This window comes from Eretmochelys imbricata, chromosome 23 (genome assembly GCF_965152235.1).
Source record: "Eretmochelys imbricata isolate rEreImb1 chromosome 23, rEreImb1.hap1, whole genome shotgun sequence".
Lineage (NCBI taxonomy): Eukaryota > Metazoa > Chordata > Testudines > Cheloniidae > Eretmochelys > Eretmochelys imbricata.
The window spans coordinates 15,395,795-15,462,853 of record NC_135594.1 but is presented as its reverse complement, the minus strand read 5'-3'; the positions used below and the strand labels follow the sequence as shown (position 1 = coordinate 15,462,853).

Genomic DNA, 67,059 nt, shown 5'->3' with positions numbered 1-67,059 from the left:
GGCCCCCTGGTTCTAAGCCCCACCAGGAGGGGCTGCTCTCCCAGAGAATCCTGTGGACAAAGCAGGCAGCTGCCAATCGACCTTATAAGGCAGCATTGCACAACTTTAAACGAGCTTGTTCCCTAATCGATCAGCCACATGACGACGTGAACCGGAACGATGTTCAGGGAGGAGTCACTGTACTCTGGGTTATCATTAGGTGAGCCAGTGAGCGCACTGATGATATTCAGTGGGCTGTCAGTGGTGTTCAGTGTTAACACCGTGAAATAACCAACAGGATTCTTGGTAACAACCGCTTATCATTAGGTGTTGGAGTTGACATAGCAAAACAACGGCCAAAACCCACTGTATAAGAATTGAGATGTCTTATTTCCTCCGTTAACGCTGAAACCTAATTACAGCCCGTTTCCCGACCCTTGTGTCAGTAAGTTTCAGAGTGAACACGGTGAAATAGCCAGACTGTACATTACTATAGACTGATGTAATGATAGGTGTCACAGTTAACATGATGACAGTTAACAGGCCCGCTCTGTAAATTACAGAGTAGGTCATCAGTAGGTTTAAGAGTTAACGTGTGATGATTGTTCCCTGCTCGGACCGAGGGGTAGTCTCCATGCCGGGTGTGTCGTACTCTCCCCAGTGTAAATGGGCCCCGGCCGTGTCAATTTCCACCTTCCTCTGCAGGCCACGAGCCGCCGCCTCAAGCTGCTGCCGTTCCTGGCCTCCTGCGGCCTGTACTTCGCCCTGTGGCTGCCTGAGCCCAGCTGGGTCAGCACCGGCGTCAAGAGCCTCCCGCTCCTGAGCTTGGTCTTCTTCCTGACGGCCCAGGCCTGGGGCGATGGCGCCTGGACCCCCTCAGCGCGCCGGGTCCGCTGGGGGCTGATGTTCTCCGGCGTGGGAGACGCCTGCCTGGTCTGGCCGCAGCTATTCCTCCTAGGTACGGAGTCGGGGCACCAGCGGGGGAGAGAACCCAGGGCTGGGCTAGCAGGGGGCTGTGCGTCGGGAGTGAGGGGCACCGGCAGGGCTGGGGGCAGCCCAGGGCTGGGCTAGCAGGGGCTGCGGGTCGGGAGCGAGGGGCACCGGCAGGGCTGGGGGGAGCCCAGGGCTGGGCTAGCAGGGGCTGCGGGTCGGGAGCGAGGGGCACCGGCAGGGCTGGGGGGAGCCCAGGGCTGGGCTAGCAGGGGGCTGCGCGTCGGGAGCGAGGGGCACCGGCAGGGCTGGGGGCAGCCCAGGGCTGGGCTAGCAGGGGGCTGCGGGTCGGGAGCGAGGGGCACCGGCAGGGCTGGGGGGAGCCCAGGGCTGGGCTAGCAGGGGGCTGCGGGTCGGGAGCGAGGGGCACCGGCAGGGCTGGGGGGAGCCCAGGGCTGGGCTAGCAGGGGGCTGCGGGTCGGGAGCGAGGGGCACCGGCAGGGCTGGGGGGAGCCCAGGGCTGGGCTAGCAGGGGGCTGCGGGTCGGGAGCGAGGGGCACCGGCAGGGCTGGGGGGAGCCTAGGGCTGGGCTAGCAGGGGGCTGCGGGTCGGGAGCGAGGGGCACCGGCAGGGCTGGGGGGAGCCCAGGGCTGGGCTAGCAGGGGGCTGCGCGTCGGGAGTGAGGGGCACCGGCAGGGCTGGGGGGAGCCCAGGGCTGGGCTAGCAGGGGCTGCGGGTTGGGAGTGAGGGGCACCGGCAGGGCTGGGGGGAGCCCAGGGCTGGGCTAGCAGGGGCTGCGGGTCGGGAGCGAGCCCAGGGCTGGGCTAGCAGGGGGCTGTGCGTCGGGGGCTGGGGGGAGCCCAGGGCTGGGCTAGCAGGGGGCTGTGCGTCGGGAGTGAGGGGCACTGGCAGGGCTGGGGGGAGCCCAGGGCTGGGCTAGCAGGGGGCTGTGCGTCGGGAGTGGGGGGCACCGGCAGGGCTGGGGGCAACCCAGGGCTGGGCTAGCAGGGGGCTGCGGGTTGGGAGCGAGGGGCACCGGCAGGGCTGGGGGGAGCCCAGGGCTGGGCTAGCAGGGGCTGCGGGTTGGGAGTGAGGGGCACCGGCAGGGCTGGGGGGAGCCCAGGGCTGGACTAGCAGGGGGCTGCGCGTCGGGAGCGAGGGGCACTGCAATCTGACGCCCCCTCTCTCCCCCCAGGCATGGTGGCCTTCGCTCTGGCTCACATCTGCTACATCTGGGCCCTGGGCCTGCGTCCTGCCCGCCCCTGGCTCCTGCTGCTACTGGCACTGGCCTGGGCGGGGGCCTACACGATGCTGTGGCCCTGCCTGGGGGGCCCCTACGTGCCGGCCGTGGGGGGCTACGGGGCGCTGCTGGCGGCCATGGGCTGGCGGGCCCTGTCCCAGTCTCCCCACCACCTGGCCATGGCCACCGGCTCCCTGCTCTTCATGGCCTCTGACCTGGTCCTGGCCAGGGACCACTTCTGCGCCCCAGTGCCCTGGGCCCGGCTCATCGTCATGGGCACCTACTATGCGGCCCAGGGGCTGATCGCAGCCGGGGCCCCCCGCGCCAGCCCCCGCTGGAAGGAGAGCTGAGCCGGGCGCCCGCGACCTCTGACCCCATCCGCGCCAACCCGCCGGGGGCATCCGTGACCTCTGACCCCATCCGCGCCACCCTGCTGGTGACCCCAGCGACCTCTGACCCCATCCGCGCCAACCCGCCGGGGGCATCCGTGACCTCTGACCCCATCCGCGCCACCCTGCTGGTGACCCCAGCGACCTCTGACCCCATCCGCGCCAACCTGGTGGTGACCCTGGGGCCAACGAGAACCAACCCCCCTGGGAGTTGGTTCCTTGACCTACGACCCGGTGGCCTAGGAGCACCAACCTGCCCAACCAATAACCTGGAAGTAATTGCCTTGACCTTTGACCCTGCTCATTGGCCAGCAGGCCCAATTACAGCTGATTTGATGACATGTGTTGTCTGATGTGGGCTGGGTGGGAGGCGGCTGGGACAGCAGAGAGACACGGGCCAGGGGAGCTTCTATTGGCCCAACTTGTCTCCAGCTGTTGATGGGGATGTTGAGTCCTGTGACCTATGACCTCCCTCTACGGATCCTAAGACCCAGAGCCAGGAGAGAACCCCGGCGTCCTGGCTCCCAGCCCCCCCCGCCCCCCAACTGCTCTAACCACTTGACCCCACTCCCCTCCCAGAGCCAAGGAGAGAACCCAGGCGTCCTGGCTCCCAGCCCTCTCGTGAACAGTGGTTGAAGCCTCTGGCAAAGCCTGTCTCATGGCGCCCTCTAGTGGCCGGATGCAGCAGCCTGGCGACTCAGGGAGCTGGAGATGGTGCTCTGGGGGTGACGGGTTTGAGGCCTGAAGGGGGTGTGATTAGGGGTCCCTAGGGGCTGGACATGCCGGCTGCTTGTGGGAGCCGTGTGGAGCCAGGGCAGGTAGGGAGCCTGCCTTAGCCCTGCCGTGCCGCCGACCAGGAGCCGCCTGAGGTAAGCGCTGCCTGCCGAGAGCCCGAACCCCCCGCCGCACCCAAACACCCTCCCAGAGCCCACACCCCACGCGCCCACCTGCATCGCAACCCCCTGCCCTACCCCAGGGCCCCCTCCCATACCCTGAGCCCCTCATTTCTGGCCCCTCCCTGGAGCTCACACCCCCAACTGGAGCCCTCACCCCCTCCCGCATCCCTGCCCCAGCCCAGTGACAGTGAGCGAGGAGGGGGAGAGCGAATGTCAGGGGGAGGCAGGATGGAGTGAGTGGGGCGGAGGTGTAGAGAAGGGGTGGGCCAAGGGTGTTCAGGTTTGTGCCATTAGAAAGTTGGTAACCCTCCAAAACCCCCATGTGTCCCGCTCCCACCATGGGGCTGCCTTGGCTCTGAGCCTCACGCCCCCACCTTTCCCGGGCCTGCCCATGCACCCCCCCCCTCAGGACCTAGCACCTGTTCCTCTCCCACTCATTCCCCAGGAGAAACTTGGGGACCACAATGCCCCCCCCCCCTCCCCATCCCAAAGCTCAGGAATGACTCTGTGCTGCACCCTCGCCTCTGGTGGGTGTGTGTGGGGGGGGGGGGCTTGTGTCAGTTTTGGAGCTTATTTAAAGGTCTTTTTTTGGGGGGGGCTCCTGGAGGTTTAGCTCAGTCGAGTCCGTATCTCCCCTTTATCCCACCTTCTTCCCTCCCTTTCGCTCCCCCATCAGTGATGTGCCTTAAAGAGGGTCCGAACTACCCGCCGCCTCGGTGGGGTTCTCACAGGACTCGCCTCGCTGAGCCGGGGGCCCTTTTCTCTGCTCGGCACGGAGATCTCTGCGGTGAGGAGCGCGGCACCGGATCTCAGTGGGGTTTCGGTGACGGTGAGGCCCGGCTGCTGGCTCCTTGGGCAGAGGCCAGAACCAACTTGTCGGCCGACACGAAGATGCAGCCGGCAAAAGGCCCCGTTTTGCTTTCGTGGCCCGGAGCGGAGCCGGGGAACCGTCGCGGGTCCCAGTGGCTGAACGGCAGGTTCGGGTCTTATACGGCAGGATGCACCGTGCGCGTGTCGGACCGATCGATATCCCACCTGGTCTCTGGTGGAGGGGTGTTAGGGCGGCTTTTCCCTCTCCTTTTCGACAGTGTCTGGCTCGGGGTGGCGGTAGGGATACGGCTAATGGGACCGATTGCAGCAGGCGTCGGCGACTCCTTGAGGGTGCCTGGAATTGGGCACAGCAGCCAGGGTGCGTCCCGGAGCCCCGGCCCCGCACCATGGACGTCCTGGAGACGGACGCCCGCTACCCCACGAAATTTGTGGCTGATGTAAGGAGGGGGGAACTGAGGCACGAAGTGGGGCCAAGCAGGAGGTAGACCCTTGGTGTCCTGGGACCCATTTCCCTTCCCCCCACCCTGCTCTGAGCCATTAGGCTCCCCTCCCCTCCCAGAGCCGGGGATAGAACCCAGGAGTCCTGGTTGCCTGATGGATTCCTGATGAACGCACCGATGAATCGCCCGCCCGCCACGCACACCGTTCACGTTGTTCGCAGCGCGCGCTTTCGAGATCTGACGGGCTCACAACTGAAACTCGCTCTCAGAACCCAAGGAAGGCTTGGAAAGTTTCGACAATGCCAAGCCAGGAGAGGAGGCCGACGCTGAATGTCGGCGCTGCACCCGAGGTGGGATTAAGCGTGAATCGTTATAAGCGCCCAGCTCTAACTCTCGATTCAAATGAAACGTTTTCTTCGGGGAGCAGAGAGCAAGCGAGGAGAGCTTGGGTTGTGAGTTCTGGTTTAGGTCAGCAGCAAACCGCATTGAGAAGCCGAAGTTGAAGCTTTAATTGGCTGGTTGCTTCCCCCGCCCCGTCTTTCCCTCCAGCAAAATCAACCCCAGGAAAATTATTCATCTTTTTGTTTTCATTGATTTTCTCCCAGTTTGGGTGTGGTGGTGATAAACAACCCTGATCAATTCCCAGGGGAAATGAAACAAAAGAAACACTGAAAACCAAGGGCCAGACCCACATCCAGCTGTTCCACGGAGCTGGCTAAGTCCCCACGCCCAACCCTAGAGACAGCTGCATCCCAGCACCAGGGAAGGGGTCCCCATATAACCAGCCCTCATGCCCCATCCCAGAGGGACTGTGTCTATGCCCTGGGTGAGGGGTCCCCATGTAACCACCCCACGTTCCCCAGGCTAGAAGTAAGGCCCCCATCTTGATTCAGGGCGGGAGGGAGCCCGCCATGCCCAGCATGAGGGGGGCCCTGATCTCACTTGAGGATTGTGGGGTGAGGTGCCCTGCCTGGCCTGCTGGTGGGGGAGAGGGGCCACTCTCAGTCAAGGTCTCTGGATGCTGCTGTTATGGAAATATTTGGCAGCAGCTTTGAGTATGAAAATGTAAATTGATTTCTCCTGATGCCAGCACCAACCTGTAACAGATAGCGTTCATAGAATATCAGGGTTGGAAGGGACCTCAGGAGGTCATTTAGTCCAACCCCCTGCTCAAAAGCAGGACCGATCCCCAATTAAATCATCCCAGCCAGGGCTTTGTCAAGCCTGACCTTAAAAACTTCTAAGGAAGGAGATTCTACCACCTCCCTAGGTAACGCATTTCCGTGTTTCACCACCCTCCTAGTGAAAAAGTTTTTCCTAATATCCAAACTAAACCTCCCCCACTGCAACTTGAGACCATTACTCCTTGTACTGTCCTCTGCTACCACTGAGAACAGGCTAGAGTCATCCTCTTTGGACCCCCCTTTAAGGTAACTGAAAGCAGCTATCAAATCCCCCCTTATTCTTCTCTTCTGAAGACTAAACATCCCCAGTTCCCTCAGCCTCTCCTCATAACTCATGTGTTCCAGACCCCTAATCATTTTTGTTGCCCTTCGCTGGACTCTCTCCAATTTATCCACATCCTTCTTGTAGTGTGGGGCCCAAAACTGGACACAGTACTCCAGATGAGGCCTCACCAGTGTCGAATAGAGGGGGACGATCACGTCCCTCGATCTGCTCGCTATGCCCCTACTTATACATCCCAAAATGCCATTGGCCTTCTTGGCAACAAGGGCCCACTGCTGACTCATATCCAGCTTCTCGTCCACTGTCACCCCTAGGTCCTTTTCCGCAGAACTGCTGCCTAGCCACTCGGTCCCTGGTCTGTAGCGGTGCATTGGATTCTTCCATCCTAAGTGCAGGACCCTGCACTTGTCCTTATTGAACCTCATCAGATTTCTTTTGGCCCAATCCTCCAATTTGTCTAGGTCCTTCTGTATCCTATCCCTCCCCTCCAGCATTTCTACCACTCCTCCCAGTTTAGTGTCGTCTGCAAACTTGCTGAGGGTGCAATCCACACCATCCTCCAGATCATTTATGAAGATACTGAACAAAACCGGCCCCAGGACCTACCCCTGGGGCACTCCACTTGACACCGGCTGCCAACTAGACATGGAGCCATTGATCACTACCCGTTGAGCCCGACAATCTAGCCAGCTTTCTACCCACCTTATAGTGCATTCATCCAGCCCATACTTCCTTAACTTGCTGACAAGAATACTGTGGGAGACCGTGTCAAAAGCTTTGCTAAAGTCAAGGAACAACACATCCACCCGGGGGGGACTCTCGGGGGACAGAGTGGTGGGGCTGGGAGCCAGGACTCGTGGGTTCTCCCTCAGCTCTGGGAGGGCAGTGGAGTCTAGTGGTTAGAGCAGGGGGGTTGGAAGCCAGGACTCTTAGGTTCTCCCCCAGCTCTGGGAGGGGAGAGGGGTCTAGTGGTTGGGGGGGGGGGCTAGGAGCCAGGACGCCTAGATTCCCCCCCCCGGCTCTGGGGTCTCATGCTCTCTCTGCCTGTCCCCTGCCAGTGCCTGCCCCAGTGATGATCCTCACCCTCAAGGCTCATTCGAACAGCTCCCTGACCCTGGCTGGGTGAAGCCTTCTGTGTCCTGGGCCCACAACTATAGCTACAGCATCCGCATCTGGGCCCCCCTCCCCAGGGGCAGGCGAGTGCAGGGAGAGACCCTGCCGGCGTCTCCAGTGGCCCTGTCTCCATCATGGGGCTCTCAGCGGGACAGAATTACATTGTATCACCTTTCCCCTCTAGGGGGCGCTGGCTCCCGTCTGGCCCCAGGACGGGGACTGGCTGGCTTAGGGGGGCAGGTAAGGGGCCATGAGACCTTTCCCCTCTAGGGGGCGCCGGCTCCCATCCGGCCCCAGGGCAGGGACTGGCTGGCTCAGGAGGGTGGGGAACGGGGTGTGGGGCCTTTCCCCTCTAGGGGGCGCCAGCCCTGATCTGGCCCTAATCTGCTGTTATCAATAATTTTTGGTTATTAGCCATAGCTGGTTTCGAATCATTGCTAATTGCTTAGTTCTATGAACGTAATTAACAGTGAACTGCTAAGGATCACTGGTTTCACCTAACTGTTAATTACTCACATGTCCATAATTAATGGTTAAATGTTAGTAATGGAAATATATTAATCTTTTGCAAGAGGTGCTAATTAACCACCTCTCGTTAATCACAATCACAGATACTGGATTGCTAAAGTGCCACTGGGCTAAACAACAAAGTAAGAGAAGCTGTGAGAGGCAAAAAGGCATCCTTTAAAAAGTGGAAGTTAAATCCTAGTGAGGAAAATAGAAAGGAGCGTAAACTCTGGCAAATGAAGTGTAAAAATATAATTAGGAAGGCCAGAAAGAATGTGAAGAACAGCTAGCCAAAGACTCAGAAAGTCAGAGCAGGAAGCTGCTAAACAACCAGTGGAGCCACTGGATGATCAAGATGCTAAGGGAGCACTCAAGGACGATAAGGCCATTGTGGAGAAACTAAATGAATTCTTTGCATCCTTCACGGCTGAGGATGGGAGGGAGATTCCCAAACCCGAGCCATTCTTTTTAGGTGACAAATCTGAGGAACTGCCCCAGATTGAGGTGTCATTAGAGGAGGTTTTGGAAAAAATTGATATCTTAAACAGCAATAAGTTACCAGGACCAGATGGGATTCACCCCAGAGTCCTGCAGGAACTCAAAGGTGGAATTGCAGGACTTCTAACGCTCGTCTGTAACCTGTCATTTAAATCAGCGTCTGTACCAGATGACTGGAGGGTAGCTAATGGGATGTCAATTTTTAAAAAGGGCTCCAGAGGTGATCCTGGCAATTACAGGCCGGTGAGCTTGACCTCGGGACCGAGCAAGCTGGCCGAAATGATAGCAAAGAACAGAACGATCAGACACATGGGTGAACATAATTTGTTAAGGAAGAATCAAAATGGTTTTCGTAAAGGGAAACCACCCCTCACCAATCTACTAGAATTCTTTGAGGGGTCAACAAGCATGTGGACAAGGGCGAGAGCACCGGGCCGGTGAAGCTGTGACATATGGTATAGAGTGGGAAGCCGGGGGTGCCGCAGGTCGGGAGTGAGGGGCACCAGCAGAGCTAGGGGGAGCCCGGGGCTGGGCTAGCAGGGGCTGCGGGGCAGGAGTGAGGGGCACTGGCAGGGCTGGGGGGAGCCTAGGTTTGGGATAGCCCCCCTGTGTCTCCCAGGGGCATCAGGGTCAGGCCCGACCGCCAGGGGAGAGACCCCCCTGCTGGGCCCTGCTGTAGCTCAGCGCCCCCTGTTGGCCCCCCACCCACCCCCGTTCTAACCCTGTTGATTTCTGGCCTCTGATGGATGAGGAGAGTGGGTGAATTCTCCTGTTGCCAAGGCAACAAAGTATCAACTCCAAGAGTTGCTATGACGCTGGGTGATTTCCCCATCTTGTTCCCATGGCGCCGGCGTTGCCCTGGTGCGACTCACGCCAGATAATCTGGACTTCTTCCAGTCCCATCTCCGGGAGGGGAGTGGGGTCTAGTGGTTAGAGCAGGGGGGCTGGGAGCCAGGACTCCTGGGTTCTCTCCCTGGTGTTGGGAGGGGAGTGCGATCTAGTGGCTAGAGACGGGGGGCAGGGGCTGGGAGCCAGGACGCCTGGGTTCTCTCCCCGTCTCAGGCAGGGAAGTGGGGTCTAGGGGGCTGGGCAGGGCTGGGAGCCGGGACAGGTGGCTTTGCAATGCCGAAGGCCAAAGTTTCCCTTCTCTCCTGCAGGGGGCAGCATCGCCCCTTCCCCGGCCCCCACATGCGCTAGGTTTGTTTACTTGCTTCACAAGGCCCCTGCTCCGCCCCCGCACACAGGGCGAAGGGGGAGGGGCGAGTCCTCTCCCATCACCGCTGCAGGCATCTCATAGTGTAGAAGGGTAAACCCAGGTACACACACGTGTGTGTCCCTGGCGCCCCCTGCTGGTGGGGCCGGGCCCTGCGCTGTGTGTGCGTCCCTGGCGCCCCCTGCAGGAGGGGCCGGGCCCTGCGCTGTGTGCGTCCCTGGCGCCCCCTGCTGGAGGGGCCGGGCCCTGCGCTGTGTGTGTCCCTGGCGCCCCCTGCAGGAGGGGCCGAGCCCTGCGCTGTGTGTGTCCCTGGTGCCCCCTGCAGGAGGGGCCGAGCCCTGCGCTGTGTGTGTGTCCCTGGTGCCCCCTGCAGGAGGGGCCGAGCCCTGCGCTGTGTGTGTGTCCCTGGTGCCCCCTGCTGGAGGGGCCGGGCCCTGCGCTCTGTGTGTGTGTGTCCCTGGCGCCCCCTGCTGGAGGGGCCGGGCCCTGCGCTCTGTGTGTGTGTGTCCCTGGCGCCCCCTGCTGGAGGGGCCGGGCCCTGCGCTGTGTGTGTGTCCCTGGCGCCCCCTGCTGGAGGGGCCGGGCCCTGCGCTGTGTGTGTGTCCCTGGCGCCCCCTGCTGGAGGGGCCGGGCCCTGCGCTGTGTGTGTGTCCCTGGCGCCCCCTGCTGGAGGGGCCGGGCCCTGCGCTGTGTGTGCGTCCCTGGCGCCCCCTGCTGGAGGGGCCGGGCCCTGCGCTGTGTGTGCGTCCCTGGCGCCCCCTGCTGGAGGGGCCGGGCCCTGCGCTGTGTGTGTTCCTCAACACCCCTCCCCCGCCGCCCCAATTGCTGATCAGGATAAACCATTCCAGCCTGGGGATCCTAACCCAGAGCCCCCTCTTTCCTCACCCCCCCTCCACTGCGATGGGAGATCCTCCTCAGCCCCCCTCCCTGCAACGGGAGACCCCCCCAGCCCCACCCCCTCCCTGCGATGGGAGACCCCCAGCCCCAGCCCCCCTCCCTGCAATAAGAGAGCCCCCTCCCCTCCCAGCCTGCGACGGAAGAGCCCCTCCCTTCCCAGGGATGGCAGAGTCCCCTCCCCCTCCCTGCCTGCCACGGAGGAGCCCCTCCCCCTCCTGTCCCCACCCCCTGCCCCACCCAGCCGCCGTTCAGCACCGCTGGGCGGACAGCTCCGAGCCCCGCTCCGGCCGCCCGGCGCCGGCCCCCCGCCGCGACGGAGGGAGACGGTAGGAGCCCCCCCCCCCCCCCGTCCCCCGATGGGAGCAGCCGGCGCTGAGGACTCGGGGGACCGGGAGCTGAGGGGGGCGGCGGGGGGGAACAAAGCCGGGGGGCGGGGAGCGGCTGAAGGGTCCGATCGCGGCTGGGGGAGGGGGGGGCTGGCCGTGGCGCGGGGCCGGGTCCCAGCTGGGTCCATCGGTGTCACTCTGGAGTGACACCCGTTTACACTGGCTGAGGATCTGTCCCTAGAATCGCCCCCTGTGTCTTGATGGGCAAATTCGCTCCATAGAGGGCCAGAGGCTCAGCTGGTCTAAAGAGGTGTCACTCCAGAGTGACTCTGAATCACGCCAGCTGGGGGTCTGGCCCCACTGATCCAATGGAGCTGCAGCCACTGGCCCAGCTGAGGGTCTGGCCCCACTGATCCAATGGAGCTGTGCCACTGGCCCAACTGGGGGTTGGCCCCATAACCCCCAATGGAAATACAGCGGATAGACCCAGCTGGGGATCTGGCCCCACTGGCCCCAAAGGAGCTGTAGCCACTGGGTCCTGGCCCCCTTGGGGAGCGCTGAGGAGCTGATGGATAGAGGGGAGCTCATGGCCCTGGGTGAGGTAGGGTGGGACCTGGGGGGCGAGGAGGGGGCAGGGTCCGGGAGGGGGCTGGGCTGGGCTGGAAGAGGAGCGGTGCTGGGAATTCGGAGGATCGATATTTCAGAGCTGTCGGCTCCCATCTTTTGCGTGTCTCACGGGACCCCGGGCGCCAGAGGGTCCAGCCCAGAGCCAGGTTCTTGGCCGGCTCCGCAGCTGAGTCACGGCAGCTGGGGCTGGGGAGGAGCCCATCTCTTGCCCTGATGCCCCAAGCGGGGCACCCGCTGACCCCCAGGGCCAGGCAGAGGCCGGCGCAGATGGGCGCGGTCCACAAGGTTGGGTCCAACTTAACAGGTGAAACCATATCCCCAGCCGCAGGCCGGGGGCCCGTGGAGCCATCCCAGGTCAGGCCAGCTTGGGGTCCTGGCCCCATTGATCCAGTGACGCTGTGGTCAGTGGGGGCTGTCCAGTGCTCAAAGCACATGCCCTGTAGCACAGACCCCGTGTGTGGTCTGGTGCGTGGGGGGAGGGTTGGAAGCCAGGACACCTGGGTTCTCTTCCTGGCTCTGAGAGGGGAGTGGGGTCGAGTGGTTAGAGCAGGGGGGCTGGGAGCCAGGACTCCTGGGTTCTCTCCCTGGTCTGGGAGGGGAGTGGGGTCTGGGGTGGGGGAAGCTGGGAACCAGGACTCCTGGGTTCTCTCCCTGGTCTGGGAGGGAAGTGGGGTCTACTGGTTAGAGCGGGGTTGGGGGGAGCTGGGAATACGGACTCCTGGGTTCTGTCCCCAGCTCACTTCCCCCCTGGCTGGGCCCCGATCTTGCGGTGTGTTGGGTTTCATTGCTGGGGCGGGGTGGGGTGGGGGCGGGGGCTGTTGTGGTGCAGAAGGGCCCAGCTGTTGTGGATCCTCCGGCCTCAGGGCACGCGGGGGGGGGACAGGGGGGAGGCGGAAACACACGTACTCAGAGAGTCAGAACTGGAAAACCGCACACACAGGCAGGGACACGTGCACCCGCCCTGCCTCCCTGGCCCTGGGCTCCCCCCAGCCCCGCCGGTGTCCCTCACTCCCGACCCGCAGCCCCCTGCCAGCCCGGCCCTGGGCTCCCCCCATACATAGCTTTTCTCCTGTCGCCAGCCCCAGGGGAACCCTCTGCAGGGTGGGGGCTCAGTTCTTCTCTCCTATTCAGCCATATCTCCCCCTTTGCTGAGGCTGTGGGTTAGTGCCCCTCGGAGGTTGTTGTGGGGTAATAGGGGCCCCGGCCCCACAGCGGACGGGGCTCAAGCCCAACAAACTCATTTCAATGCCGTGGAAAGTGGTAGCGGGGGAGAGAGGTTGGTTGACTCAGAGAACCCACCTCCCAGACCCAGGGAGAGAACCCAGATGTCCTGGCTCTCAGCCCCCGCCCCCCAGCTCTAACCACTAGACCCCACTCCCCTCCCAGACCCAGGGAGAGAACCCAGGAGTCGTGATACACTGTGTCACTCTGCCGACACTGCCCAACATGTAATTAAAGTGATGTGGTTCCCCCAGCCCCATAGAGGGTGGGGACGCGTGTTTGGGGCTTAGTGTTCGGGGCTGGGGTTTGTCTGTTGGCCTCAAGGGGCTGATTCAATCCCTTCTTCCTGCTTGTGTGCTCTGCCCTTCCCCAGATACACAGGGTTATTGCCCCTCATCAGCGCCAGCGCCCCCTAGAGGGGACAGGCCCCGTGCCCCAGCCCCCACCCCCCTGAGCCAGCCAGTCCCTGCCCTGGGGCCAGATGGGAGCTGGTGCCCCCTAGAGAGTCAGGCCCCATGCCCCATGGCTCCTTCCAGGGTGGTGTTTTCCGGTGGTTGCTCTGGTTGACAAAGGCCTGGGCTGACAGGGGCTGGCGGGGAGGGGGGGGCGGGGGGGGGAGCTGTCACCCAGCTCAGCACAAGTGGGCGTCAGGGCCCGGGGCAGCGAGGTTGCGTGAGAGAGAGAGAGCGAGCGCGAGCCGGCCGGCGCTGGGGTGAGCAATCACAGGGGTGGAGGGGCCCATGGGTCTGCTCCGGGGCAGGGGCTGGATACCGCGCTAGATGGGCCCGTGGGTTTGCGCCGGGGGTGGGGATGGGGGTCTCTCGTGTTACCCTGTGTCTGTCTATGTCCAGGCACCTGGGTTTGTGCTTAAAGCACTCGACTGGGAGCCAGAACGTCTGGATGCTAGCCCCGGGACCCCCCCCAACCCCCCACCCTGATGAGATCGGAGCCCCGTCGCACCGGGCACTGCCCATGCCCCCCCGCAGCTGGAGCCAGGCCCTGCCAGCCCAGGGGAGCTCACAGCCTAAATCAAGAGTTGCTGGTGCTTTCAATGCCATGGGGAAACTGAGGCCCAGGGCGGAGCTGAGCCATGCCCAGACCCGCAGAGGAGGGGTGTGGAACTGAAGCCAGGCGTCCCGTGTGCCTGGCAGAGGTGGTGAGGCCCTGCTCGGGCCGGGGGAGGTGAAGGCTCCAGCCCCTGATGCCCGCCCCACAACGTGCCTCACGGCTCGCTCCCTGCCCGGTGCTGGGTCAATCCTGCTGGTTGGGGGGGTGGTTAATCCACTCGGCTCCATCTGTGAGTTGGGGGGGGGGATTAGCGAGCAGGGCCGGCCCCTGGCACTTTAACGGGCGCTAATGGGATCAGAGCCCAGGGGGAGGGGGCAGGAGAGAGAGAAATTCCCCATCAGCCAGGCCCCGGCACAGCCGGCCCCCGACATTCCCCGTCTGTCTGTTCCCCCCTTCTAGCCAGCCCCCCTCTCAGCCTCTAGCTATCGAGCCATCCCAACGCCCCCTCTGTCCGGCCAGCCGGCCCCAGTCCCTAGCTAGCCACCCCTCTGCCCCTCCCCGGGCACCACCCCGTCTGTCTGGCCGCTGTCCCATCTCTGGGAGGGGAGTGGGATCCAGTGGTTAGAGCAGTGGGGGGCCGGGAGCCAGGACTCCTGGGTTCCATCCCCATCTCTGGGAAGAGAGGTGGGGTCCAGTAGTTAGAGCAGGGGGGGCCGAGAGCCAGGACTCCTGGGTTCTATCCCCAAATCTGGGAGGGCAAGGGATGGGGGGGTCCAGTGGTTAGAGCAGTGGGGGGCCGAGAGCCAGGACTCCTGGGTTCCATCCCCATCTCTGGGAGGGGAGGGGAGGAGGGGGTCCAGCGGTTAGAGCAGTGGGGGGCCGGGAGCCAGGACTCCTGGGTTCCATCCCCATCTCTGGGAGGGGAGGGGAGGGGGGGGTCCAGTGGTTAGAGCAGTGGGGGGCCAAGAGCCAGGACTCCTGGGTTCTATCCCCAACTCTGAGAGGGGAGTGGGGTCCAGCGGTTAGAGCAGTGGGGGGCCGGGAGCCAGGACTCCTGGGTTCCATCCCCATCTCTGGGAAGAGAGGTGGGGTCCAGTAGTTAGAGCAGGGGGGGCCGAGAGCCAGGACTCCTGGGTTCTATCCCCAAATCTGGGAGGGCAGGGGAGGGGGGGGTCCAGTGGTTAGAGCAGTGGGGGGCCGAGAGCCAGGACTCCTGGGTTCCATCCCCATCTCTGGGAGGGGAGTGGGGTCCAGCGGTTAGAGCAGTGGGGGGCCGAGAGCCAGGACTCCTGGGTTCTATCCCCATCTCTGGGAGGGGAGGGGGGGGTCCAGTGGTTAGAGCAGTGTGGGGCTGAGAGCCAGGACTCCTGGGTTCTATCCCCAACTCTGAGAGGGGAGTGGGGTCCAGCGGTTAGAGCAGTGGGGGGCTGGGAGCCAGGACCCCTGGGTTCGATTCCTCACCCCGTGGAGTGCTGGGCGGTGAGCCAGGCCAGGCCAGGGTGCAAAGGCAGTTTGCCAGCGGGGAGCAAGGCAAGTTTGCCGGGGTGGCCCCGGCCCGTTGCACAGGGGATGGAGGGTCCTGCCAGGGAGAGGAACAGCGGGGAGGTGCGGGGAGCCAGGACTCAGTTTGATTGATTGCCCAGTTTGATCGTCCTCTTGTGTGGGCCGGGCGGGGGTGGGGGCTGGTCGCACGTTGAGGGTGATTTTTTTCAAACTCATCAAGCTGATGCGACCTATTTCCTGGATTCCCGACCTCGCCCCCGGGGTTAACGCCGGCGGTAACTTACAGGCACCTTGCAGGGGCTAAAAGATAAACACCTATAAGACCGATATCTATCCTGAGCAAAACTGACCCACAGGTGACCCAGGCTTCTGCTCTGCCAGCGTCCCACATACCCCCCCTCGCTGGGGGTACCCCCTCACCAAGGATCCCTAGGCTCTGCCCTGCCACAGCTCCGCTCTCTGATTTGGTGGCAGTAGTGGGATCCTGCAGTGCCTACCCCAGAAGCCAGGGGGAGACTGCCTGGGAGGGGGTGGTATCTCCTCCTGTACAGACAGAGCCCCCTGCAGGGAAGGGTCAATGGGGACCCCCCCCAACAGCAATGGGGCTGGTAGTTAACACCCCAGCAAGATGTATGGGGCACTTGGGACAATTCACACCTCTCTGAGCAATAGGTCCAGGCCCTTGGTGGACTCAGGCGGGGGGTCGGGGCCCTCTGGCCCAGTGATGATCGGACGACCCGGATCTGTGCCCTCCCTTCCCCCAGGTGCAAAGATGAATGCAGCTCGGCGATCGGCCATGCTGGCCTCGGAGGTGACCGCGCCGCCCAGCCAGCCGGCCCTGAACGCCACCGAGACGCCCAGCAAGGAGAACGTCTTCTCCGACATGAAGGACAAGTTCATGAACAAGCTCAGCAAGCTGCCAAGTGAGTGCTTGGGGGGGATCCCCTCCCTGTAGCCCCGTGCCCCACCCCAGAGGCAGTCGCATCTCAGCACTGGGCCAGAGCCCACCCCAGAGGGGCTGCATCCCAGTGCCGGGCGAGGGGTAACCAGCCCCCCGCGTCCTGCCCCAGAGGGGCCCCGTCTCACTCCCGCTCTGTCCCTGCCGCAGTCCCGCCCTGGGCCGTGGCCACCATCCTGATCGTGGCGGCTCTTCTTCTGCTCTGCTGCTGCTTCTGCGCCTGCAAGAAATGCGGGAAGAAGAAGAAGGGGAAGAAGGCGAAGGAGAAAGCGAAGGCGCAGATCAACCTGAAGGAGGTGAAGGAGCTGGGCCAGAGCTACATCGACAAGGTGAGACCCCTTCTAGGGGGCGCCAGCTCCCACCCGGCCCCAGGGCGGGCACTGGCTGGCTCAGGGGGGCGGGGAATGGGGCCCGGGGCCTGTCCCCTCTAGGGGGCGCCGGCTCCCACCCGGCCCCAGGGCGGGCACTGGCTGGCTCAGGGGGGCGGGGAATGGGGCCCGGGGCCTGTCCCCTCTAGGGGGCGCCGGCTCCCACCTGGCCCCAGGGCGGGCACTGGCTGGCTCAGGGGGTGGGGAAGTGGGCTTGGGGCCTTCCCTGCTAGGGGGAGCTGGCCCCCACCAGGGTGAGAGGCTGGCGGGGGGGCCTCAGTTTGGGACTCAGCTGCTACTGAGCTGCTTATCTCCTAAGCCTCCCAGATGCCTAAGCCCTTGGCCCCTGAGGCAGCAGCCTCTGACCTTGGGGGCTGCCTGGACGCTCCGCCGAGGGGTGGGGTAGTTGTGTGTGGGATTGGGGGAGGGTAGAGGGAAGCTATTTTGGGTCATGGTTGTATAAGTGATGTGTGTCTGTCTCTCCCTGGCACCCCCTGCTGGAGGGGCCGGGCCCTGCGCTGCGTGTGCGTCCCTGGCGCCCCCTGCTGGAGGGGCCGGGCCCTGCGCTGTGTCTGTCTGTCCCTGGCGCCCCCTGCTGGAGGGGCCGGGCCCTGCGCTGTGTGTGCGTCCCTGGCGCCCCCTGCTGGAGGGGCCGGGCCCTGCGCTGTGTGTGTGTCCCTGGCGCCCCCTGCTGGAGGGGCCGGGCCCTGCGCTGTGTCTGTCTCTCCCTGGCACCCCCTGCTGGTGGGGCCGGGCCCTGCGCTGTATCTGTCTCTCCCTGGCACCCCCTGCTGGTGGGACCGGGCCCTGCGCTGTGTCTGTCTGTCCCTGGCGCCCCCTGCTGGAGGGGCCGGGCCCTGCGCTGTGTGTGCGTCCCTGGCGCCCCCTGCTGGAGGGGCCGGGCCCTGCGCTGTGTCTGTCTGTCCCTGGTGCCCCCTGCTGGAGGGACCGGGCCCTGCGCTGTGTGTGTGTCCCTGGTGCCCCCTGCTGGAGGGGCCGGGCCCTGCGCTGTGTGTGTGTCCCTGGCGCCCCCTGCTGGAGGGGCCGGGCCCTGCGCTGTGTCTGTCTGTCCCTGGTGCCCCCTGCTGGAGGGGCCGGGCCCTGCGCTGTGTCTGTCTGTCCCTGGCGCCCCCTGCTGGAGGGGCCGGGCCCTGCGCTGTGTGTGTCCCTGGCGCCCCCTGCTGGAGGGGCCGGGCCCTGCGCTGTGTGTGTGTCCCTGGAGCCCCCTACAGGAGGGGCCGGGCCCTGCGCTGTGTGTGTCCCTGGCGCCCCCTGCTGGAGGGGCCGGGCCCCGCGCTGTGTGTGTGTCCCTGGCGCCCCCTGCTGGAGGGGCCGGGCCCCACGCTGTGTGTGTGTCCCTGGCGCCCCCTGCTGGAGGGGCCGGGCCCCACGCTGTGTGTGTGTCCCTGGCGCCCCCTGCTGGAGGGGCCGGGCCCTGCGCTGTGTGTGTGTCCCTGGCGCCCCCTGCTGGAGGGGCCGGGCCCCGCGCTGTGTGTGTGTCCCTGGCGCCCCCTGCTGGAGGGGCCGGGCCCTGCGCTGTGTGTGTGTCCCTGGCGCCCCCTGCTGGAGGGGCCGGGCCCCGCGCTGTGTGTGTGTCCCTGGCGCCCCCTGCTGGAGGGACCGGGCCCTGCGCTGTGTGTGTCCCTGGCGCCCCCTGCTGGAGGGGCCGGGCCCTGCGCTGTGTGTGTGTCCCTGGCGCCCCCTGCTGGAGGGGCCGGGCCCTGCGCTGTGTGTGTCCCTGGCGCCCCCTGCTGGAGGGGCCGGGCCCTGCGCTGTGTGTGCGTCCCTGGCGCCCCCTGCTGGAGGGGCCGGGCCCTGCGCTGTGTGTGTCCCTGGCGCCCCCTGCTGGAGGGGCCGGGCCCTGCGCTGTGTCTGTCTGTCCCTGGTGCCCCCTGCTGGAGGGGCCGGGCCCTGCGCTGTGTGTGTGTCCCTGGTGCCCCCTGCTGGAGGGGCCGGGCCCTGCGCTGCGTGTGCGTCCCTGGCGCCCCCTGCTGGAGGGGCCGGGCGCTGCATGTGTAACTGAGGTGCTGGCTGAACTCAGGGTCTCTCTCTCACTCCCTCTCCCCGCCCCAGGTGCAGCCTGACATTGAGGACCTGGACCCAGCGCTGCTGCCCGAGCCAAAGGACGAGAAGCCCCAGGAGAAGCTGGGCAAGCTGCAGTACTCGCTGGACTACGACTTCCAGAACGGGCAGGTGCGGGCACCCACGTGGCCTGCCATGGGACCCAGGCATCCAGGCTCATATCCCTCCCAATTCCAACCTAGGAAAAAACCCTCCCTGCCCAGAGCTGGGAATGGAACATAGGAGTCCTGGCTCCCAGCCCCCCCTGCTCTAACCACTAGACCCCACTCCCCTCCCAGAGCCGGGGAGAGAACCCAGGAGTCCTGGCTCCCAGCCCCCCCTGCTCTAACCACTAGACCCCACTCCCCTCCCAGAGCCCGGGAGAGAACCCAGGAGTCCTGGCTCCCAGCCCCCCCTGCTCTAACCACTAGACCCCACTCCCCTCCCAGAGCCCGGGAGAGAACCCAGGAGTCCTGCGTCCTCTGTGTGGGGCACTGCTGTGGGGGAAGCTCACAGGGCGGCTGACCCCCGGTGTCAGACTGGAACTTTTCCCTTTCACCCTGTCCCAGCTGGTGGTGGGCATCATCCAGGCAGCCGACCTGCCGGCGCTGGACATCGGGGGCACGTCCGACCCCTACGTCAAAGTATTCCTGCTCCCTGAGAAGAAGAAAAAACACGAGACCAAAGTGCATCGGAAAACCCTGAACCCCACGTTCAACGAGACCTTCATCTTCAAGGTAACACCCCTCACTCCTGACCCACAGCCCCCTCCCTGCCCCCCAGCTCTGCCGGTGCCCCTCCCCGACTCGCAGCCCCCTCCGTGCCCCCCAGCTCTGCCGGTGCCCCTCACTCCCGACTCGCAGCCCCCTCCGTGCCCCCCAGCTCTGCCGGTGTCCCTCCCCGACTCGCAGCCCCCTCCGTGCCCCCCAGCTCTGCCGGTGCCCCTCACTCCCGACTCGCAGCCCCCTCCGTGCCCCCCAGCTCTGCCGGTGTCCCTCACTCCCAACCCGCAGCCCCCTCCGTGCCCGCCAGCTCTGCCGGTGCCCCTCACTCCCGACTCGCAGCCCCCTCCATGCCCCCCAGCTCTGCCGGTGCCCCTCCCCGACTCGCAGCCCCCTCCGTGCCCCCCAGCTCTGCCGGTGCCCCTCACTCCCGACTCGCAGCCCCCTCCGTGCCCCCCAGCTCTGCCGGTGTCCCTCACTCCCAGTCTCTCCCCCCGCGCACCCAGATCCCCTACGTGGAGCTGGGCGGGCGGACCCTGGTCATGGCCGTCTACGACTTCGACCGGTTCTCCAAGCATGATGCCATCGGGGAGCTGCGGGTGCCCATGAGCAGCCTGGACCTAGCCCAGCCCATCGAGGCGTGGCGGGACCTGCAGTCCGCGGAGCAGGAGGAGGTGAGGCCCCACCCGCGGGCCCTGTCGCCTGGCAACCCCGCCTTTGGGGGTGCATCCCAGCAGGCGGGGGGGGGGTTCCCTGGGGGGGAGGGGGGCCTGGGGGTTGGAATTCCCTGGGAGAGGAGGTGGCTTGGGATTCTCTGGGAGGGGAGGGGAACCTGGGGGATGGGATTCCCGGTGGGGAGGGGGGTTGGGATTTTCTGGGGGGCTCTGGTGGCTTGGGATTCTCTGGGAGGGGAGGGGAGGCTGGGGGTTGGGATTCCTGGGGGGGGGAAGTCTGGAGGGGATGAGATTCCCAGGGGGAGGGGGACTCTAGGGGATGGAAATGTGGGGGGAGGGGGGGCTCTGGGGAATGTGATTCTGTGTGGGAGGGGCACTCTAGGGGATGGGATTCCCAGGGTGGGAGGGGGGTTCTGGGGGATGGGATTCTGGCAGGGAGGGGGTCTCTGGGTGAGGGGATTCCCAGGAGGGAGGGGGTGTCTGCGGGAGGGGATTCCCTGGGAGAGGAAGGGTTCTGGGGGATGGGATGCCTGTAGGGGAAGGGGGGTTTTGGGGGTTGGGATTCCCTGGGGGGAGAGGGCATTGTGGGATGGGAGTCCCTGGGGGGAGGGGGCCCTGGGGGATGGGATTTGGGGGGGGGAATTGTTGGCTAATGCGGGAGAGGGGGGTCCCTAGAGCTAGGATTCCTGGGGAGGGGAAGCTGCAGTCCAGCCCTCCCAGTCTGACTGTGCCCCCCCTCCCCGTGCCACACAGCAGGAGAAGTTGGGGGACGTCTGCTTCTCCTTGCGCTACGTCCCCACGGCTGGGAAGCTCACGGTCATTGTGCTGGAAGCCAAGAACCTGAAGAAGATGGATGTGGGGGGGCTGTCAGGTGAGACAATGCTGCAAGCTTCCTCCCTGCAGTGCCCCAGCTGGGGACCCCGGTGCTGCGAGCTTCCTCCCAGCAGAGCCCCAGCCAGGGCCCTAGTGCTGTGAGCTTCCTCCCTGCAGTGCTCCAGCTGGGGACCCAGTCGCTGTGAGCTTCCTCCCCATAGTGGTCCAGCCGGGGACCCTGGCGCTGTGAGCTTCCTCCCCGCAGTGACCCAGGCCGGGACCCTGGGACTGCAAACTTCCTGGCAGCAGTGCCCCAGCCAAGGTCCTGTCTCTGCCCCGAGTGGGTCAGGCTCATACCTGGATGTCCAGGGGGTTGAGCTCCATTGACACCCTGGCCTTGGGGCTCAGCAAACTTACAGGGGTGCTTGAACCTGCAGGAGCCAGGAATTGTGGGATAGCTACCTCACTGATCACCTGACTGGTCCAGCTTGGGGGCAGGGCAGGGGGTTGCTCTTCAGACCCAGGTGGGGCGTGGGGTCTCTGTTCTGAAGTGTCTCCCGCCCCCACCCTCCAGATCCCTACGTGAAAATCCACCTGATGCAGGGAGGAAAGCGGCTAAAGAAGAAGAAAACGACCATTAAGAAAAATACCCTGAACCCCTATTATAACGAGTCCTTCAGCTTTGAGGTTCCCTTTGAGCAGATCCAGGTGAGTCCCCCCCACCCTCAAACTCCAAGCCAGCCAGTTCCTGTCCTGGGGCCAGATGGGAGCTGGTGCCCCCAAGACGGCAAAGGCCCTGGGCCCCATTCCCCACCCCCTTGAACCAGCCAGTCCCTGTTCTGGGGCCGGATGGGAGCCGGCTCCCCCTAGATGGGAGATGGCACCCCCTTCTCTCACCAGCTTGATGTGGATATTACTGGTGTGGGGGAAGATCACAACACTGGGGGGATCCCCAGCTGGGGGCACTGCTGCAGGGAAGCTTGCAGCACAGCACGGGAAATCCCTGGCTAATGGCACCGCTGCCCGGGAAAGTTCATGGCCCTGGCCAACCCCCAGCTGGGGCATCGCAGTGGGTGAGCTCACTGTGCCACCTCTCCTCCCCCGGCAGAAAGTCCAGGTTGTTCTCACCGTCCTGGATTACGACAAGTTGGGGAAGAACGAGGCCATTGGGAAGGTCTTCGTGGGCTGCAATGCCACGGGCACGGAGCTGCGTCACTGGTCCGACATGCTGGCCAATCCCCGGCGCCCCATCGCCCAGTGGCACACCCTGCAGACGGAAGAGGAGGTGGACATGGTCATCGGCATGAAGACCTCCTGATGCCCCCTCTTCCCCCCCGATCCTGGCCTAGCTGGCGGGCAGTCGTCCCATCTCCCGTCCTGAGTGAGTGGGAACGTGTGGGTGAGGCGCCTCTGGAGAATGCGTGTGTGGGGTCGCCTGTGAGCCTGTTTCCTCTTTCAGAGCTGTTCCTGTTGAAACATCTTCGAGAAAACCTTCTGTTTCTGATCCGCCGTGTGAACCGTGAGGTTTACGTTGTGTCAAGAAGCTGGTGAGACGTCTACTATAGGGTTACTATAGGGTTACTATGGAGTTACCATAGGTTTACTATGAGGTTACTGCGGGGTTACAATATGACTGCAGTAGGTTTACCCATCATGTTGTGCCACCTCATTTGAAAACTGGGTCTTGTGTGTAAACCTATTGTAAATCTGTTTACTAATGGCTTACAACAGGTTTACTTTAGGGCTACCATAACTTTGCACAGGTGGATGTCATAGTGTGGTGACACATTTAAAAGTTAGGCCTCATGTAAATCTCTTGTAAATCTGTAGAGGAGGCATCCTAAAGATTTCCACCTTTGGATCTTGCAAGTCTCCTGTATGAAACTATTGTAGCTGTGTTGACTACGGGTTTACAATATACTTATATACTTGGATGCTATAGTGCAGTGCCATCTTTGAAAATTAAGCTTAATGTGTAACCCTATTGTAGATTTGATTCCTGTATGTTTACTAATGGTTTACAACAGATTCACTCAATGGTTACACTTAGCTTCACATGCTTGGATATTATGGTAGGGTGCCATATTTTAAAACTGGGCTTCATGTGTAATCCTGTTGTAATTCTAGCTTTACTACAGATTGGCTCCAGGTTCATTTACAGCTTTACAAAGTGTTTATTATAGGCTTACAAGATATTTACTACGGGTTTCACACAGGTATACTTTGGGTTTACTACAGGTTCATGACAAGTTTACTATAGATTTTTTGTGGTCTTATGATATGTCTAATATAGGTTTACAACAGGTTTACAGAGGGCTTATAACAGGTTTACTATTACTTTAAATTTTACTGTACATGATTTACTCTAGTACATTATTACTACATTTTACTGTAGGCTTACAATGGGTTTACAACAGGTTCACTAGAGACTTATGATAGGTTCACTATGGCTTTACTATTAGTTTACAAACATGTTTATTATGGGTTTACAGCAAGTTTACTATTAGTTTACAAACATGGGTTTACAACAAGTTCACGATGGGTTTACAACAGGTTCATTGTTGTTTTACAAACATGTTTACTATAGGCTTGCAACAGGTTTGCTATATGTTTACTATTGGCTTACAATGAGTTTACTGTGGTTTAGAACAGGTTCACTACAGATGTACCAGATGTTTACAACAAGCTTACTATTGGTTTACAAACATATTTTCTACAGTCTTACGACAGGTTTTCTATATGATTACTACAGGCTTGCAGTGACTTTACCATGGGTTTACAATAGGTTCACTATAGACTTACATGTTTACAATAGGTTTGCAACAGATTCACTGTGGGTTTAAAACAGGGTCACTATGGGTTTACAGCAGGTATACTATTGGTTTACAAACATGTTTATTATAGGCTTACAACAGGTTGACAACAAGTGTACATGAGGGCCAACATTCAAATACACATTCCTTGCTCATATCGTCCCTCCTCTGGCTGCCTCATGGTGCACATTGGACAATCGGTCCTCGAGCATTTAAATCTATTGCAAACTTTACACATGAGACCCAGCCTCCAAATGCAGGCCCCTTTCAATGGAAGCCCCAAAATAGGACCATCCCTTGAAGGCACCAGCATCGGAGAGCTCAGCTCCTGTTTTCCCAGTGCCCGGTGGGATTATTACCTGGCTCAGTTTAATTCACCTCCGTTGATGTTTTGTTTTGGGTTGTTTTCTGCTTAGCTTGTGCCAATGAAATCAGGCTGATCCGATTCCCCACCTGGTTCCTGTTGTACCAAACCTTGCTGCTGTTCATCGCTACTCACGCTTTTTAGCTAATTAACGTCCTTGAGGGGGGGACTCGGTATGATCATCCCTGGCTCTGGGAAGGTTAGAGCAGGGCAGCCTGGGAGCCAGGACTCCTGGGTTCTCTCCCTGACTCTGGGAGGGGAGTGGGGTCTAGTGGTTAGAGCAGGGGGGACCTGGAGTCAGGACTCCTGGGTCCTATTCACCATCTGACCTCTGGCAAGCCAATTCCTCTTCATACACTCCTAAAACTGGGCTAACACCCCAGTCTGAAGCCCTCAGACACAAGGCTGCAAAGTATTAATACAATGACCTCTTGGCTTTCGCTACCCAGAGCTCTCCTGCTCAACCATGGAGCCACTTTTCTCCTCATGCCCCGTCTGGCTCCATTTCGGTTCACTGGGAGCTTGGCTGTATTTTGTTACTAATTGCTTCCTCCAGCTATTTAGTTCCCGAAGCAGAATCTCCCGTTCCTGCCCTGTCCAGGGATTTCTGTTCCCAGCAAAATGAGCTCAAGAAGAAGGACACCTCACCAGGCCAAGAATGGTCAAGTGTAGGGGGTGGTGGCCATTTTGTTTCTCGTGTTGACCACGATAGGATGTTTGGTACTATCCTCTGATTGTAGAATTAGCACCCCTTGGGGACTAAAAAATGCCTTCCATCCCCGCTATTTAAATCTTATCCCCTCTGTCTCCTCTCTCTGGTCCCAAATTTTAGTGACAGGCATGACTGGAGGCGTGATTGTGTCCTAATTCCATTGGCTGAGCCCTCGTTAGCTGGCTAACTCTCCATCACCTTCCCTCCCCCACCCCCACTCCCAGTCTCAACTTTTAGCCATAAGCAAAGTGAAGAATACGAGGACCTCTGCTCAAGATGGCCTTCATCAAGATGGACGGAGACGTTAAATTACTTCCACTGACCAGTACCTTGTGTCTCTCCGTCTCTCTTTATCCCCCGGCCCCAACTTCTAGCAAAAAACAGAGAGATTATCAAGAGGGTGGCCATCTGAGTTGATGGCCACCATCCAGGATGGTGGCCACTCAAGATGGGGATGGTCATTCATGAAGATGGCCATGCCACATGATGGCGAACTGTGAGGCAATGCTAAATACTAGTCTCCCCAATCTCCTTTCCACCCTAAGTCCCAACTTCTAGCAACAACTGGTGTGTAAATGCCCGGCGCAAGATGGCCTCTGCCAAGCGTTGGAGAGATGCTGTGTCCTCCGTGAACCCCTTGTTCATGGTTCAAGACGACCTCCCCACCTCCGTAACAATGAGTGTGCCAAGAATTAAATGACCACCACCATGCTGTGGCAGACACACTGTAGGATAACGGCAGACGGGATCGTGTACAGGCCAAAGAGGACCATTGTAACCTATGACGTGGGTGGATTCTACCCCCACCCTCCCATTTTGAGGAACCTCCCCGCTCTCACCCCTTAGCGGTGCTGTCCTTTATACGCCGCACCCCTTTTGAACAGGTTTTCATATCGATGTCTTTGACCGCGCGGTAACATCGTCTGTTCATAAATAAATCAAAGAGCTCTATATTTCAAAGGTGTGTTCCTCATTGTCTCCGACGGGGAAGCAGGGAGGTAAAAGTTAAGCGACTCTTGATTTACAGCGGGGCGAGCGAGAGCGGACTCTGCTCCATTTGACTTCTATCAGCTTTCTCCGTATCACACCCCCACCTCTCACTGGAGACCCTACCCCAACAAACTGGCATCCCAGCTCCTGGGATGATTTAGTTGGTGTTGGTCCTGCTTTGAGCAGGGGGTTGGACTAGATGACTTCCTGAAGTCCCTTCCAACCCTGATATTTATGATTCAATGTTCACAAGTAACCCACCAATAACCAGCTAGGCCTGGTTCTCACAAAAGACCCTATAATAACAAACCAGCACAGAGCTCATGGGAGACCCTACAATAACAGACCAGGATATAAAGAGCTGCGTTCCAGGCAAGCTGGATACATACTCTCCCACGGCTTGTGGCTGATCTTGGGAGCGATTGCATCTGCATGACCAGGACTTTCACAGCTGCTTCTGGTAGCTAAATTTTTGTAATCCCAGCGAAGGGCAGGAGAACAGGTGTTCGCCACCTGCCAGGTCCTGCCTGCTTAGGAAGCCCGGCCTGGGGCCTGCTGATCTGAAGTAAATTATGGTATTAAATACTCTGTCCCTCAGCAAATCCCTTGCCAATCTAGGAGCAACCAAGGGCTTTAGAGGAAGATGAATATATCCTTTCCGTCCCAGAGATGTAATTCATTGTGTGTCATTAAGGGGAGGCGAGGTGGGGGAGGGAGCGTGACAGAGACTGGCAAAGAGGGAGGGAGAGACAGAGCGAGGATGAGAGGGATGCAGAGAAAGCGAAGGAAGAAAAGAAAGAGTCGGCTAGGTGTGCATAGGGCTGGCTGGGCTGGTATGGGGCAAAACACAGAATCGATAGATTTCAGAGCAGCAGCCGTGTTAGTCTGTGTTCGCAGAAAGAACAGGAGGTCTTGTGGCACCTTAGAGACTAACACATTTATTTGAGCATAGGCTTTCGTGAGCTCCAGCTGACTTCCTCGATAGACTGACAGCTCAGATCAGAGAGATGAGCGGCCAGCCCAGGGGTTCGCAACCTTTTACTTTCTGAGCCCCCCCCTCCCCCCGCCCCGACATGCTACTTGTGTCCCAACAACTGTTCTGCGTATCAAAACCACGACCGTACAGGGTAGCAAGCAGGGCAATCGCTCGGCCTTTGGCTTCAGCCCCGGGGGGCCCTGGGCTTCAGTCCCATGCGGTGGGACGTCAGCTTCCCGCCCTGGGCCCCAGTGAGTCGAACCCTGGCCCAGCGTGGCGGCCTGCCCTGGCTGAGAATTGCTGGTCTAGAGTATACCGAGATGGACTGGATTAGACAGAGGTGTGTGCGTGGGGCTGGATAGATGGATGAGGGTGCGTGTGCGGGGGGCTGGCTGGCTGGCTGGCTAGCTGGTGCATATGGGGATAGATAGATAGATAGATAGATAGATAGAGGGGGTGGATGGGGATAGATGGATAGATAGATCGATAGATAGAGGGGGCGGATGGGGATAGATAGATGGGGGGGATGGGGTGGATGGGGTGGATGGGGATAGTTAGATCGATAGATAGATAGATGGAGTGGCTGGGGATAGATAGATAGAAAGATAGAGGGGGTGGATGGGGATAGATAGATTGATAGATCGATAGATAGAGGGGGCGGATGGGGATAGATAGATAGATGGATAGATGGGGTGGATGGGGATCTATAGATAGATAGATAGATAGAGGGAGTGGATGGGGATAGATAGATAGATAGATAGATAGATAGATGGGGTGGATGGAGATGGATAGATAGATGGACAGATGGGGTGGATGGGGATAGATAGATAGATAGAGGGGGTGGATGGGGATAGATAGATAGATAGATAGATGGGGCGGATGGAGATAGATAGATAGATAGATGGGGTGGATGGGGATAGATAGATAGATGGACAGAGGGGGTGGATGGGGATAGATAGATAGATCGATAGATTAGATTAGATAGATGGGGTGGATGGGGATAAATAGATAGATAGATAGATCGATAGATAGAGGGGGTGGATGGAGATGGATAGATAGATAGATGGATAGATGGGGTGGATGGCGATAGATAGATAGATGGGATGGATGGGGATAGATAGATAGATCGATAGATAGATAGAGGGGGTGGCTGAGGATAGATAGATCGATAGATTAGATTAGATAGAGGGGGTGGATGGGGATAGATAGATAGATGGACAGAGGGGGTGGATGGGGATAGATAGATCGATAGATGGGATGGATGGGGATAGATAGATAGATAGATAGATTAGATAGAGGGGGCGGATGGAGATAGATAGATAGATAGATAGATAGAGGGGGTGGATGGGGATAGATAGATCGATAGATGGGATGGATGGGGATAGATAGATAGATAGATAGATAGATAGATAGATAGATAGATAGATAGAGGGGCGGATGGAGATAGATAGATGGGATGGATGGGGATAGATAGATAGATAGATAGATAGATGGGGCGGATGGAGATAGATAGATAGATCGATAGATAGATAGAGGGGGTGGCTGAGGATAGATCGATAGATTAGATTAGATAGAGGGGGTGGATGGGGATAGATAGATAGATGGACAGAGGGGGTGGATGGGGATAGATAGATAGATAGAGGGGGTGGCTGAGGATAGATAGATCGATAGATTAGATTAGATAGAGGGGGTGGATGGGGATAGATAGATAGATGGACAGAGGGGGTGGATGGGGATAGATCAATAGATAGATGGATAGATAGACAGAGGGGGTGGCTGAGGATAGATAGATCGACAGAGGGGGTGGATGGGGATAGATAGATAGATCGATAGATAGATAGTGGATGGAGATGGATAGATAGATAGATTAGATAGAGGGGGTGGATGGGGATAGATCAATAGATAGATGGATAGATGGACAGAGGGGGTGGCTGGGGATAGATAGATAGAGGGAGGGATGGTCAGGGGGTGGGCGGGGGAGGGCGAGAGGGAGGGGGAGGGGACGGACGGGGGAGAGGGAGGTGCAGAGGGGGGAGGGGGAGAAGGGGGGATGGGGAAGGGGAGGAGGATGGACGGGAGGGGGCGGGGCGAACAGGGCTCAGCCCCCTGGCGAGGTTCGGGAGGTGGGGCGGAGTCTGGGGCGGGGCTCCCCGGGGGCGGGGTCTCCGGGGAAGGGGGCGGGGTCTATCCCCGGGCTGGGGGGGCTCCAGGGAGCGGAGGCCCCGTTGCCAGGGCGACCGCGTCCCGCGGCGCAACCGAGCTGCCGGCCCCGGCCGAGCTGCGCTGCTGTGGGCGGGACCCGGGGCCCGGCCCCGCAGCCCATTGGCCCGGAGCCCTGCCCGTCACGCGGGGGGGGGCGCGCGAGGCAGCAAGGCGGGGGTCAGTGGGGGGCAGGTGATCGGACGGAGGGGCAGTGTGTGGGGAGGGGCAGTGGGGGGGTGGCAGGGGAAGTGGGGTGGGGTAAGTGGGGGAAGGGGCAGTGTGGGGGTGGTAGGGGAAGTGTGGGGAGGGGCAGTGTGGGGGTGGCAGGGGAAGTGGGGGTGGGGGCAGTGGGGGGGTGGCAGAGGAAGTGGGGGAGGGGCAGTGTGTGGGGAGGGGCAGTGTGGGGGTGGTAGGGGAAGTGGGGGTGGGGGCAGTGTGTGGGGAGGGGCAGTGTGGGGGTGGCAGGGGAAGTGGGTGAGGGGCAGTGGGGGGTGGGGAAGAGATGGGGAGGGGGTCAGTGGGGTGCAGGTGATCCCTAGGGAAGGGGGCAGGAGGTGCAGGGGGTAAGGGGAGTGGAGAGCAGTTGGGGGCGGCGCAGAAAGTGGCAGAGGGCAGATGGCCAGTGGGGGAGGAGGAGAGATGGGGCAGCGGCGGGGGAGGTAGGTGGTCACTGGGGAGGGAAAGAGACGAGGGAAGTGCAGGGAGGGGCCATCAGTGGGGGTGGCGGCGGGAAGGTTGAGGGGGAGCGGCCCCCCGGCCCTGGCAGCCCCACACCCACACGGGGTGCACATGTCTTTGTTTTCCAGCCATGACGACGGCAGCCGGCAGCAGCAGCTTTGGCACCACCTGCTGGTGGGGCTTCTCCCCCGCGCTCGACCTGCAGAGGGAATGTGGGTCTTCCTCGTCCCCTGTGTTACGGTAGCGCCTGGGACCCCCCTTCAGACCAGCCCCCCATGGTGCTAGGTGCTGTACAGACCCAGCGCAAGGAAAACCCCAAAGAGCTGACAAGCCAACTCTTGGCCCCTCCCCATCTCAGGGGTCCCGGGGGGGGTTCAGCATTGGCCCCTCCAGTCTATTCCTCCTGGCCCCTTTGGGGGGCAGAGCCAGGCTCACGCCCTCCAGTCTATTCCCCCATCCCAGGGGTAGAATCATCCCTTTATGCTTATTCCAAAATCTGATCCCTCTGGGACATGTGACCTGTGTCCTCTTCCCCTTCCCGGTTTTAAATGGGTTGCCTTTGAGCTTCGCTGTTTAAGTCTTATGGGGTGGGGTGGGGCTGGTTATTCAGGGACCCCTTGTCTGGCGCTGAGATGTGGCCCCTGTGGGGTAGGGGGCGGGAGCTGGGTATACAGGGACCCTTTGCCCACAGCTAAGATGCGGCCCCTCTGGGGTGGAGTGTGGAGGCTGGTTATACGGGACCCCTCACCCGGTGCTGAGATGCGGCCCCCTGGGCTGGGGCGTGGAGGCTGTTTATACAGGCCCGAGATGCACCCATTATGTTTTCCCTGCAGGTCTGGAGAGCTCCATGGCCCATCTCTGCCTGTCACAGGACGACCTGCCTGAGCTCAATATCCTTCTGGTGGGCTCCGTCGACGGCCGCCATGTCCTCAGGACCATGAGTCAAGCCCACCGCTGGCCGCGGAGGAGGATCAATGTAGGCGTCTCCCCTCCCCGGCTCCCCTCTCTCTCTCACCTGGCCTGGACGTGTGGAGTAGTGGTTAGAGCGCAGGAGTGAGCAGTCTCTGGAGAGCTGGGTTCTATCCTGGCTCGGGGAGGAGAGTGGGATCTAATGGTTAAAGCCGGGAGGGGGCTGGGAGCCAGGACTCCTGGGTTCTCTCCCTGGCTCCGGGAGGGGAGCAATGTCTAGTAGTTAGAGCGGGGGGGGGGGGGGCTGGGGGCCATTGTCAAGCCTGCCCCGCATTTGGGAAGAGCTTCGGGATCCCCAGTGCAGGTGCCCCACCCCGCCTTTCCCCCTGCACTCAGCCGCGTTCCCGGGGTCGGCAGAGGCTGCAGCGACAGCTCTGCCAGCGAGGGCCGTGGTGGCAGCTGCCCGTGGGTCGTTTCTGAGCTGGCGTCAGGACTCATCAGGCTGACGGGCGAGACGGGGACGGTTTGTTCCGCGGGGCATCCGGAGGCTGGCGGCACGTGTGGCAGGAGTGTGTGTGAGCGCGGGGAGAGGTCCGTTCCGGCTGCCAGGCCCCCTCCTGCAGCCCCCCAGTGCCTCTTATCTCAACGCCCCCCCAGGATCTCCTCCACGCCAGAGGATCTCCCCGCCTCTTGCTGTGCCCTCTTCGAATCGCCTGGTCCCCAGGCTGGCAGGGGGACGTGGGGGGCGTGGGGCTTCAGTACCCACAGGGGTATTCCAGGGTGGGGAGAAGGGTTCAGAAGGGAAGCGTGAGGAGAAATCTTGGGGGCTGTGAAGTTACAACTGACCCATGGTACCCCTGCTGGGAGAGATGGGGCTGGAGTAGGCAAGAGCTCCCCACACAGCCAGTGCTCCTGCCCCGCTCCCCACAAAACCCCCTGTTGGGAAAGGTGGGGCTGGAGTCGCCGGGAGTTCCCAGTTTCACAAGCCAAGCTCTTTACTGCAGCAGACATGACAGTCTGGCCTAGTGGGTTTCACAGGCAAAGTTAGGGCTGTAGTAGAAACATACATTTATATCCTTACAGGAAAGATCCCTCACGTGGCGCTGGGTCGCGGCCCCTCTGGGGTGGGGCGCGGGGGCTGGGTATATGAGGACCCCTCGCCCGGTGTGGAGACACGGCCCCTCTGGGATGGGGGAACCTATAACGCCCGCCCCTGCATGGACGCTGGTTTTTCCCAGGGCTTCCCAACTTCTTTTCTTTCCCGCTTCTCAGTTCTACATCGTGGAGAATAACCTCGAGGCGCTGGGCCGGCAGCTGCTCTTTCTAAGCCTCGCCCTGGAGTCTCCGGAGAAAGTGGGGCTGCAAGGTAAAGGCCACTCAATCCCTGGCTCTGACCAGTAGACCCCGCTCCCCACACAGAGCTGGGATAGAAGCCAGGGGGCCTGGCTGCCGGCCTCCCCTGCTCTAACCAGAGCTGGGATAGAACCCCGGTGTCCGGGCTCCCAATACCGGGGACGGAGGTTGGCGGGGAGGCAGTCTCTGATGGCAGCACTCGCCTCTCCGCTCCGCAGAGAAGAGCGAGATGTTCCTGGAGCTGCTGGGGAACAGCCTGATCCGCAGCCCGACAGCCGCCTACCTGCAGGAGAAATCGGACCTGTTCGTCCGTTACGCCACCGACCCGGACTTCCAGCAGCGCCACCTGGGGTCCGTGGACATGTCGGCCCTGAAGGTGGGTCCCCACCACGGCCACCGGCCTTCCCGTGCGGCGGGACTGACCCCTGCAGTGCTCTGGCCCCGCTCTAGTGGTTAGAGCGGGCGTGGCGCTGGGCTGCGGTGCCCTATGGGAGCTGTAGTTCACGTGCCTCATGCTCTGTGCGGCAGGCTCCCGCGCCAGACTACATCTCCCAAGATGCACCACGCTCCCGCTGGGTAGGGCAGGCGCGCATCATGGCAGTGACGTGGCCGCACTGCATCATGGGAGCTGTAGTCCCATAAACATAAAATCGTCCCCGATAAGGTTTGCAGAGGAGACCAACTGGGGGCGTGGGGAATAACGCAGAGGCCGGGTCAGGTCGCTGGGGGCAAGCGACCAGCCTGCGATTTCATACGGCTCCGTGACAGCATGTCCGTATGCGACCAGAGGATGCACTTGCTGGGGCTCGCCCTCCTGGGCAGCCGGGACTCTGGGCAAGATTTGGGGTTGTGGTGGAGAATCAGCCACACCTGAGCTCCCCGGGCGGTGCTGGGGCTGAAGGGCTAGCGGGATCCTGGGACACATCAACCGGGAAACCCCGCGTGGGAGCAGAGAGGTTGTTTGGCCTCTGGATCTGGCCCTGGGGACGACGCTGTGGGAATCCTGCGCCCAGTTCTGGGACCTGCATTTCCAGGAGGATGTGGAGAAATCGCAGAGGGGCCGGACAAGAGCCACAAGGATGACTGAAGGGTTAGAGACAGTGAGAGTGAGAGACGCCACCAGACTGGCTGTCGCTGGGAAAGCTCTGCCCTGGGAATTATCATGGGGCTGTTCTCTGGCCTGGGCTATCCAGGGGTTCAGACTAGCTTCCACTGGCCCCTCTGGCCTTGGAGTCTCTGAATCGATGGTCTGGCCAGGGAGCCTGGCCACTCCCAGATGCATGCTGCTCCTACCTAGAGAAGAGACCACAGTGCATCCTGGGAGACGTAATCCAGTCTGTGAGTCTGGGACTGGAGCATGAGGGACCCCCAACTACATCTCCCATGATGCACTGCTGCCATAGTACCCTCTCTTCCCCAAACCCTCCCGTTGCTCTTTGTCCAACAGTTCAAGGAGCGGGATCAGCTGGAGGGCATCTTCCGATTCTGGCGGAACCCGGACCCACAGGCCTTCCCGATCGCCCGGCTCTGGGACCTGCGGGTCCGGCAGTACCTAGGGACCCGTTACGACGCTCGCCGAGGCGTGTGCGACTGGGACCTCACCATGAAGCTGCATGAACGCGGGGTGAGCCCTTGGAGTCTCTGGAGCTGCGGGCACAGCCGGGGGGCGAGCTCCCTGCTGGGTGCGGCCCACGGGGTGCTCAGCAGGGGGTGCTCTCCTCTGGCATTTAGGGCTGGCCCCATGCCCCAGGGCAGTGCTAGGGGGCACTGTGCTGCAGGGAGTGGGGCGAGGGCTCAGCAGGGGGCACTGTCTTCTGCCACACAGGGCTGGCCCCATGCCCCAGGGCGGCGCTAGGGGGTACTGACCCAGCTGGGTTCCAGGGTGGCTATGGGAGGGCCCATCCAGCAGCCCCTGGCGTGGGATTCTCACCACCCTTCCCCCCGCTACTCCTTGCAGGCCAGAGCAATCGGCGGGCGGGAGTTCTCCCGATGGCGGGACACAGGGGTGGCCTTCGAGCTGCGGGAGGGCGTCTACGACATCCCCAACAAAACGTTGGCCTCCGGGAGGCTCCTGAGACATGTAAGCACCAGGGCGGCTGTCGGGGGGGGGGGTCCCCACGGTAGGGGGACTGGAGCCCAAGGGTGAACAGGGGCAGGGGAGACTGGAGAAGAGAAGCTTCCGTGACCCAAGGGAGAGGGGTGAAGATTATTTCCGTGGGGGGAGGTAGAAGGGGGGCTGCTAAAGCTTGGGTCAGGGGGCTGGAGGGGGGCAGAGGTTGCAGGTGGGGAAGTTGGAGGGGGGCTGCCGGAGGCCGGGAGGATGGTGGGGGGGATCTCAGATGGGGGGCTGCTGTAGTCCCAGAGGGGATCTGGGGGGGATCTGTCTCCCGGTGGGTAACACCCTGTCTCCTCCTGGCCAGAAGGGGGAGTTGGTGCCAGCCCGGGGTTACTGGGGTGACATCGGCACAGGGCCGTACCTCCCCTTCGGGATCGAGTCCGAGGAACCGAGTCTGCTGAGAACCGTCAATGGGATCCCCGCCAAGGTAGGGGGTTGCCTGGGAGAATGGGGGGCAGGGCCATCGAGGAGAGGGGCTCCCGCAGAGCGGGAGGGAGCCCTTGCAGGGAGGTTGGGGAGTGGGGGAGAGAACTGGGGAGCCCTGATCCTGGGGCAGGCGAGGGGTGAAGAATTGCGGAGCCCTGATCCTGGGGTGGAGGGGGGGGAGAATTGGGAAGCCCTTATCTTGGGGGGATGGGGCAGGATTTTGGGGATCCCCCCTCTCACCTCTCTCTCCTCTGCGTTGCTAGAGTGCCCAAGAGATCTCCTTGTACAATGTCACGGCCCTGTTCCATGAACTGGCAGCCCGGGCCCGCTACACCCCCCCACCGCCCACCTCAGAGGTGGTCAGTGGGGCTGCCCCAGTCCAGGAGAACCCTGCCCCGAATCCAGATCCAGACTTCCAGGATCACAGTGAGTCCTTGGGCCGGGAGGGGGGAGAGTTGGGGGGGATTCCACCCCTGGCTCCATCTGTCTGTCCTATAGCCCCTGGGTCCATCACACATCACGCTACAGCTGCTTCCTCCCTAAGCAAGGGGGCTCTGGCCCTTCCCCTGTGGGGAGGGGACCCCCAGTCTCACAGGACCCCCAGTACTGGGGATCATGTCCCTTCCCCCATGGGGAGGAAACGCCCAGCCTCACAGCCTCCCACCAGCGCAGGGACTCCTGGCCCTTCCCCCGTAGGGAGAGGACCCCTAGCCTCACAGCCCCCCCACCCCTAGTGTTAGGGGTCCTTCCCAGTCCAGCCCCTGGAACCCCACAGATGTGGGGGATTCCCTTCCCCAGTTCTGGCCCCATGTTGATCAGTGTCAGTTTCCCCCCATCCCACCCCAGAAGCCGTCTGCCCCGGGCCCATCCGGATTCACTTCCTGCCGCTTGGCTGCACAGCTCGGCTGCCCTGCAGGAGCCAGTACCACCAGCTCTTCCACCTTCTCTACTTCTCCTGCAGGTAGGGGCCTGCCAGCCGGACGCCAGGGTTCTGCCTGGCTCGGGGAGGAGAGCGGGGGCTGGTGGTTAGAGTGGGGAAATGGGGGCGTGGGGCCTGCCAGCCGGACGCCGGGGTTCTGCCTGGCTCCGGGAGGAGAGCGGGGGCTGGTGGTTAGAGTGGGGAAATGGGGGCGTGGGGCCTGCCAGCCGGACGCCGGGGTTCTGCCTGGCTCGGGGAGGAGAGCGGGGGCTGGTGGTTAGAGTGGGGAAATGGGGGTGTGGGGCCTGCCAGCTGGACGCCGGGGTTCTGCCTGGCTCGGGGAGGAGAGCGGGGGCTGGTGGTTAGAGTGGGGAAATGGGGGTGTGGGGCCTGCCAGCCGGACGCCGGGGTTCTGCCTGGCTCGGGGAGGAGAGCGGGGGCTGGTGGTTAGAGTGGGGGGTGGGAGGGGCTGGCAGCCTGGATGTTGGGGTTCTGCCTGGCTCTGGGCAGGGAGGGGGTCTGGTGGTTAAAGGGTGTGTGTGTGGGGCGGGGGGGTTGGGAGCCTGGATGCCGCGGTTCCGCCTGGCTCTGAGATGGGAGGAGGTTCTGGGGTTAGAGCAGGGGGAGCGGCTGGGAGCCCGGATTCCTGGGTCCCATCCCTGGCTCATGGGAGGGAGAGAAGATCCCCTGTCCCAACCGCCTTCCCCAACCCGGCCTCGTGACGCCCCCCTTTGCCTTCCAGCATGGTGCATGCCCTGACCCCAGAGCTGCAGCTGGTATCTGCCCCCAGGGCTACGCTGATCACTGAGCTGACCAAGTAAGTGCCAGCCTGGGGGGCCCTGTTGCGGGGCAGATCCGCTCTCCCATCTTCTAACCCCACCCCCCTGTTTTCCCCGACAGCTTCCTGCCTGACGTGCGCAAGGAGCAGGTGGATGCCTTCCTCGACCGGGTGACGGCCATGGCCGCAGGGGCCGGCTTCACGCGTTGCGGGACGCCCGAGGGACAGAACCAGGCCTGGGCCCGCTTCCAGCGCCAGGAGGAGCGGCCCAGGGACCCCCCTCCCAGTTAGCCTGCTTCGTCCCCTCCTGGCTCCCGATGTCCCCCCAGAAGATGGGTGCCCCACACACGTGCCCCTGCCTGTCTGCCCATGGCCTAGCTCTGTAGGTAGGGGTGTTAATGAGGTTTGACTGGAAATAAAATCCGCCCCCCGGAATCATGGCTGCTTGGGTGGTTTATTCAGCTGCAGGGAGTGGGGTGGGGGTTCGGCAGGGGGTACTCTCCCTGCAGGGCTGCGGGGAGCGGGGTGGTGATCAGTAAGGGATGGGGGTGAGGGGGGGGCTCTGGGATGGGGGAGCAGGCCGGAGGGGTCAGTAAGGGATGGGGGTTAGTGGGGGGCACTGGGATGCAGGGAGCAGGCCAAGGGTTCAGTATGGAGTGGGGGTCAGTGGGGGGCACTGGGCTGCGGGGACCGGGCCAGAGGGGTCGATGAGGGTCAGAGGAGGGCACTGGGCTGCAGGGACTGTGCCGGGGGGGGTCAGTGAGGGGTGGGGGGTCAGTGGGGAGCACTAGGCTGCAGGGACTGGGCTGGGGTCAGTAGGGGGCTGTGACGTTCCCCTCTGGTGTTGTCCGGACCGATGATCTGCTCGGTCACTCCAGTCCTCGACTCTGGGGGCCAGCCTCATCCTGCCCCGCTGTGAAACCCCACTCCCGGGCTGTTCACACAGCCTCTGGCGTGTGAGCTGCTCCTTGGATTGTGCAACCAAATGACACCAGCCAATATCTCCGGTCCCAGACCCAACCCTGGGAATCTTGCCCGCGGGACGCTGCAAGCTCATATATGTTGGTCAGTTTAACAAAGCAATTGCTATGTCCCAAGGGGAGCCTCTGACACCCTGCAAACCAACGCGCTGCTTCCGGTGGGATAAACCAGCCGATTTATTAACTGTAAAGCTGGATTCTAAGTGATTATAAGTCAAAGCACAACCAGTCAGATTTGGTCAAATGAAATAAAAGCAAAACGCATCCTACGCTGATCTGAACGCTTCCAATGTCCTTAAAACTCAGATGCGTCTCACCACAGGCTGGCTGGTTGCCCTTCAGCCCGGCTCTCCCCTGTGATCGGCGCTTCAGTCGCTCGGTGGTGGTGTCTGCAGATGGAAGTGGAAGAGACAGAGCAAGGCAAAATGTCTCTCCCTTTTGTCATGTGCTTTCTTTCCTCTTGGCTTTGCCCCCCACCCACTTCAGAGTCAGGTGAGCATTACCTCATCGCATCCCAAAATGCCCAAAGGAAGGGGGGTGACTCCCTCTAGGGTCTAACAGGGCCTAAGCCAGTGTCCTTCATTCCTCTAAGGCTGGGCTGGGTTTGTCCCATCCATACCCTGATGAGGTGTGAACTGCCCCTCTGTTCTTGGAGGGTGTCACGGAGTCCCTGGCCGATGCTCTGGATCTGCTCCCTACGAAGCCAGTCAAGACTCTGGGGAAGTCTCCTCTCTGGGAGCAGACTGTCTCCAGGGCAAGAAGCTTCGACCTTCCTGGGTCTGACCTCGCAGCATTCAGCATCCTCTGCCCCTCCGTGCACTTCCCACAGCGAGTCCACCCAGGTGGGGTCCTGGGGCAGCCAGTGGGTCCTGTCCCCCAACTCCGCAGTCAGACACGACTCTCAACCAGCTGGGGAAACAGAAGGTTTATTAGACAACAGGAACATGGTCTAAAACAGAGCTTGTAGGTACAGAGACCAGGACCCCTCAGTCAGGTCCGTCTTGGGGGGCAGGGAGGCCAGAGCCCCATCTGGGCCTGCCTCCATTTCCCCAGCCAGCTCCAAACTGAGACTCTCCTGCCCCTCCTCTGGCCTTTTTCTCTTTGCCAGGCCAGGAGGTCACCTGATCTCTTTGTTCTCCAGCCTCTTCAGTTGGCACCTTGCAGAGGGGGGGCCCAGGCCATCAGTGGCCAGGAGACGGGATGTCGGCCATTCTCTGTGCAGACCCCATCACACTAGCCCCCTAGGGCTCTGCCACAATCACACTGTCTTATCCCACCAGCTAGATCCTTAAGAACTGCCTAGGGAAAACTGAGGCACCCACCCAGTATTCAGAGAAACCATTAAGAGCATTCCCACTTCGTCACAGAGAGTTTTCGCATAGGGTTGATTTAAGCCTGGAGGATGCCTTTTCAGCCTCAGAACTATATCCATGAAATTCTGACCCATAACCCCACTGTAACATCCCTGTAACAATTACTCTAACGTCACTGCCCCAGCCATGCTCCGTGTGTCATGAACCTTCCGGAGACACCTGGCGTGACAAACCTTGCTTTGGATCCCACACCGTCATGTTATGAAGGTGAACAGGGGGGTGCTGGGTGTCCCCCCTGTCACGGAGTCCCTGGGCGATGCTCTGGAACTGCTCCCCATGAAGCCAGTCAGGACTCTGGGGCAGTCGCCTTTCTGTGAGCAGACTGTCTTCAGGACACACAGCTCCCCCGGCTCCACCTTCCTGGGTCTGACCTCGGAGCATTCAGCATCCTCTGCCCCTCCGTGTGCTTCCCCCAGCGAGTCCGCTCAGGCGGGGCTCCTGGGGAAGCCAGAGGGTCCTGCCCCCCGACTCCGCAGTCAGACGTGACTCTCAGCCAGCCAGTAAAACAGAAGGTTTATTAGACGACGGGAACATGGTCTAACACCGAGCTTGGAGGTGCAGAGAACAGGACCCCTTGGCTGGGTCCATTTTGGGGGCAGTGAGCCAGACAACCACGTCTGCCCTTCACTCCATGCCCCAAACTGAAACTCCCTCCAGCCCCTCCTCCTCTGGGCTTTGTCCCTTTCCCGGGCCAGGTGGTCACCGGATTCCTTTGTTCTCCAACCCTTTAGCTCTCACCTTGCAGGGGGGAAGGGCCCAGGCCATCAGTGGCCAGGAAACAGGGTGTCGGCCCTTCTCTGTGTCCAGACCCCTGCACACACCTGCCCTCTAGGGCTCTGCAATGATCATACACCCTTACCCCACTACCTAGATACTTAAGAACTGCCTAGGGGAAACTGAGGCACCCCCACAATATTCGGAGGAAACATTAAGAACAGTCCCACTTCGTCACACCCCCGAGGTACAGAGCGTCACAGGGGCGCTCTGCCCCGGCTGTCAGCGCTGACCCCAAGAACGTTGTGTCCCCGCGGGCACCCGGCCGCCCTGTCTTCGCCGGGCCCCTAACGGGAACCGGGGGGGGGAGGGGGGACGTCCTTGCCTGGCGCAGGCCCCGCTCTTCTCACCTCTCCTGGGTGGATACAGGCACCTCCTCCAGCCAGTCTGCCCCCCCAGCTCCGCCCCCCGGCTCGCCCCGTCGACCCCGCAGCTGCAGGGCGTGAGACCCTCACAGGGTCAGGGGAACTGGGGCCTGCTTGTGGGGACGTTAGGGATTAAAACACAGGGAGCAGGGCCCAGCCCCTCCGACAGGGGCTGCGGGGACCCCCACACACAGGCTGCTGGACACACAGAGCAGGAGCCACAGAACAACACACAGGGACACACACACACCCTGGGGCAGCAGGGGGACACACAGGGGGACACACAGAGCAGGGGCGCAGGGACACACACACACACAGAGGGACTCACACACCCCAGGGGCAGCAGGGACACACACACACAGGGACACACACACAGAGCAGGGGACGCGGGGACACACACCCGGGGGACACACACAGAGCAGGAGGAGACACACACTCTCTCTCTCTCTCTCACACACACACACACAGAGCAGGGGACACAGGGACACACACCCAGGGGACACACACAGAGCAGGAGGAGACACACACTCTCTCTCTCTCTCTCACACACACACACACAGAGCAGGGGACACAGGGACACACACCCGGGGGACACACACAGAGAGAGCAGGGGGGGACACACACAGAGCAGGGGACACAGGGACACACGGGGGGACACACACAGAGAGAGCAGGGGGGGACACACACACAGCAGGGGACACAGGGACACACACACGGGGGGACACACACACAGCAGGGGACACAGGGACACACACACAGCAGGGGACACAGGGACACACACACGGGGGGACACACACACAGCAGGGGACACAGGGACACACACACGGGGGGACACACACACAGCAGGGGACACAGGGACACACACACAGCAGGGGACACAGGGACACACACAGAGCAGGGGGGGCAGGGACACACACCCGGGGGACACACAGACCAGGGGACACAGGGACACACGGGGGGACACACACAGAGAGAGCAGGGGGGGGACACACTCTCTCTCTCTCTCTCTCTCTCTCACACACACACACAGCGCCGGGCCCTGCCCCCCAGCCCCCCCCTCCCAGAGCCGGCCCCGCCCCTCGTTCCCTACAAGGGCGGGCGGCGGCTCCGGACCCTTCTTAACCCCCCGGCCCCCGCCCCGGCCCCGCGCCGCCTCCGGAGTCCGGACACTCGGGTAACCCGGCCGGGGGAGCCCCTGTCCTGGGGGGGATGGACGGGAGGGGACCCCCTGCCCCCCACTAGCCTCTGGGGGGATGGAGGGGAGGGGACCCGCCTGCCCCCCACTGATCCTTGGGGGGATGGAGGGGAGGGGACCCTCCTGCCCCCCACTGATCCCTGGGGGGATGGAGGGGAGGGGACCCGCCTGCCCCCCACTAACCTCTGGGGGGATGGAGGGGAGGGGACCCGCCTGCCCCCCACTGATCCTTGGGGGGATGGAGGGGAGGGGACCCTCCTGCCCCCCACTGATCCCTGGGGGGATGGAGGGGAGGGGACCCGCCTGCCCCCCACTGATCCTTGGGGGGATGGAGGGGAGGGGACCCGCCTGCCCCCCACTGATCCTTGGGGGGATGGAGGGGAGGGGACCCGCCATCCCCCCAACTCCGGGGAGGGGGAGACTGGCTGCAGGGGGATATTTTCAACCCAGATGAGCGTGGGGGACCCCAGCCCCCCATCCCAATGCTGCCCCCCCCCCATCTTCCCCCGTCGCAGCATCTCCAGGGCCTGGCTGAATCTTCCAGAGCTCCCCCGTGGCCCCAGGCTTGAAGGGGGGGCTCCCCTCCATCCCATCCCCCCAGCCCCTGAACTGGCTCGGGACCCCCCTCCCTCCCGATAAGGGGATTTATATTTAGCAGCAGCCACTTAGGGGCTAATCGGCCCGAGCGGCTCCCGCCCCAAATAGGGGAAAGGAGCCGGGGCTGGGGGAGATAACGGGCCCGAGCGCAGGGTCTTTCCCAGCCCCCCACCCGCCTGAACCAGCCAGTCCCTGCCGGCGCCCCCTAGAGGGGACAGGCCCCGGGCCCCATTCCCCGGCCCCCTGAGCCCAGACCCAGACCCTGTGCAGAGCAAATAAGATTTTTCCGTCTTCCCCTCCCAGCTGTTTGTAGTGAAACCCACCTGCTCCTGATGGCAGACGAGTGAGTTACTGGCTTTTGACTTATCCAGCTCTGGGAAGGGAGTGGGGTCTAGTGGGTAGAGCCCGGGGGCGGGGGGGGTTGGGAGCCTGGGCTCCTGGGTTCTCTCCCTGGCTCTGGGAGGGGAGTGGGGTCTAGGGGGTTAGAGCAGGGGGAAGGCAGCCAGGACTCCTGGGTTCCTCCCCAGCTCTGGGACGGGATTGGGGTCTAGCGGATTAGAACAGGGGGGCTGGGAGCCAGGACTCCTGGGTTCTCTCCCTGGCTCTGGAAGGGGAGTGGGGTCTAGTGGTTAGAGCGGGGGGGGGGCTGGGAGCCAGGACCCTGTGATTTTTTGAGGGGGTACATCCCTGTCCCCGCTCTGTCCCTCCATTTCCCAGTATGCGAAAGGGGGCAAATCCCTCTGGCTCATGGGGGCAGAGAAGGGTCGATCGCTGTGTGAAGGGCTTTGGGCCCTGCCAGCAGGAGGCGCCGGGGCAGCAACGGGGGGGAGACAAGGGCTGCTTGAGCCTAATCGCTGTCCCTCTTTCTTTCTCTGCAGGGAGGACATCACCGTAAGGAGGAGCCGGGGGGGGGCCCTTTCCCCTGCTACACCTGGGGAATCTCTGGGGTGGCACCATAGGGTGGGGGGTGGTTCTGTGAGATCAAAGCCGCTTTCACAGGCTGCCCCTGCCCAGGCCTGGGTCAGAGCTGGTGCCCCATAGAGGGGACAGGCCCTGGGCCCCATTCCCCACCCCCCCTGGGGCTGGATGGGAGCCGGCGCCCCCTACAGGGGAAAGGCCCCATGCCCCCTTCCCTGCCCCCCAGAGCCAGCCAGTCCCCGCCTGGGGCCGGATGGGAGCCAGCGCCTCCTAGAGGGGAAAGGCCCCATGCCACATTCACAACCCCTAGCCAGCCAGCCCCCCGCTATATTTAATCTCCTGGATGTTGCTCCGGCTGGTGTCACCCCCACTGTATCCCCCCCCGGATAAATGACTCCGCCCACTTTCCAAATATTTCGGGGTCATTGCCTGTAAGTGGAGGAGGGGCCTTGAGTTATTGTTGCTCTGGGGACTGGACACCTGTCCCCCTCCCCCGCTCGCCAAGGCCACCCCGGCACCTTGGTGCAAACTGGGGTGACGCCCTGAATTCCTCCCCCCAGTACGAGGAGGAGGAGGAAGAGGAGGATGTCATAGAGGAGGAGGAAGAGGCAGCCGAGGAGGGGCCCGAAGAACCGGAGCCCCCCAAGCCGGCTCCCCCGCCCCCACCGCCGTCCTCCGTCCCACTGCTCCGGCGCAAATCTTCCGCCAACTACCGGGCCTACGCAACCGAGCCACACGTCAAGGTGGGCGCTGGGCCCGGGGCAACGTGCTCCCCGTGACAGGTTCTGGGCTGGGACCCCGAAGAGCTGGGGCTGCTTCCTGGCTCTGCCCCAGATGCCCTCTCGGTCGTGGGGGGGTCTGTGCAGCACCTGGCGCGACGGGGCCCTGATCTCGGTCGGGGGGACGGGTCCTGAGCTGGTCTCATAATACACCTAATGAAAACTCTCCTGCTTGTCCTAATGCAGAGAAAATCCAAGATAACGGCATCTCGGAAATTACAGCTCAAGGTAACATCTCAGGCTTCCCATCTGGGCTTGTGGATCTGGTCTAGAGAGGGGGCAGGAGGCCAAGGTAGATGGGTCTGTGGGTCTGGTCTGGGGAGGGGGCAGGAGGCCAGGGTAGATGGGCCCATGGGTCTGGTCTGGGGAGGGGGCAGGAGGCCAGGGTAGATGGGCCTGTAGGTAGGGTCCAGGGAGGGGGCGGGAGGTCGGGGTAGATGGGTCTGTGGGTCTAGTCTGGGAAGGGGAAAGGACACCAGGGTAGATGGGCCCGTGGGTCTGGTCTGGGGAGGGGGCAGGAGGCCAGGGTAGATGGGCCTGTAGGTAGGGTCCAGGGAGGGGGCGGGAGGTCGGGGTAGATGGGTCTGTGGGTCTAGTCTGGGAAGGGGAAAGGACACCAGGGTAGATGGGCCCGTGGGTCTGGTCTGGGGAGGGGGCAGGAGGCCAGGGTAGATGGGCCTGTAGGTAGGGTCCAGGGAGGGGGCGGGAGGTCGGGGTAGATGGGTCTGTGGGTCTAGTCTGGGAAGGGGACAGGACACCAGGGTAGATGGGCCCGTGGGTCTGGTCTGGGGAGGGGGCAGGAGGCCAGGATAGATGGGCCTGTAGGTAGGGTCCAGGGAGGGGGCGGGAGGTCGGGGTAGATGGGTCTGTGGGTCTAGTCTGGGAAGGGGACAGGACACCAGGGTAGATAGGCCCGTGGGTCTGGTCTGGGGAGGGGGCAGGAGGCCAGGGTAGATGGGCCTGTAGGTAGGGTCCAGGGAGGGGGCGGGAGGTCGGGGTAGATGGGTCTGTGGGTCTAGTCTGGGGAGGGGGCAGGACACCAGGGTAGATGGGCCCGTGGGTCTGGTCTGGGGAGGGGCGGGAGGCCGGGGTCGATGGGCCTGTGGGTCTGGTCCGGGGCGGGAAGCTGTGGGTCCAACTGAGGGGTGTCACCCAGCTCCCTTCGTGCCCCCCAGACGCTGATGCTGCAGATCGCGAAGCAAGAGCTGGAGCAGGAGGAGGAGGAGCGGGGCCGGGAGAAGCAGCGGTACCTGGCTGAGCACTGCACCCCGCTCGCCCTGGCCAGCCTGCCCCTGGCTGAGCTGCAGGTAAACCACCCCCCTACCCCGGACCCCCAGGCAGGGGGAGGAGGGCTGGGTCTCATGGGGGCGTGGATGAGCCCGGGGAGAGGTGGGGGGATGGGTCCGGGGGGGGCTGAGAGGGGACCCCTTTTCTCCTCCTTTCTCTCCCCCCGCCTCCCCTTCCCCCCGCAGGATCTCTGCCGGGAGCTGCATGCCCGCGTGGACCGTGTGGACGAGGAGCGCTATGACATGCAGGTTCGGGTCAGCAAGAGCATCAACGAGGTACGGCCAAGACGGGGGGGCCCCCCGGCTCCCCTTGCACCCCCATGCCAGCCCAGAGACTCCAAAAACCAGCCAGAGGCCCCCCCCCCCCTGCAGCCCACCCCACGAAAGGGCTGCAGAGACGGAACGAACCTCCAGCTGCAATACCAAAACAGGTCACTAGATGGCGCCGGGGGGCTGGGGTTTAGCCCCGCCCCCTTACACGCCGGCCCCCGCCTCACACTCCCCACAGCACGGCGCCCCCTAGTGCCACCCGGCAGCATCTGCCTGCCGGGATTGAGCAGTCCCAGCTGAGCCCCCCCGGCCCACTCCCTGCACCACGCGCCCCGCCCCCCCCCGCCCCATTGTTACCTGACCCCCTCCCCTGCCGCTCTGACCCCCAGATCGAGGATCTGAACCAGAAGATCTTCGACCTGCGGGGGAAGTTCAAGCGGCCGGCGCTGCGGCGGGTCCGGCTCTCGGCCGACGCCATGATGCAGGCGCTGCTGGGCTCCAAGCACAAGGTGTCCATGGACCTGCGGGCCAACCTCAAGCAGGTCAAGAAGGACGACGCGGAGAAGGTGAGCGGGGGGGGGCTGGGGTGGGGGGAGCAGGGGAAGCCTCCGCCCCCCCCCCCCCCGCACTCCGGGGTATCAGGAGTGACCCTCTTTCCCCCCCCCCCCACCCCCCCCGCAGGAGAACCGGGAAGTGGGCGACTGGCGCAAAAACATCGACGCCCTGAGCGGCATGGAGGGGAGGAAGAAGAAATTCGAGACCTCGGGGCCTGGGCAGGGCTGAGCAGGTGACCTCGCGCCCCACGGCGCCCCCTGCTGGGAGAGGGGCTGGGGTCGCCGGGACCCCGCCCCCAGAGCCGGCGCTCCCGCCCCGCGCCCCACAGCGCCCCCGCTGGGAGAGATGGGGCTGGGGTCACCAGGGGCTCCCCCACAGCCGGCACTTCCTGCTCCCTGCCCCACAGCGCCCCTGCTGGGAGAGGTGGGGCTGGGGTCACCAGGGGCTCCCCCACAGCCGGCACTTCCTGCTCCCTGCCCCACAGCGCCCCCGCTGGGAGAGATGGGGCTGGGGTCGCCGGGACCCCGCCCCCAGAGCCGGCGCTCCCCGCCCCGCGCCCCACAGCGCCCCCGCTGGGAGAGATGGGGCTGGGGTCGCCAGGGGCTCCCCCACAGCCGGCACTTGCTGCTCCCTGCCCCACAGCGCCCCTGCTGGGAGAGGTGGGGCTGGGGTCGCCAGGGGCTCCCCCACAGCCGGCACTTCCTGCTCCCTGCCCCACAGCGCCCCCGCTGGGAGAGATGGGGCTGGGGTCGCCAGGGGCTCCCCCACAGCCGGCACTTGCTGCTCCCTGCCCCACAGCGCCTCTGCTGGGAGAGGTGGGGCTGGGATTGCCGCGACCCCCTCTGCCACACAGCCGGCGCTTCTGCTCTGCGCCCCACGGCGCCCCCTGCTGGGAGAGGGGCTGGGGTCGCCGGGACCCCCGCCCCCAGAGCCGGCGCTCCCGCCCCGCGCCTCACAGCGCCCCCGCTGGGAGAGATGGAGCTGGGGTCACCAGGGGCTCCCCCACAGCCGGCACTTCCTGCTCCTTGCCCCACAACGCCCCCGCTGGGAGAGATGGGGCTGGGGTCACCAGGGGCTCCCCCACAGCCGGCACTTCCTGCTCCCTGCCCCACAGCGCCTCTGCTGGGAGAGGTGGGGCTGGGGTCACCAGGGGCTCCCCCACAGCCGGCACTTCCTGCTCCCTGCCCCACAGCGCCCCCGCTGGGAGAGGGGCTGGGGTCGCCAGGACCCCGCCCCCAGAGCCGGCGCTCCCGCCCCGCGCCCCACAGCGCCCCCGCTGGGAGAGATGGAGCTGGGGTCACCAGGGGCTCCCCCACAGCCGGCACTTCCTGCTCCTTGCCCCACAACGCCCCCGCTGGGAGAGATGGGGCTGGGGTCACCAGGGGCTCCCCCACAGCCGGCACTTCCTGCTCCCTGCCCCACAGCGCCTCTGCTGGGAGAGGTGGGGCTGGGGTCACCAGGGGCTCCCCCACAGCCGGCACTTCCTGCTCCCTGCCCCACAGCGCCTCTGCTGGGAGAGGTGGGGCTGGGGTCACCAGGGGCTCCCCCACAGCCGGCACTTCCTGCTCCCTGCCCCACAGCGCCCCCGCTGGGAGAGGGGCTGGGGTCGCCAGGACCCCGCCCCCAGAGCCGGCGCTCCCGCCCCGCGCCCCACAGCGCCCCCGCTGGGAGAGATGGAGCTGGGGTCACCAGGGGCTCCCCCACAGCCGGCACTTCCTGCTCCTTGCCCCACAACGCCCCCGCTGGGAGAGATGGGGCTGGGGTCACCAGGGGCTCCCCCACAGCCGGCACTTCCTGCTCCCTGCCCCACAGCGCCTCTGCTGGGAGAGGTGGGGCTGGGGTCACCAGGGGCTCCCCCACAGCCGGCACTTCCTGCTCCCTGCCCCACAGCGCCCCCGCTGGGAGAGGGGCTGGGGTCGCCAGGACCCCGCCCCCAGAGCCGGCGCTCCCGCCCCGCGCCCCACAGCGCCCCCGCTGGGAGAGATGGAGCTGGGGTCACCAGGGGCTCCCCCACAGCCGGCACTTCCTGCTCCTTGCCCCACAACGCCCCCGCTGGGAGAGATGGGGCTGGGGTCACCAGGGGCTCCCCCACAGCCGGCACTTCCTGCTCCCTGCCCCACAGCGCCCCTGCTGGGAGAGGTGGGGCTGGGGTCACCAGGGGCTCCCCCACAGCCGGCACTTCCTGCTCCCTGCCCAACAGCACCCCTACTGGGAGAGGTGGGGCTGGGGTCACCAGGGGCTCCCCCACAGCCGGCACTTCCTGCTCCCTGCCCCACAGCGCCCCCCGCTGGGAGAGGGGCTGGGGTTGCCAGGACCCCGCCCCCAGAGCCGGCGCTCCTGCCCCGCGCCCCACAGCGCCCCCGCTGGGAGAGATGGAGCTGGGGTCACCAGGGGCTCCCCCACAGCCGGCACTTCCTGCTCCTTGCCCCACAACGCCCCCGCTGGGAGAGATGGGGCTGGGGTCACCAGGGGCTCCCCCACAGCCGGCACTTCCTGCTCCCTGCCCCACAGCGCCCCTGCTGGGAGAGGTGGGGCTGGGGTCACCAGGGGCTCCCCCACAGCCGGCACTTCCTGCTCCCTGCCCCACAGCGCCCCTGCTGGGAGAGGTGGGGCTGGGATTGCCGCGACCCCCTCTGCCGCACAGCCGGCGCTTCTGCTCTGTGCCCCACAGCGCACCCTGCTGAGAGAGGTGGGGCTGGGGTCACCAGGGGCTCCCCCACAGCCGGCACTTCCTGCTCCCTGCCCCACAGCGCCCCTGCTGGGAGAGGTGGGGCTGGGGTCACCAGGGGCTCCCCCACAGCCGGCACTTCCTGCTCCCTGCCCCACAGCGCCCCTGCTGGGAGAGGTGGGGCTGGGATTGCCGCGACCCCCTCTGCCGCACAGCCGGCGCTTCTGCTCTGTGCCCCACAGCGCACCCTGCTGAGAGAGGTGGGGCTGGGGTCACCAGGGGCTCCCCCACAGCCGGCACTTCCTGCTCCCTGCCCCACAGCGCCCCTGCTGGGAGAGGTGGGGCTGGGGTCACCAGGGGCTCCCCCACAGCCGGCACTTCCTGCTCCCTGCCCCACAGCGCCCCTGCTGGGAGAGGGGCTGGGGTCGCCGGGACCCCGCCCCCAGAGCCGGCGCTCCCGCCCCGCGCCCCACAGCGCCCCCGCTGGGAGAGATGGGGCTGGGGTCACCAGGGGCTCCCCCACAGCCGGCACTTCCTGCTCCCTGCCCCACAGCGCCCCTGCTGGGAGAGGTGGGGCTGGGATTGCCGCGACCCCCTCTGCCGCACAGCCGGCGCTTCTGCTCTGTGCCCCACAGCGCCCCTGCTGGGAGAGGTGGGGCTGGGGTCCCCGAGCTCAGATGGAGGATGGGGCTGGGGCTGGGACATTGTTTCTTCGGTGGTTTCACTTTCCTCTTTGTTTTTCTGTTTCTCTCCAGCAGAAGCAGAGAATTGCCGATGCGGGGGGAGGGAAACAAGATGATGGACCCCAAAACTGCCCCCCGCCGAGCCCCACTCTCGATTCTACCCCTCCCCGCCTCCCCATTCCCCTCCCTACCTTCCCAGGCCATGGCACCCCACAGTGTCACCCCTCGGCTTTGAAAGCTGCCCCCACCAATAAAGCATCTCTGAGTGTCGGGGGCTGTCTGTCTGTCTGTCTGCTGGCCCCTGTCCGGAGTGGGGGAGCTCCCCAGGGGCCCTGCGGTTCGGGGGCTGGGAGCCAGGGCCTTTCCCCACTAGGGGGCGTCTTTCCCTGCTCCCTGCTCTAACCCATAGAACCACTCACCTCCCAGAGCCAGGGAGAGAACCCAGGCGTCCTGCCTCCCAGCGCCACACCCTCTAACCACTCAACTTTGGGGAAGGGGGGAGCGATACCAAGTCCCAGAGGGTCCCATTGTCACGGAGTCCCCGGGCGATGCTCTGGATCTGCTCCCCATGAAGCCGGGCAGGACTCTGGGGGAGTCTCCTCTCCTGGAGCAGCCTGTCTGCAGGACACACAGCTCCCCCGGCTCCACCTTCCTGGGGCTGACCCCCGAGCCTCCAGCCTCCCCTGCCCCTCCGGGTGCTTCCCCCAGCGAGTCCGCCCAGGCGGGGTCCTGGGGAAGCCAGAGGGTCCTGCCCCCCAACTCCGCAGTCAGACGTGACTCTCAGCCAGCCAGTAAAACAGAGGTTTATTAGACGACAGGAACATGGTCTAAACCACAGCTTGTAGGTGCAGAGAACAGGACCCCTCAGCCGGGTCCATTTCGGGGGGGCAGGGAGCCAGACAACCCCATCTGCCCTTCACTCCATGTCTCCAGCCAGCCCCAAACTGAAACTCCCTCCAGCCCCCCAACCCCCTCCTCTGGGCTTTGTCCCTTTCCCGAGCCAGGAGGGCACCGGATTCCTTTGTTCTCCAACCCTTTAGCTCTCACCTGGCAGGGGGGAAGGGCCCAGGCCATCCGTTGTCGGCCCTTCTCTGTGTCCAGCCCCCTGCACACACCTGCCCTCTAGGGCTCTGCAATGATCATACACCCTTACCCCACCCCCTAGAGACTTAAGAACTGCATAGGGGAAACTGAGGCACCCCCACACTATTCAGAGGAAACATTAAGAACAGTCCCACTTTGTCACACCCATCACTCTGGACGGACGTTCTTAGGGGATCAAGTGAACGGATGTAGGGCATTTATCCAGCCACCCAAGTCAGCAGGGAGTGAGGGGCACCGGCAGGGCTGGGCTAGCAGGGGGCTGCGGGTCAGGAGTGAGGGGCACCGGCCGAGCAGCATGGGACCCAGCTGCCTCCTCTCCAGCCCTTCCCCCCCCCCCACGGCAGCAGGAAGAGCTTGGTGCTGCCCCCCTCCCCTTCCCGCCTTGCCCATGTCAGGAAGTGGCTCATTCACAGGCTGGGGTGAGGTGGATTAACCAGAGTCCAAAGGGCCCTGGAGTCATTGCAGAGAAATAATCCCCAGGTGTTAGCGCCCCACCCCACCAGCTGCAGGTTCCTGCCCCCAACCTTAGCGCCGCCCTGGGGCCAGCCCTGCCTGCCAGGGGAGAGGCCCCTGCAACCCAGCACTGGATAAAAGCCAGGAGTGCTGGCTTGCGGCCCCCCCCCTGCTCTCACCACTAGACCCCACTCCCCTCCCAGAGCCGGGGAGAGAACCCCAGAGTCCTGACTCCCAGCCCCCCCGTGCTCTAACCACTAGACACCCCCCTCCCCTCCCAGAGCCAGGGAGAGAACCCAGGAGTCCTGGCTCCCAGCCCCCTCCTGCTCTAAACACTAGACCCCACTCCCCTCCCAGAGCTGGGGAGAGAACCCAGGAGTCCTGGCTCCCAGCCCACCCCCATGCTCTAACCACTAGACCTCCCTCCCCTCCCAGAGCTGGGGAGAGAACCCAGGAGTCCTGGCTCCCAGCCTCCCCCCCGCCCATGCTCTAACCACTAGACCCCCCTCCCCTCTCAGAGCTGGGGAGAGAACCCAGGAATGCTACTTTTGCCTTGCAGGTCACCAATAGCTGCACCCCAATACCCGAATTCCTTCGCCACTTCCCTGCCTGCTCGCCAGCCCCTGCCACTGGCTACTCCCAGAAATCCCAGCTCCTCTGACCCAGAAAGGAGCCGTGTGCCCCAGGTTCCCACCGTGGCGGGGACCCACACCACGCTTGCCGTTGCGCACACGGAGGTGTGTTTCAGGCAGGGGGGAGGGTCCGTAAGCAGCAGCAATGGCAGGAAAGGGTGACAATAGAAAATGAAAGTCCTAAAACGTGAACAACGGCAGACGCTTCTCAAGAGTTACCTTTCCTAGCTAATGAGGTTGGCCTTCCCTCCCTGCTGGGGACAGAACCCAGGCATCCTGGCTCCCAGCCCCTTCTGCTCTCACCCACCACACCCTGCTCCCAGAGCCAGGCGGAGAACCCAGGAGTCCTGGCTCCTAGTCTCCCCACTCTAACCATTCAACCGTGCAGATGGAGATGGCCCCGTCACTCTGGACACTCCTGTGAGAAGTTGTCTGATGTAGGTCATTGGCTCCTCCGTATGGGCTCTGAACCCCACCAGCCCAGCTCCAATCTCCTCCGATGTCCCCAGCACAGCCCACCCGGTGGGTGTGTCCGTGACAGGGTAGATCCTGTTTGCAGCCTGTGGCCACTGGATGAGCTCCTTTAGCCAGGCGTCCCACTCCGCAGCGGGGAGAGATCGGCATCGATCCCAATCCACTCGGGCAGGAAGGCAGCTGCAGGCTTGAAGATCTCGAGGAAGGGGGAGTCGGGGAGGGTGTAGTTGGCCAAGTAGATGGTCTCCCCCCCAGCCAGGTAGCCGGCCCAGATCCCGAAGGTCCCGATGGTCATGATCGTGTGGTTGCAATGAGCCAAGAGAGCAAAGTCCCTCCCCGGCGAGGACTCCTTCCCGTCCCCCGAGAAATACACGTCTCCCCGCGAGGCGTCGATGTTCTCCCGGCACCACTCCATCCCATTGCTGGTGACCACAAAGACCGGCTCCTGGTACTTGGCCCGGAAGTAGCCCATGGCCTTCTCCAGGTAGGCCTTGTCCGCCACCACCCCCTTCCAGCGCTCGTCCATCACCCGGACGTAGTCCCCCCTCCGGACGTGAACACCCACGTAGGTCACGTTCCGGTGCTGCCCACGCAGCCTGGCCAGGTACCGGTTGGCCTCCTCCTTGACGTGGTCGTGGAAGGAGAATTCCTGGAGGATCTCCTGCCGGAGGTGGTGGTAGAAGGTCCAGGAGCAGGGGTAGCCCATCAGCCGGACGTATTTCCCTTCGATGTGCCTGTACTCCTCCGACATCCAGTCGTGGAGCTCATAGTCCTTCCACGGGATCCTCCAAGCCCTGAATCTGGAGATCACGGGCAGGCTGATGCGGAAGAGCGGTGCCAGATGCTGGTGCATGTCCGGGAGGATGTAGGCCTGGCGCCCGTTCATCTTGGCCAGGGCGTAGAGGGTGGCGTATTCCCCCATCTGGTTCCCCAGGCGCCCGATGGAGTTCACGGTCCACACACCCTGCTCCGTGGGTGCGGGCTGCCATGGGTCACTGGGAGAGGCGATCTTCTGCCCCTGTTGGGGGAACTGGCTCTGTAGCTGTAGGAAGGAGACTATGCCCAGGACACCCAGCAGGTACAGGAAGATCAAGAGGACTTGCTGGACAGAGATCCAAGAGATCAGGGATTTCATGGCTCCGAGAAGCAGTGCAGGGCACGATCCAGGCCTGGGGGGAGACAGAGCAAGAATTTCGGACCCTCTGCGATGGGTCTAATTCTTAGCTACACCACAAGCGTAGTGACCAGCTACTGCCAGGATAAGGGCATCGGAGGATGGTGGGAGCAATGGGAAAGCATGCTAGATAAGTGGGTGATTGGGAACATGAGGAGAAGGCTGGGTGGATGGGAAGGCAGGGGGGTGAGTGGTCAATGGATGGGAAGGCTGATGGGGTGGCTGGATGAAGGAGAAGATGGTTTGGGTGGAGGGGAAGTCAGGGGGTAGGTGGGCAGGTTGGGGGGGTGGCTGGATGGATGGGTGAGAAGAGGGTGATGCAACCGGGTGGCCTTGAGGGGTATGGCTGGGGGGTTAGATCAGGCCTGGAGGCCAACGATAAAACCCAAACAAGACGGCTATGCAGGAACCAGCTCAGCCCCGCGAGCCGTGATGAAGACATCGGTGTCCAGAAAATATAGCATGTTCCACGATCCTGTAGCCAAACAAGGGGCCCATCATCTCAGGGTGCCCCCAGGCACTTGCGGAGCAGAACCATCAGGGGTACATCTGGGCCTCTGCCTTGCCAGTGACGTACTTGTGGGGTCGAGCAGTGGAGTCAGCTTCACGCTCCCACTGCTCTGCCCATGGCTGCTCCTCCACCAGGGGAAGGAAACCAGAGCTCTCCAGTGCAGACGTTCCCAGGGGAAAGCCCAGCTCAGATGCCTCCCCCCGACATTCATCCCCCTTTTCCATCTCCTGTGCCCAGCTCCTCAACCTGTGGGGCCACCCATTGATGTCCAAAATGACAGCAATGGGATGGGCATGGACAATCAGACCGCTACGGCTGTCTCTTCCCAGGATAATCCTCTGCAGTCATGCTTGGAAAGTATTTAGACTTTGGTTCAAGGCAATCGGCATGCGGAAGGGTGGAGTAAAGGGGAGAAGGGTAGATGGGGGATGGATGGGGAGAAGGATAGACGGGGGATGTGTGGATGGATGGATTGGGAGAAGGGTAGATGGTGGATGTATGGATGGACAGATGAGGAGAAGGGTAGATGGTGGGATGGGTGGATGGATGGCTGGGGGGATGGATAGATGGATGGTTGGATGGATGGAAGAAGAGAAGGGTAGATGGGGGATGGGTGGATGGACAGCTGGGAGATGGGTAGGTGGGGATGGATGGATGGAGAGAAAGAGGGGGGGATGGATGGATGGACAGATGGGGAGAAGGTAGATGGGGGTGGATGGACAGAGGGATGGGGAGAAGGGTAAGTGGGGGATGGAAGGATGGACAGTTGGGGAGAAGGGTAGATAGGGGGATGGGTGGATGGACGGATGAGGGGAAGGATATATAGGGTGACGGATGGATGGATGGGGAGAAGGGGGGATGGGAGGATGGATGGCTAGACAGAGAAGGAGAAGAGTATATGGGGGATGGATGGATGGATGGACAGATGGGGAGAAGGGTAGATGGGGGATGGAAGGATGGTGAGAAGGGTTAATAGGGGGATGGATGGATGGACAGCTGGGGAGAAAGGTAGATGGGGGATGGGAAGATCAATGGATGGGGAGAAGAGTAGATAGAATGACGGATGGATGGACAGCTGGGGAGAAGCGTAGGTGCGGGGATGGGCGGATGGATGGATGGGGAGAAGGGTGGATAACGGGATGGACAGATGGGGAGAATGGCTGATAGGGGGATAGGTGGATGGATGGAGAGACAGCTAGATAAGGGATGGGTTGATGGACTGCTGGAGAGAAGGGAAGACAGGGGGATGGATGGATGGACGGCTGGGGAGAAAGATAGATGGGGTGTGTGGCATTCTGTACCTTGGGGGAACACCCAGCACCCCATTGTGTGGGATCCAGTGCAAAGTTTGTCATGTTGGGTATCTTTGGAAGGCTCATGATGCCCTGAGCATGGTTGTATAGTGATGTTATAGTATTTGTTATAGGGATGTTACAGGTTATAATTTCATGTATATAGTTATGAGGCTGAAAATGTGTCCTCCTGGCTTAAAATAAGCCCAGGCAAAAACTCTCCAAGAGCAGAGGGGCAGTTCACACCTCATCAGGCCATGTGTGGGACAAACCCAGCCCAGCCTCACAGGAATGAAGGACACTGGCCGAGACAGCAACAAAAGAATCTGTTAGACCCTCAAGGGAATCACCCCCCTTCCTTCGGGCATTTTGGGATGCGATGAGGTAACGCTCACCTGACTCTGAAGGGGTGGGGGGGCAAAGCCAAGAGGCAAGAAGGGACATGATAAAAGGGAGAGACATTTTGCCTTGCTCTGTCTCTTCCACTTCCATCTGCAGACACCACCACCAAGCGATTGAAGCGCTGATCAAAGGGGAGAGCAGCCAGCCTGTGGTGAGAAACAGGTAAGTTTGTAAGGGCCCTGAAAGTGTTCAGATCAGCGTAGGATGCATTTTGCTTTTATTTCATTTGACCAAATCTGACTGGTTGTGCTTTGACTTATAATCACTTAAAATCTATATTTATAGTTAATAAATTTGTTTGTTTATTCTACCTGAAGTTTGGTTTGAACAGTGACAGAGGCTCCCCTTGGCAGAACAAGCCTGGTACACAGCAATTTCTTTGTTAAATTGACGAACTCATATAATTTTGCAGTGTCCAGCGGGTGTAACTGGACACTGCAAGATGGAGGTTCCCAGGGTTGTGTTTGGGACCATAGATATTGGCTAGTGTCATTCACTTGCAAGTAGCTGGGAGCAGCTTACATGCCAGAGCCTGTGTGTGAACAGCCCGGGAGTGGGGGGTCTCACAGCAGAGCAGGGCAGGGGTGGCTCCCAAAGTCAAGGATTGGAGTGACCTAGCAGATCACTCGTCCAGACAACACCAGAGGGGAATGTCACAGAGGGATCAGGTGTGATGGGTAGACCTATAGATAAAGAGGTGTGTATGGGGACGGGTGGATGGATGGGTTGATTGATGGATGGATATGTGGGGAGAAGGGTAGATGGGCAGATGAATGGACACCTGGGGAGAAGGGTGGATGCGGGATGGGTGGATGGATGGATGGTGAGAAGGGTAGATGGGGGGGATGGTTGGATGGCTGGCAAGAAGGGTAGATGGGGGATGGATGGATGGGGAGATCCATCGGTGGTTACTAGGAACAGTTTGTCAAAGTCTGGGGCCCTTAGCATAGGGACAGACATGGGTGTCACTTTAAGCTAGTTAAAGGCCTTCTGACACTTTTCAGTCCACTGAACAGCATTTGGCTGTTTCTTTTTGGTTAGGTCAGTGGGGCGGCAATTTGGCTGTATTGCGGTACAAATCGTCTGTAATAACTGGCCAAGCCTAAGAAGGATTGAACCTGTTTCTTTGACTTTGGGACAGTCCACTTTTGGATAGCATCCACTTTGGCCTGTAGGGGGTTGATAGTTCCTTGACCCACCTGGTGTCCAAGGTAAGTCACTCTGTTTAGGCCTATTTGACACTTCTTAGCCTTAACAGTTAGTCCTGCCTCCCTTATGCACTCGAAGAATTTTTGTAGATGTTCCAGGTGTTCTGCCCAGGAATCCGAAAATATGGCCACATCGTCAAGGTAGGCAGCTGCATATTCTCCCAGTCCAGCTAGGAGACCATCTACAAGTCTTTGGAAGGTGGCGGGTGCATTTCACAACCCTAAAGGGAGTACATTAAATTCATACAGCCCTACATGGGTGATGAGGGCTGACCTTTCCTTGGCGGATTCATCCAGTGGTACCTGCCAGTACCCCTTGGTTAAGTCCAAGGTAGAGATGAACTGGGCCCATCCCAGTTTCTCTAATAGTTCATTTGTGCGTGGCATTGGATAGTTGTCTGGGCGAGTTACAGCATTTAGCTTATGGTAGTCCACGCAAAAACGTATCTCCCCATCTGGTTTGGGAACTAGAACCACTGGAGATATCCATGCACTGTGGGAGGGGCGGATTACACCCATCTGTAACATATCCTGGATCTCCCGGTCTATAGCAGTTTTAGCTTGAGGAGACACCCGGTAAGGTTGGACCCTAATTGGGTGAGCGTTACCTGTGTCAATGGAGTGGCATGCCCGTTCAGTCAGTCCTGGGGTGGCTGAGAACGTCGGCGCGTAGCTAGTGCACAGCTCCTGGATCTGCTGTCGCTGCATACGCCCAAGGGTCATGGAGAGGTTCACCTCTTCCACACCACCAGCACATTTCCCTTCGTAGTAGACACCTTCAGGCCACTCAGCGTCCTCTCCTCCCTGGGCTGTAAACTGACAGACCTTTAATTCTCTGGAATAAAAGGGCTTTAGAGAATTAATAGGGTACACCTTAGGCTTTCGGCTGGAGGTGGGGAATGCTATGAGATAATTAACAGCTCCCAGGTGCTCCTGGACCGTGAATGGCCCTTCCCACGATGCTTCCATTTTATGGGCCTGGAGCGCCTTTAAGACCATGACCTGGTCTCCTACTTTGAAGGAACGCTCTCTGACATGTTTATCATACCAGGCTTTTTGCTCTTTTTGAGCATCCTGTAAGTTGTCTTTAGCAAGGGCTAAAGAGGTTCGGAGGGTGTTTTGTAGGTTGGTTACAAAGTCCAGAATGTTAGTTCCTGGAGAAGGTGTAAATCCCTCCCATTGCTGCTTCACCAACTGCAATGGCCCCTTAACCTCGCGGCCATATACAAGTTCAAATGGGGAAAACCCTAAACTGGGATGTGGTACAGCTCTGTAGGCAAAGAGCAACTGCTGCAACACTAGGTCCCAATCATTGGAGTGCTCATTTACGAATTTACGTATCATGGCCCCCAAAGTTCCATTAAACTTCTCCACCATGCCATTTGTTTGATGGTGGTAAGGGGTGGCAACCAAGTGATTTACCCCATGAGCTTCCCAAAGGTTTTCCATAGTTCCTGCCAGGAAATTAGTCCCTGAATCTGTGAGGATGTCGAGGGCCAACCTACCCTGGCAAAAATGTCTACTTGTGCCTGGCACACACTTTTAGCCCTGGTGTTGCTTAGAGCTACTGTTTCCGGCCATCGGGTGGCAAAATCCATGAAGGTCAGTACATACTGCTTTCCTCTGGATGTCTTTTTCGGAAAAGGACCCAGAATATCCACAGCTACTCGCTGAAATGGAACTTCAATGATGGGGAGTGGCTGGAGAGGGGCTTTGACCTGGTCTTGGGGTTTTCCCACTCTTTGGCACACCTCACAAGACTGGACATAGGTAGAAACATCCTTGCCCATTCCCTCGCAGTGGAATGACCCCCACAAACGATCTTTGGTCCTGTTCACCCCAGCATGGCCACTAGGATGATCATGGGCTAAGCTCAAGAGCTTGGCCCGGTATTTAGTTGGAACTACCAACTGTCTCTGAGGATGCCAGTCTTCCTGGTGTCCACCAGAAAGAGTTTCCTTGTATAAAAGTCCTCTTTCTACAACAAACCTGGATCAATTAGAAGAGCTGAGAGGCTGTGGGTTGCTCTGTGCCGCCGTCCAAGCTCTCTGGAGGCTTTCATCGGCTTCCTGTTCGGTCTGGAACTGTTCCCTTGATGCTGGAGACATCAGTCCCTCATTGGATTGTGGACCTAGGCTTGGTCCCTCTGGAAGCGATGTAGGGGATGGGGCTGTTTCCGTTGACTGTGAATCACTCTCCGCTGGGGCACTAGGTTGGGGTTCAGGCTCCGGCTGAGCCTCTTGTGTAGGGTTTGGGCTGCTGCCGGTTCAGGTTCGGTGGGGCCCTCTGGTGTTGGGGTTGCAAGTACTGGATTCAGTGCTGGCAATGGATCTGGTGCTGGTTGTTCCGCTGGTTCCGGTTCTGGGACTGGTTCCGTCTGGGTCTCTGGGACTGGATCCACTACTGCTGTTGCAGACATTGGCCTGGGGTCCGGGTCCATCACCTCTGACCAGGTCCTGATAGACGTTTCCGGAACAGAGCTAGGCCTCACGGCTTGTTTAGCCTGGCTGCGGGTGACCGTTCCCACCCTCTTGGCCTGCTTCACATGCTTCGCCAAGTCTTCCCCCAACAGCGTGGGGATGGGATAATCATCATAGACTGCAAAAGTCCACATTCCTGACCAGCCCTTGTACTGGACAGGCAACTTGGTTGTCGGCAAATTGAAAGAGTTGGACTTGAAGGGTTGAATCGTCACTTGGATCTCTGGGTTGATTAAATTGGGGTCCATTAAGGAAGCATGGATAGCTGACACTTGTGCTCCGGTGTCCCTCCACGCGGTGACCTTCTTCCCACCCACACTCACAGTTTCCCTCCGCTCCAAGGGTATCTGGGAGTATCTGGGCCTGAGGACCTCTGGTGTGATTCTGGTGCAATGAACTGTAATCTGTTGGGGTTCTTGGGGCAGTTGGCCTTTATATGCCCCGGCTTGTTACATTTAAAACATCGTCCAGCTGACGGGTCACTGGGGCGAGGAGGGTTGCTGGAGAATGGTGTGGCGGGACGATAAGGTGTCTGGAGGGTTCCTTGGGGGGTAGGTGGGGCCTTGGGTGGCCCCCAATAATAGGGTGTGGTCTGGGGTTGTCCCTTCTGGTATCCACTCTGTGACCAGTTTTTTTTCTTTTCTGCCACCTCCACCCATTTGGCTCCAACCTCCCCTGCCTCAATTACAATTTTGGGCTTCCCATCTAGGATGTATCTTTCTATTTCCTCAGGAACACCCTCTTAGAACTGCTCCATTTGCATTAGGAAGGGCAAATTTACTGGAGATTCAACACTTGCTCCTGATATCCAGGGCATCCCAATGTTTTCCAATGTGTTAGGCATGTCGGGTAAATGACATGTCTGGTTTCCACCTTAGGGCTCTGAATCGCTGACAGGAATGCTTGGGTGTTAGCCCCATTCTGACTCTCGCCTTGGTTTTAAAGAGTTCATACTCATTCATGTGGTCCTTAGGCATTTCAGCCACCACCTCAGCTAAGGGTCCGCTGAGCTGGGGCCTCAGCTCTACCATGTATTGGTCTGTAGAGATGCTGTACCCAAGGCAGGCCCTTTCAAAGTTTTCTAAGAAGGCCTCAGTATCATCGCCTGCCTTGTAGGTCGGGAACTTTCTGGTATGGGAAGTGGTACCTGGAGAAGGATTGCTAGGGTTGGTTGGTATATTCTGCTGAGCCTTTGCCTTCTCCATCTCCAGTGCATGCTTCCTCTCTTTTTCTTTCTCCTTCATTTCTTTGGCCCTTGCCTCCATTTCTTTTTCCCTTGCCTCCATTTCCCTCCTGTAGGCAGCCTCCCTTTCTTTTTCCCTTGCCTCCATTTCTTTCTGTATGAGTTCTATCTGTCTTTCATATTCCTTTTGTTTTTCCTCAGCTGCAAATCTGGCTAATTCCAGCTTTTGTTGAACCGTGGAGTCTGTCATCCTAACCTCTCTGTTTTTAACTAACTTTACACCCGAGAGTTAGAAAGAAAACCAAAACAAAAAAAAACTTGGCTTGTAAAATTTTGCTGTGCTGTCCGGATACCTGTGTTCTCTGATAGTGATTGTCAGCCTACAGAGAAATCGTAAAAAAAACCCTAACACCTTTGTCTCCAGGCAAATAGGCAGAAAACCCCTCTAGTTGCTCTTAGGAGAAGAAAAAAAAAACAAAAAACTTCAGGTCTGTGAAGACTTCTGAATTTCCCTGCAGGAGGTTAACTACCCTGCCTTTAGGTAGAGAAAACTCCAGCTCACAAAAGACAATTCCCTTTTGTCTCTGCTCTGGCTCCAAGCAGAGAAAAAAAACCCAACTGCTTCCAGTTGGAAACCTGCTTTCCAGCAGCCCAAAGGGGAAAAAAATTCCCTATTAAAATCTGTGTTTCTGGTTCAAAAAATCTCACATTGATCTCAAAATGATTTCAAGTTAATCCCACCATTCTGCCACCATGTCAAGGTTCCTTCCCCACTCTGAACGCTAGGGTACAGATGTGGGAACCTGCATGAAAACCTCCTAAGCTTACTTTTACCAGCTTAGGTTAAAACTTCCCCAAGGTACAAACTATTTTACTCTTTGCCCTTGGACTTTCGCTGCCACCACCAAACGTCTAACCAGTATTATTATTATTAGGAAAGAGCCCGTTTGGAAATGTCTTTCCCCCCAAAATCCTTCCTTACCTTTACACCCCCTTTCCTGGGGAAGGCTTGATAAAAATTCTCACCAATTTGCATAGGTGACCACAGACCCAAACCCTTGGATCTTAAGAACAATGAAAAAGCAATCAGGTTCTTAAAAGAAGAATTTTAATAGAAGAAAAAAAGTAAAAGAATCACCTCTGTAAAATCAGGATGGTAAATACCTTACAAGGTAATCAGATTCAAAACATAGAGAATCCCTCTAGGCAAAACCTTACATTACAAAAAGACACAAAAACAGGAATATCCATTCCATTCAGCACAGCTTATTTTCTCAGCCATTTAAAGAAATCATAATCAAACGCATCTCTAGCTAGATTACTTACTAAGTTCTAAGACTCCATTCCTGTTCTGTCCCCGGCAAAAGCATCACACAGACAGAGAGAGCTTTTGTTTCTCCCCCCCCCAGCTTTGAAAGTATCTTGTCTCCTCATTGGTCATTTTGGGCAGGTGCCAGCGAGGTTATCCTAGCTTTTTAACCCTTTACAGGTGAAAGGATTTTTCCTCTGGCCAGGAGGGATTTTAAAGGTGTTTACCCTTCCCTTTATATTTATGACAGGGGGTGTCTGAGGTTGGGTCACTGGAAGCTGGCAGTCTGCTTGCGGGGACTGGAAGAAGGGGAGTCCAGGGCGTTTGGCCCAGGGCTCCAAGATGGACTTGGCTGAAAGTCACTGATTTCTGTGATAGCAAGCTCTGTTCTACTCTGTGTTGCTGTCGACTAATAAATCTTCTGTTTTACCGGCTGGCTGAGAGTTACGTCTAACTGCGGAGTTGGGGGGCAGGACCCTCTGGCTTCCCCAGGAGCCCCGCCCGGGAGGACTTGCTGTGGGAAGTGCACGGTGCGAGAAGGGAATGCTGAATGCTCCGAGATCAGACCCAGGAAGGTCGAAGCTGTGTAAGCTTCTTTCCCTGGTGACAGTCTGCTCTGAGAGAGGAGGCATTTCTGTGCACCTGGCAGAGGAGATAAAAAGATGGCCGAGATGTCTCCATGTTGCCTCTTTCCTGCTTTGATTCTCTGGACCATGGATTTACAACTGAAAGGAGTGTCTTGAATTATGGACTGAGGACCTGCCAATCTTTTGGAGATTACCAGAGAGATTTTACAAGCCAGCAGCCTGCAACATCACTGTTACAAACCTGATACAAGGACTTTGCAATCATTTGTATATATATGATCGATTAACCATGGGTAGATTGATGGATGGATGGGTGGGTGGGTGGGTGGATGGATGGATGAGTAGATAGATAGAAGGTTGAGGATGGATGGGTGGATGGATGGAGGGGTAGACAGGGTTGGGTCTGGGGATGGACGGATGGGTGGATGGGGAAGGACAGCAGGTTCGAGAGTTAGATGGAGGGCTGGGTCTGGGGAAGAATGGATGGAGGGATAGATAGAGGGTTGAGGGTGGATGGATGGAGTGGTAGACAGAGAGTTGGGTTTGGGGATGTATGGATGGATGGATGGAGGTATGGATGGATGGACGAGTAGATACTGGGTTGGGGAGGGGAAAGGGTGGGTGGGTAGGTGGGTTGATACAGGGTTGGGGGTAGAGCCAGCCAGCCAGGAGGCTCCATATCTTTGGTCAGAGACAGGCCAGGACAGTTTCTAGGTAGGGGATCTCTCCCCTTCTTACCTTGGTGAGGTGGGCACCAGGGTCGGCCGCTCCCGCCTGCTCTCCCCAGCAAGGCTCCAGCTCCAGCTCCGGCTCCAGCTCCCTCTGACTCTGCGTCAGCCGATTATTTTCAGTTGTGCTCTTATCAGCGCTTAAACATTAGTCCAGCCAGCTGCCCCTGGGCCTGCCTAGCCCTGCCTAGCCCTGCCTGCCTCTCCCCAGCACAGGGCCTGGGGCACTCTGGGGCATGCCATGCCAGGCAGGGAGGGTGAGGAACTAGGCGTGGGAGTAGATCTCTTCATGAAATAGGCGGGCCAGGACGCCTGGGTTCTCTCCTCGGCTCTGGGAGGGGAGTGGAGGGGGAGCTGGGAGCCAGGACGCCTGGGTTCTCTCCTCGGCTCTGGGAGGGGAGTGGAGGGGGAGCTGGGAGCCAGGACACCTGGGTTCTCTTCCCAGCTCTGGGAGGGGAGCAGGGTCTAGTGATTAGAGCAGGTGGGGGTGGGAGCTCCCCCCCAGGGCTCAGAGGTGGTGGATGTGCCATGTAGTGAAGGACTTGACAAGCCAGGACTGTCACTTTTCCAGCACACCCGGACCCCGTCTCACCGCTCCCTACAGCTGCAATGGCATCACGCACATCAAAATCCCCTAAGGGCCTGGCACGAACCCAGAAGGAAACAAGTCAGGTACATTGACCTTTGCTCTTCAGTCCCGCCCCACAGCCCCCTGCTAGTCCAGCCCTGGGCTCCCACCTGCGCCCCTGAATTCAGATTGTCAGCACAGAAAAGTGGAGGGAGGGTTGGGGTAAGGCCAGGGCTGGGCTAGCAGGGGGCTGCGGGTCGGGAGTGAGGGGCGCCAGCAGAGTGGGGTCCCTAAGGGAACAGATCAGAGTATCCCTCCTTATCCAGTCTCTCTCTCTGTCCATTTTCGAGGGGTGGGGTAGATATTGACACAGGGTCCCTGAGTCGGGGACAGAACCCAGGAGTCCTAGCTCCCAGCCTCACCCTGCTCTAACCACTAGATCCCACTCCCCTCCCAGAGCCAGGGAGAGAACCCAGGAGTCCTGGCTCCCCTATTTCCTCCTCAGACCCAACCCCCAGCCTTCCTCCCTGACAAAGCAAGCCTTAGTCTCTGTGCCCCTGGGGGAGGCGGGGGGGGGGGGGGGGATGACGACAGGCAGAGTGTCCCACCCAAGACAGCTGGCTGGATCTAAGGTCTGAACGCTGGTAAGAGGAAGAGGAAATAACTGGGTGCCGCAGCAGGGTCAGAGGGAGCCGGAGCCATACCGGTTCTCCCAGGACTGTGGGCTTAGCAGCTGTCATCCAAACCCTGTTCCTAGCCCCGGGCTCGGCCAGGCCTCGCCGGGCCCTGCCGCTGCAGGTTACCCCTCGGTGCTGCCCAGCCCCCCAGCCCCTTTGAGGTTACCCAGCCCTGGACACTGGCTACTCCCGGAAGGCCACGGCTTGCTGTCCCCAACGGAGTGGGACGTGCCGGCATACAAGATCCAGCCCAGGGCCGGCCGCTTGGTGGCTGGGTTATTTGTTAAAAGCAGGGGATTCAATGGGACTGGGTTATTTGTTTGCAACTCACTGCGCTCGGAGAGTGTGTGTGTGTTTTCACCCCCCTGAGCGAGAACATTTCCGTGCCGTAAATTACCTGTGCGGATAAGCTAGTTACATGCCCGTGATCAGGGCACTTACAACCTGGCCAGCCTGAGGGAGGAGATGTTCATAGGGAGTGTTCCAGCGTGATCAGGCAGGATCTGACAAAGTGCCTTCAGGTTCCTGGCTCTCTCTTTATACCTGTTAGCGAACTTGCTGGCCTTAGCAAAAACCCAGTTTGAAGAGGTTTATCCTGGCTACTTCCCTTCCTCTGAGGCCTTCTCTGACCCCCTGCAGTCCTTGATTACCAGCCGACCAGTGGGAAGGTTTGGGGCTTCTTTCTCTGGAGAGAATTTCCGTTTTGTTTCTGCAGCTCTTTACTTGATTCGTTACTTTGGGACCTATCCATCCTTCCCACACGACAAGTAGCCCGACACAAGCATACAAGCATCACCTCAGGACGGGATGCAGAGACAAAGTTTCTCGACACCTTAAATGACTGCAGATGTGGTCGCCCCATCTCGAAAATGATCTAGTGGTTCAGAAAAGGTGAATCAGGGGTGTGGGACGGCTTCCGTATGAGGAGAGATTAATAAGACTGGGACTTACGTAGCTTTGGCACAAGGCGGGAATCCTTTGTCTCTCTCTGGGTCCCCACCCCTCCTTCTAAGTGGAAAAGCACCAGGTTAAACATGGATTCCAGGGTCAGGTGCCATGGCCACATGTCCTGTGAGCCCCCCTCCATTCCTCCAGGACTGACCCGTGTCTATGCAGTGGAGGCTTGCAAGTAAACAGAGCCATCCACCACCAATTGTCCTCGTCAACAGGAGCCATCAGGATTCCAAGCCACCATTAATGGCCCACACTTTGCATAGTTACAAGCCGACTGTGACAAAGTGGGACTGTTCTTAATGTTTCCTCTGAATAGTGTGGGGGTGCCTCAGTTTCCCCTAGGCAGTTCTTAAGTATCTAGGGGGTGGGGTAAGGGTGTATGATCTTTGCAGAGCCCTAGAGGGCAGGTGTGTGCAGGGGTCTGGACACAGAGAATGGCCGACACCCTGTTTCCTGGCCACTGATGGCCTGGGCCCTTCCCCCCTGCAAGGTGAGAGCTAAAGGGTTGGACAACAAAGGAATCCGGTGCCCTCCTGGCCCAGGAAAGGGACAAAGCCCAGAGAAGGAGGGGCTGGGGGGAGTTTCAGTTTGGGGCTGGCTGGGGATGAGGAGTGAAGGGCAGACGGGGTTGTCTGGCTCACTGCCCCCCAAAATGGACCCAGCTGAGGAGTCCTGTTCTCTGCACCTGCAATCTGTGGTTTAGACCATGTTCCTGTCGTCTAATAAACCTCTGTTTTACTGGCTGGCTGAGAGTCCTGTCTGACTGTGGAGTTGGGGGGCAGGACCCTCTGGCTTCCCCAGGACCCCGCCTAGGCGGACTCGCTGGGGGAAGTGCACAGAGGGGCAGAGGATGCTGACTGCTCCGAGGTCAGACCCAGGAAGGTGGAGCCGGGGGAGCTGTGTGTCCTGCAGACAGGCTGCTCCCAGAAAGGAGACTTCCCCAGAGTCCTGCTTGGCTTCACGGGGAGCAGTTCCAGAGCATCGCCCGGGGACTCTGTGACACCGACCTCAGAGTTAACTTCATATTTCTAGTTTCAGATACAAGAATGATACATTCAAACAAATGGGATGACCACACTCAGTAGATCCTGAGCTTTGTAATGATACCTTACAAGAGACCTTGTGCATAAAGCATATTCCAGTGACATCGTATTGCCACTCATAAGAATATTTCCCCTGGGAGGCCGATGGGCCGTGCAGAGCAGCTGGAAACTCTTGGGAATGTCGTGCCGGAGAGCACTGAAAAGTCCCCTGCAGCTGCAAAGCCAGCGGTTACGGGGCGCTCGCAGAATTTGGCCACGAGGATATGGTTACAGCTCCTGGACTGGGTGTGCCCTGGAGGTTTGGTGTCGAGCACCGAAAGCTTAAGGTTGCCCCATTCCCCCAGGCCCAGAATTTATATGTTAGACACGCTAGACAGGGACACGAACCCAAGCCCCCCCAGAGCTCCCCCCAGGGTATTAGCAAGCTCTGCTCACCAGAGCAGCCAGGGAGAAATCTGCCTCTGGGACAGCTGCGGCTGCAGGGGCTCCGAGTGTTACTTTGGGGTTAATTAACACAGGGGCCAGCGTCTTGAGGCCCGGCAAGGGTGGATCGGGTCACGAGCCCTTGCCGGGCTGCTGTTGATGGTGTTGCACCGGGCAGCAACCCGTGGCCGCCTCGTCAACCCCAGCCGGGAATTGTGTGGACAAGACGTAGAATCACGCTCCCGGGTTGCAACCCGAACCAGCAAAGGGCCGCGGCACCGCCTGTCCCATAGCCCTGGGCTCTCCCGACCTGGGTCACTCACAACCAGCCTACCAGCGCATGTCCCCAGCCATGCTGTGGCTTCCACCAGCCTGGGTTGGCACCTGTGGGGTGACCCCGACACCCACCCTGTCCCGGATTTTCCCCAGAACATATGACCTGCACCTTCCAGCCCTCTCCTGGCCAGTCCCGATATGAAAGGCCCGTTTTCCCATCAGGGATCCGTATGCGACCGTTTGGTACTGTAACTGGAGTTCCCCCAACCCGCTCAGTTTAAATGCAGCTCAGGCTTCGCTGAGCTGGAGAAACACACATGTCTTTCACGTGGCGGAGGCCGGGTTTGAGTGAGCATAAGTGTCAGGTGTTCAAGTCAGAACAAATGATAAAAACGCTTCCTCGGAGCTGACCCTTAGCAAGCCGGGTTGGGGTCCAGGTCAGATCCTCACCCCAGGTCCCCAGATCCACAGGCTGGGTCAACGGGCAGGTTTATTTGTCATCTTAGGTGAAAACAGCACGAGAAGGAGAGCTGCTTTGGGTGGGAGGGGGACGTGTGCCCCTCCCTTTTATAGCCCAGTTGTCCTCTGGAGTGGATTTTTGTGAGGGTTCCCCCTCAAAGCAACATTGATTCGAGCGGTCAAGGTGGAGACGTCTGGCCCCAGGCTCTTTCTTCTCCCTCGTCTCTGCTGAAATGCAAATTTGCTTTGTCTCCGGCCACTTCCACCCCTCCATTGCTGTCTCGAGGCCCCTGTTTATTACGGATCTGTTGTGAGCCGAGGTGCCTCGGGTGGCCCACACCGAAAATGCCAAGTGCAGGGCAGACTGCAAACAGGCGCGCGGATTCTCACAAACCTGGAGGTTAACACTGTGGTTAGAAGAAAAGCACCTTAGAGACTAACCAATTTATTTGAGCATAAGCTTTCGTGAGCTACAGCTCACTTCACTACAGCAAACTGTGGTTAGATTCACCAACCAGTCACCAGCTGGGCTCCTGATCCCCAACCCTAGTTATGCAGCAGCTGGAAAAAAGAAATCACCCAGCCCCATTTACTGGAGCCCAGTCCTCTGGCTCCCACCAGCAAATAGGTCAAGTAAAGTGAGAAGTTATTTAAAAACTCTGCTCGCTATACAAAATGTCTAACGCATATATTCTGGGCACGAGGTGGGGGGGAGCGTCAGGAAGCTTTTGGTGACATGTTAGACACGTTAGGCAGGGTGAC

At 60.6% G+C, this 67,059-nt stretch overlaps 5 protein-coding genes across 5 annotated transcripts in view; 4 read left to right on the top strand and 1 right to left on the bottom strand.

Moving 5' to 3' along the window:
- Window positions 1-2,868, top strand: part of TMEM86B (transmembrane protein 86B) — a 5,903-nt gene extending 3,035 nt beyond the window's left edge. The window contains exons 2-3 of the mRNA XM_077840328.1: window positions 685-937; window positions 2,105-2,868. Of these exons, the coding sequence (XP_077696454.1) occupies window positions 685-937; window positions 2,105-2,499 (648 nt within the window). The 3' untranslated portion in view covers window positions 2,500-2,868. The remainder of the gene's footprint in view (window positions 1-684; window positions 938-2,104) is intronic.
- A 1,783-nt stretch (window positions 2,869-4,651) lies between these two features.
- Window positions 4,652-21,999, top strand: SYT5 (synaptotagmin 5). Its single transcript, XM_077840198.1, has 10 exons — window positions 4,652-4,702; window positions 4,983-5,055; window positions 15,850-16,008; window positions 16,194-16,372; window positions 18,485-18,604; window positions 19,042-19,209; window positions 19,701-19,868; window positions 20,622-20,739; window positions 21,256-21,389; window positions 21,790-21,999. Exons 1-10 carry the CDS (start codon window positions 4,652-4,654, stop codon window positions 21,997-21,999), a joined length of 1,380 nt encoding a protein of 459 aa, XP_077696324.1.
- A 6,904-nt stretch (window positions 22,000-28,903) lies between these two features.
- On the top strand, window positions 28,904-36,352 carry DNAAF3 (dynein axonemal assembly factor 3). The gene is made up of 12 exons (XM_077840321.1): window positions 28,904-28,915; window positions 29,545-29,628; window positions 30,250-30,392; window positions 31,598-31,691; window positions 31,897-32,054; window positions 33,126-33,302; window positions 33,636-33,758; window positions 34,099-34,221; window positions 34,484-34,646; window positions 35,067-35,181; window positions 35,882-35,956; window positions 36,040-36,352. Exons 2-12 carry the CDS (start codon window positions 29,547-29,549, stop codon window positions 36,206-36,208), a joined length of 1,422 nt encoding a protein of 473 aa, XP_077696447.1. The 5' UTR covers window positions 28,904-28,915; window positions 29,545-29,546; the 3' UTR covers window positions 36,209-36,352.
- A 5,181-nt stretch (window positions 36,353-41,533) lies between these two features.
- Window positions 41,534-48,565, top strand: TNNI3 (troponin I3, cardiac type). The gene is made up of 9 exons (XM_077840329.1): window positions 41,534-41,544; window positions 42,080-42,092; window positions 42,680-42,862; window positions 43,085-43,126; window positions 44,074-44,205; window positions 44,371-44,460; window positions 44,844-45,020; window positions 45,136-45,241; window positions 48,433-48,565. Exons 1-8 carry the CDS (start codon window positions 41,534-41,536, stop codon window positions 45,235-45,237), a joined length of 750 nt encoding a protein of 249 aa, XP_077696455.1. The 3' UTR covers window positions 45,238-45,241; window positions 48,433-48,565.
- A 2,567-nt stretch (window positions 48,566-51,132) lies between these two features.
- LOC144278935 (galactoside alpha-(1,2)-fucosyltransferase 2-like) lies at window positions 51,133-52,158 on the bottom strand. The gene has a single exon (XM_077840322.1). It carries the CDS (start codon window positions 52,156-52,158, stop codon window positions 51,133-51,135), a length of 1,026 nt encoding a protein of 341 aa, XP_077696448.1.
- Window positions 52,159-67,059: the final 14,901 nt, after the last annotated feature.

Excerpts from the sequence above, each read along its gene's own strand:
- TNNI3 (XM_077840329.1), top strand. Across the intron at positions 44,206-44,370 it reads TGCCCCTGGCTGAGCTGCAG|GATCTCTGCCGGGAGCTGCA; the intron begins GTAAACCACCCC and ends TTCCCCCCGCAG. Across the intron at positions 45,021-45,135 it reads AGAAGGACGACGCGGAGAAG|GAGAACCGGGAAGTGGGCGA; the intron begins GTGAGCGGGGGG and ends CCCCCCCCGCAG.
- SYT5 (XM_077840198.1), top strand. The coding sequence starts at position 4,652 with ATGGACGTCCTGGAGACGGACGCCCGCTACCCCACGAAATTTGTGGCT. Across the intron at positions 5,056-15,849 it reads ATGTCGGCGCTGCACCCGAG|GTGCAAAGATGAATGCAGCT; the intron begins GTGGGATTAAGC and ends CCCTTCCCCCAG. Across the intron at positions 19,869-20,621 it reads AGTCCGCGGAGCAGGAGGAG|CAGGAGAAGTTGGGGGACGT; the intron begins GTGAGGCCCCAC and ends CGTGCCACACAG.
- DNAAF3 (XM_077840321.1), top strand. The coding sequence starts at position 29,547 with ATGACGACGGCAGCCGGCAGCAGCAGCTTTGGCACCACCTGCTGGTGG. Across the intron at positions 29,629-30,249 it reads GCTCGACCTGCAGAGGGAAT|GTCTGGAGAGCTCCATGGCC; the intron begins GTGGGTCTTCCT and ends TTTTCCCTGCAG. Across the intron at positions 31,692-31,896 it reads GGAGAAAGTGGGGCTGCAAG|AGAAGAGCGAGATGTTCCTG; the intron begins GTAAAGGCCACT and ends TCCGCTCCGCAG.
- LOC144278935 (XM_077840322.1), bottom strand. The coding sequence starts at position 52,158 with ATGAAATCCCTGATCTCTTGGATCTCTGTCCAGCAAGTCCTCTTGATC.